At 49.2% G+C, this 71,468-nt stretch overlaps 1 protein-coding gene and 1 long non-coding RNA gene across 2 annotated transcripts; both read right to left on the bottom strand.

Moving 5' to 3' along the window:
* Window positions 1–24,045: 24,045 nt before the first annotated feature.
* Window positions 24,046–25,048, bottom strand: LOC136019974 (uncharacterized). Its single transcript, XR_010615139.1, has 2 exons — window positions 24,990–25,048; window positions 24,046–24,742 (listed from the first exon to the last, which is right to left on the bottom strand). It is a non-coding gene; the product is annotated as an uncharacterized LOC136019974 (long non-coding RNA).
* Window positions 25,049–51,621: 26,573 nt separating this feature from the next.
* On the bottom strand, window positions 51,622–64,943 carry LOC136020082 (S-adenosyl-L-methionine-dependent tRNA 4-demethylwyosine synthase TYW1-like). Its single transcript, XM_065690809.1, is given in 9 exon segments — window positions 51,622–51,627; window positions 51,862–51,917; window positions 53,854–53,968; window positions 54,746–54,868; window positions 55,792–56,073; window positions 57,242–57,348; window positions 57,351–57,420; window positions 58,210–58,311; window positions 64,830–64,943. Coding segments are annotated over 9 exon segments (975 nt in total).
* Window positions 64,944–71,468: the final 6,525 nt, after the last annotated feature.

Genomic DNA, 71,468 nt, shown 5'->3' with positions numbered 1-71,468 from the left:
CAATGCACTTTGAGGTAGGAAAGTGAGGAGAGACAGCAATGTGTGTGTCACCCTTCAAAGCTGGGTGCTGAAGAGGCCCAGCAGAATTATTCACTCCTGGCTCTTTGGCTGAGGGAGCAGAGTTCAAACATTCGTGGTTTTTCAGTCACGGGCTGCTGTATCGGACACCTGGTTTGCTGGTGACAGGCGGGATACAAGAGTCCCAGAGAAGATAAAGGGTTTTGGGGCAGGAGTTAGCAGGGCTTATTGACAGGGCTTTAAACTAGTTATGAAGGGGGGAGGGGATTTAACTGGGCCTGTTGGGGACAAGCCCAAGAGGAGCATGCTAGGGATTGAAGGATGGCGGGCTAAGGAGGACTATCAATCTCTTGTTCCATTTGTGGGAAAGGATAGCTTTTTAGACCCTGTCCCGCAGGGGAAAAAGGGTACTAGGACTGGCTCCCTGAAACGCCTGTACACCAATGCACGCAGCATGGGGAATAAACAGGAGGAGTTAGAAGTCTGTGTGCGGGCTAAAGGTTATGATCTAGTGGCAATTACAGAGACATGGTGGGACAGTTCACATGACTGGAATGTGGTCATGGATGGCTATGTCCTTTTTAGGAAAGATAGGTCAGCGAAGCGAGGTGGTGGAGTTGCTCTTTACGTGAGAGAGCAACCAGAATGTATTGAGTTCTGTCCGGGGTCGGATGAGGAGCAAGTGGAATGTCTGTGGGTACGAATTAAGGGACAGACTGGCACGGGTGATACAGTTGTGGGGGTCTATTACAGACCTCCTGATCAGGATAAAGGAGTTGATGAGGCTTTCTACAGGCAACTGGAAGTAACCTCGCGACTACATGCCTTAGTCGTCGTGGGGGATTTTAACTACCCCGATATTTGCTGGAAGACTCACACAGCCAGTCATTCACAGTCTAGGAGGTTCTTCGAATGCATTGATGATAATTTCTTAATGCAAATGGTGGACGCACCAACTAGGAGAGCAGCGCTGCTAGATTTAGTACTCGCCAACAAAGAGGGTTTGGTCGAAGCGGTGACGGTCAATGGCAGCCTTGGCTGCAGTGACCATGAGATGGTGGAGTTTAGGATCCTGTGTGGGAGGAATAGAATACCTAGCAAAGCCACAGTTCTGGATTTCCGAAGGGCCAACTTTGGCCTCTTCAGTCAACTGCTAAGGGAAGTCTCATGGGAAAGTGTACTAGGCGGTAAAGGGGCTCAAGATAGTTGGTTAGCATTCAAGGACCGCTTCTTCCAAGCTCAGGATCGGAGCGTCCCAATGAGTAGGAAATCAAGTAAGGGATCTAGGAGACCGGCGTGGTTAAACAAGGAGCTGCTGGGCAAACTCAAGTGGAAAAGGAGAATCTATGGATTATGTAAGGAGGGGCTGGCCGCTTGGGAGGAATATAGGACAGTGGTTAGAGGATGTAGGGAGGCAATTAGGACAGCTAAGGCCTCCTTGGAACTCAATCTTGCTAGTCGGGTTAAAGGCAATAGAAAGGGCTTCTTCAAATACATAGCAACTAAAACTAACACAAGAGGCAATATAGGCCCACTGGTGAACGAAGTGGGTGCCCTGGAGACAGAGGATATAAAGAAGGCAGAGGTGCTGAATGCCTTCTTTGCCTCTGTCTTTACTCCTGCAGACTCTCCCCGAGGGCCCCGGATTTCTATAGCCCCAGAAGGAGTCAGGACAAAGGAGTTTGCTTTGGTAGATGAGGATTGGGTTAGGGATCAGCTATGCAATCTGGACATCTGTAGATCGATGGGTCCGGATGGAATGCACCCACGGGTGCTGAGGGAGCTGGCGGAGGTCATTGCTAGGCCACTCTCCATCATCTTTGGTAAGTCATGGGAAACGGGCGAGGTGCCTGAGGATTGGCGGATGGCAAAGGTCACACCAGTCTATAAGAAAGGCAAGAAGGAGGACCCGGGTAATTATAGACCGGTCAGCCTTACCTCCATCCCTGGAAAGGTGATGGAACAAGTTATTCTTGACTCCATCACTAGGCATATCAAGGATGAGGGGGTCATTAAGAACAGCCAACATGGTTTTATGAGGGGGAAGTCATGTATGACCAACCTTATAGCCTTCTATGAGGAAGTGACTAGGTGGAGGGATGATGGTAGAGCGGTAGATGTATTTCTTCTTGATTTCAGTAAGGCATTTGATACTGTCTCCCACAGCACCCTCATAGATAAGCTAAGGAAGTGTGGGCTCGACGATCAAGTAGTGATGTGGATCGAGAACTGGTTGAAAGGAAGAAGGCAGAGAGTTGTGGTCAATGGCGCAGAATCTAGCTGGAGGTCTGTGACTAGTGGAGTCCCTCAGGGGTCGGTGCTGGGACCGGTGCTGTTTCATATTTTCATCAATGACCTGGATGAGGGAACTGAGTGCACCCTCAGCAAGTTCGCTGATGACACAAAACTGGGAGGAGTGGCTGACACACCAGAAGGCTGTGCTGCCATTCAGCAAGACCTGGACAGGCTGGAGAGTTAGGCGGGGAGAAACTTGATGAAATTTAACAAGGGCAAGTGTAGAGTCTTGCATCTGGGGAAGAACAACCCCATGTACCAGTACAGGTTGGGGGGTGACCTGCTGGAAAGTAGCGAAGGGGAAAGGGACCTGGGGGTCCTGGTGGATAGGAGGATGACCATGAGCCAGCAATGTGCTCTTGCGGCCAAGAAGGCAAATGGCATCTTAGGGTGCATTAGAAAGGGTGTGGTTAGTAGGTCAAGAGAGGTTCTCCTCTCCCTCTACTCAGCCTTGGTGAGGCCGCATCTGGAATACTGCGTCCAGTTCTGGGCCCCTCTGTTCAAGAAGGACAGGGAATTGCTTGAAGGAGTCCAGCGCAGAGCCACAAAGACGATTAAGGGAGTGGAACATCTCCCTTATGAGGAGAGGCTGAGGGAGCTGGGTCTCTTTAGCTTGGAGAAGAGGAGACTGGGGGGTGACCTCATCAATGTTTACAAATATGTAAAGGGTGGGTGTCAGGATGATGGAGCTAGGCTTTTTTTCAGTGATATCCAGTGATAGGATAAGGGGCAATGGGTGTAAACTGGAGCATAGGAAGTTCCACGTTAACATCAGGAAGAACTTCTTTACTGTAAGAGTGACAGAGAACTGGAACAGGTTGCCCAGGGGGTTGTGGAGTCTCCTACACTGGAGATATTCAAGGCCCGCCTGGACAAGTTCCTGTGTGATGTACTGTAGGTTACCCTGCTCTTGCAGGGGGGTTGGACTAGATGATCTTTTGAGGTCCCTTCCAATCCTTGGGATTCTGTGTGTGTGATTCTGTGTGTGTGACCCCTGGCTCTGGCAGCCTCTGCCCCTCTCCCACTGAATGGCCCCAGGAGAGACAGCACCGCAGCTCCTGGGAGCTGGTAAACCCCAAACGGGTGGGGATGGGCCTCAGATGGAAAACAATTTGGATATGGGGAGGATCCCCATCCGCTCTGGACTCCCCAGGTGGCTCCAGAGCACCCAAACACGGGGAGGGGCCAAACAGAAATGTGCCAAAAAGGGATAGTTGGTGACGTATTTGGAGTATCGGGGCTGGGGGAAGTGAGGATGGGAACGCCGGCCCGGCTATTTTTAACTGAGCATTGAGCCGAGCAGTGGCAGGTTTCCTTCCTCTTTCTCTCTCCTGAGCGCTGAGCAAAGGAAAACTAGAGAAACCTCCACAAACCTCCACTCTGAGGCAGGGAGGCCCAGGAGAAAAAAAAAGAAGAAGAACCCAGCACATTTCTGTGCAGTGTTGGGATGGATGGATTGGGTTGGGAATGTCTCTGTGAAGTGGGAGGATACAGCACTGACCCTGCTGAGGCTTTTCTAGCAAGAGAAATGCAACCAAGGACAAAAGGGACTGGTCTGACAGGGGAGTCAAGCTGGAAGGGACAGGGGAACAGAAAAAGCAGCAGGATTTTTCTTTCCAAAAGTCCCAGGCTCTTGTTCCAACACTTCCTAAACAAGAAAAAAGGGAATATCCCCATTTCAAGAAAGACGGATTTAGTTCCATTTAAGAAAGAGAGGAACTCAAAATGACAAAAAGTTTTGTTTGTTGTAGCTTTCTTTCCCAGAATCACTCTATCTTGTTGTCTTGAAAGAAGCAGCCAAGCCACAACTCCCAATTTGATGCCAGCACCAAAAACCCCCTCAAAGATCTAAAACTTTGCCATCAATTACCAACACACACCTACAGTGCCAGGACACCTTATTCTTCTGGGTGTATCAATACCCCAAACCATGTGGACCACATCCCTGCCCGCAGGATGGGCCAGCCAGGACCGAAATCTCATTGTCTTTCCCTGGAAAACACAAAAATGTTTTGCATCAAAAAGCTTTAGAGAATAGGCTCATTCAGTGGTGTCATCACTGTATTTACAGCTTCTGCTAGTGTCTGTGTTTTGCAGGTAGCCTGCAAAGGAGTGGAAACATTACGTGGAGTGAGATATATGTATTTAGCTATGCATAACTCGCAAATACATCAAGCGCTACCTACGCGCCACATCGAAGGAATTGTTTGCCAAATACTTCACCCGCTGCTGTTGGTTTCTCCGAGTCTCTTCCCTGAAAAGAGAATCTATCCTACATTAATCAGAGAGCAAATACAAAGCATGACAGGAACAGCTCTTGGCTCCACCAAGGAGGAACGCGTGCAATTGCTCAGTTCCTTTCGGTTTGGATGCTGAGCCAGAAACCCTGGTGAATGCCCCTGCCATGGGCAGGCACACCTTCCACTAGACCAGGTTTCTCAAGTGGCTTTAGTAGGTGTTACATTGTCACTGGGCTTGGATCCAGAAACCAGGGGCTAAGGAGGCAAAACTAAAACAAACAGCACACACCCCCCACCCCCTCCCCCCACATGCCTTTGCAATTCTCCTCTTCCCGTGGCTCCAGGGGCTGGGGCTTCAGGAGCAAACACATTCCTGATGTGTACACTAACATCTTGAGCAATGGTCTTTTTCCCTCAGTGCCTGGAACCCAGCTGGGATAACCCTGGGAGAGCTCAGGGGGGACTCTCCAGCTTCCCACAATGCGAGCCACATCCCAGTCATGTTTGTGTGGGTCCCTCCTGGGTCCCCAGCCAGGGCTACCACCGCTGGGGACACTTCTGCTGGCAGTGGCCCAGCCCCCCGGCTGACCCCAAACCTCATGCTAAGCCACTGAGGGTTCACCAAGGGGAAACACCACTTCTCATCCTTCCCAAACCATGGGCCATCTGCTTCCTTTTACTTCTTTTCATATCATTTTTATAAAGGTGCAGCTCGACTTTGCTCTCGTTTTCTCTCTTGCCCAAGGACAGAGGCTCATGTAGTCACTCCATTCCAGCAGGCTCCCTCCATTCCTGAGTTTTCCCACACAACAGTTCTTATCTGCACACAATTCCCTGCCATGGCAGGTTGCTCCTGGGAACCTCTGCAGTACTGCAGCCACTGGGCCTGTGCACGGATGACGAGGGGAACCCAGCAGCCAAGGGGACAAGGCACCCACCTGCCCTTGGGTGATCGAGGGGCTGCAAAGCAAATCAACTGCCAAAATGTCCCCCTCGCATGTTGGGCAGGGATGAGCTGGGGCTCTCGGATGGAGGTGGGATGGAGCTGGCACCAGCGTGGCGTCACTGCGGTCAGGATGTCAGGAACAAGCGTGCCACAAGAGTCGAAGCTGGGAATCCGGAAATAAAAATATCAGCCATGATGTCAGGCTTCCTGAAAGCATGATTGACTGTTTAATTCCACACACATGCACACTCCTCTCCTCCCAGCCAGGGTGACTCAGCCCTGGCACGGCTGCAGAGGCTTCTCCTGGCTCCTGCCCTTGCCGCGAGAGCGGAAAACGCACCCTCTCTTAAGCGGCGGCAGCAATAATCATGGCCAGCACTCACAGGGCTGGTTGACTGCTGCCAGCTCAAACAGAGCTGGAAGCACTCTCCCACACTCAGCCGGGGCAGCAGAGGCACCCGCTGCTGAGAAACCACTCTCCATTGCCCTGGCATGCTGCTGAACCCCAAACCACCAGCCCAAGGGATGAGGATGCTGGGCATACGAGGCAAGGGACCTCCTGGGGTGGGAAAGCCAAAGCTGTGATGCTTAAAATGCTACCAAGCCAGAGCACTGCTGCTGTGCGATGGCTTCTGCTTCCATGGCCATGGGGCATGCTTCCCATCAGCCCATGCCTGCACTGGCCTTAGTGCTTGGCAGGACCATGCATGCAGAGGAAAATAAATCCATAGCTTGAGGGAAGAAGATAAGCTCCTTGGGATAACCCATCTCCTAGAGCCATTTCTTTTAGTCAAGTGCAAAGCTGCAAATGCGAAAATTGAGCCAACAATTTGAAAGCATCAATCCCACACGAGGGAATTAGAAAAATACTCTCAGAAGAAAATGGGCTCCTCTGGGGCTGGCTTGAAGCAGAGCTGCCTGCTCATGGGGCCATTTGGGCCGGGTTGCTTTTGGTTTATTTTAACTGGTTTTAGTATTTGCAGGTCTTAATCATTTACTAAGCAAAAGTAGCCCACTACAGCTGGGAACATAACCCTTCAACTGGCCCAGTTTCCCTTCCCAGCAGCAGAAGCACTCAGTGATTCTAAAGTTCACCTTTTGTCATTGGCTTCGAGGCTGCTGAGCACAGCACTGTGCTTAAACCGAGCTGCCCCCAGACTCATCCCTCCCCTGTTTCATTTCCACCTCCCAGCTGTAATTTTGCAAGGCTGTTTACGTGGAGTGATATATATGTATTTAGCTATGCATAACTCGCAAATACATCAAGCGCTACCTACGCGCCACATCGAAGGCAAACCTAAACCTAAACCTACCATACCCCAACCGCTTAAACCTAACCCCAACCCCTAAACCTAACCCTAAACCAAACTCTAACCCTAACCATAGCCATAAACCTAACACTAACCCTAAACCTAATGCTACACTGACCCTAATGAAACCATAACCCTAACCATAATCCTAACCCTATCCCTAACGCTAACCCTTAAACCTAACCCTAACCCTAACCCTAAGCCTTAATTCTAACCCTAACTGGAACAAACAGGAAGGGCCTTTCTTACACTGTAACTATAAAAATGTGAGTGCAGTACTGTACGTGAACTTTGTTACAACAATTTCTACCCTTACGTAAAGGCGTTCAACCCTGACCCTAACCTTCACCTCCTAACACCAAATCCTACCTCCAACCAATAAATCAAACTCCAAACGCAAACCCCCAGATTATAAAACCAACTCCTTTTACCAACACCAGTTCCTTCCCCCAACTACAAAAACTAACACTAACTCTAACCCTAACCATAATCCTAACCCGAAGCCTAAAACCTAAACCTAAACCTAACGTGAACCCTAACCCTAAACCTAAACCCAACCCTAGCACTAACCCTAACCCCTAACGCTGAACCCTAAACCTAAACCCTAACTCTAACACTAACCATAACCCTAAACCTAAGCCTTAACCCTAAGAGTAAACCTAACCCTAACCTGAACACCCAACCCTAACCCTAAAACAAACTCTAACCCAACCCTAAAACTAAACTCGAAACTTAACGCTAAACCCAAACCCTAACCCTAACCCAACATTAAACCTAAGCCTAACCAGAGGCCTGAACCATAACACTAAGCCTTAACGCTAACCCCAACCACTAAACCTAACCCTAAACCTAACCCTAACCCTAACTCCAACACCTTGCTTCAACTCCTAACTCCAACTCCAAACCCTATCCTCCAACTCCTAACTCAAACTCCTTCCTCCAACTCCAACTCAAAACTGTGTTCTGGCCATTCAGCAATGAGGCTCCTGGGCTCTGCCATGTCCACACACTTTGGGACTGAAATGTCCCCTCTGGAGCAGCTCTCCTCTGCCAGGGAGCTTCACCTACAGAAGAAGCTGCCCGCTCATGGCCAGGAGAGGTGTATTCTTCCCTGGGTTGGATACTGCCTTTGTGGCCGAGCCCCAAGAGCAACTGTGAACGGTATCACATCTAGTCACCGACTGGTCACTGCCAGTATCCCCCGGGTACTGGGGCCAGTGTTGCTTAATATGTTCATAAGGATCACAGGATCACAGAACCAGATCATTGACGAGGGGCTCAAGTGCACCCTCAGTAAGTTTGTGGATGACACCAAGTTGGGTGGGAGTGTTGATCTGCTGTAGGGCAGGAAGCTCTGCAGAGGGATCTGGACAGGCTGGATCAATGGGCTGTGGCCAGTGGTATGAGGCTCAAGAAGGCAAAGTGCTCGGTCCTGCACTTGAGAGCATCCTGGCCTGTATCAGCACTAGGGTGTCCAGCAGAACCAGGGCAGCGATTGTCCCCCTGTACTGGGCACTGGTGTGGCCACGCCTCGAATCTTGTCTTCAGACCTGGGCTCCCACTACAGGAGAGTCATTGAGGTGCCGCAGTGGGGCCAGAGAAGGGCAATGGGGCTGGTGAAGGGCCTGGAGCACAAATGTGATGAGGAACGGCTGAAGGACCTGGGGGCATTTAGTCTGGAGAAGAGAAGGTTTAGGGGGAACCTTCTTGCTCTCTGCAGCTACCTGACAAAAGTAAGAGAGAGAGTAGAAGAGCCATGAGGCTCCAGCCTCTGTCCTTAAGAACAAGGGAGAGAACAAGAGGAAACGGCCTCAAGCTGGGCCAGGGGAGCTATAGACCAGATATTTGGAATCATTTCCTAACTTCAGGTGTAGTCAGGCACTGGAAGAGGCTGTCCAGGGCAGCAGTGAAGTCACCGTCCCTGGAAGTGTTTTTACGCCGTGTAGACGAAGCCCTCAGTGACATGGGTTAGTGGTGACATTGGCAGTACTGGGGAGCAGTCGGATTTGATGATCTTAAAGGTCTTTTCCAACCTGGTTGACTCTGTGACTGCCAAGAGCAGCCCTAGTGTGCTCAGTAGCCAAGGGCACAGTGGCGCCAACATCACAAAGCCTTGGTGGTCACTATGGAGATGCCCATCACTGCTTGGGAGCTGGTGGGAACAGTGATGGGAGGGGGCATCTCCACGGCAACTGCCAGGGCTTTGTGATGTAGAGGGGAGTCCTTGTGCCCAGAGGCCATTGTGACAGGGGGTGACACCGCATTGACCGTGGGGTACATAAGGAGCGAGAGCCCTGGAGTACCTCAGTCCAGAGGAGCAGCCTCCCTCAGGAGGCAGCAATTCCCCTGGAAGCCCCCGGCAGTTCAGCGTCCCAGGACGTGGAAGATGCCCGCGGGTAAAGAGGCGAAAGCCCATTGCCAGCCTGCTGAGGGCAGGCCAAGCGAGCAGAGAAGGCGAGAGGTGAGGGCCGGGGCAGGAGGGAGAGGCCGGTGGCGGGAAGGGGCTGCTCGGAGCTGCCCCAGTGACAAGGCCAGGCTTGCCCACACTGCATGGGCCGCTGTGCCAAGGCAGCCGCCTCCATCACACACCTTTTCTTCCTCCTCCTGCATGCAGGTGGCCCACAGGCAGCCCAGAGAAGTGCCTCAGGGCAGCCCGAGACACACGTCGTCCCACCATGGGATCACGCTCCAACGGCTGCGCTACCCAGAGAGGATTCAGGCTGTCGACATCCACCAAGCGCAGGTAGGCAGCCCCAGGGAGACGGGGCCAAATGTCTTCCCGACCCCAGGAAATGCTGACGGGCAGGCGGGAGGTGCAGGAGGGAGCAAGCTGAGCCCCCGTGCCATGCCCCCCGCAGGATGCCCGGACATGCGGGGTTGCTGTGGGAAGTGCCCATGGACTGCGGGTGGCCAGCCCTCTCCCCAGCCGGCTCTGGGAGCAGGAGGCAGCCGCCTGCGGGACTGAGCCCAGCCCTGCGGTTGGCAGGGGAGCCCAACAGCCTGAGCTCGGCCAGCTGGGACGTGGGCACAACGGACACCGTCACACAGCCTCTCTCCTCGGCTTCTTTTGCAGATGGGCAGCCTGGAGCGCCGAGTGGTGCTGCCCAGCACCAGCGGGTCGAAACAGGAGCAGACCCTCCGTCTGCCACCACTGGTGACAATGGCACCCCGGCCACCGCCTCGCTCAGCGAGAGCAGTCAGCAGCTGCTGCAGGCTGCCACCTGTAACACCAGCAGCCTCTGAAGCTTCCGGCAGCGTGAGCGACTCGGCCATCGCCACTTCAAGCAGCAACCCACAGCAGCTTCTAACAGCTTCTGCCCAGCTGCGCCGCGTCCCCAGTTACGGCAGCAGAGATACATGGCTGGAGACCTGTCAGCCTGCTCTACGCAGGTCCACAGGCTCTGCTCCCACAACAAAGAACTCCGGGAGCACAAGCACAGTGCTGCGCAAGCACACCACTGGGAGCCAGGGACCCTGCCAGCAGTCAACAGCCGCAGGGACACAAATGAGAAGAGACATGTTCCTGGCAGCCAACAGCAGCAAGGCCCCAGCCACTCAGCCCACACTGAGGAGCACTGGGCAAGCGGCACAGCCCCTGCCAGCAATGTGGGCAGCGGGCAGCAAGGGCAGCCTCAACAGCAGCGTGCTGTGGCGGCACCAGAAGGTGTTTCCCCAGCATCTGCCCACGCTGCCCCACATCAAGACTTCAGAGCAGCCAAAGAGGAGCTGCCTTCCTGCCACAGAGGAGGAGAGACAGTGTGTTGAGGACATCGAGAACATACTGTCCCAAGTAAAAGTCCTAAAATTACGAAACATCTGGGTCAACCCCCTCGTCCCAGAACTCTACCAAGACCCGCGAGTGGATATCCAGCCTAGATCCAGCAGCCAAAGCAGCGTAGGCATGGGTGAAGAAGGAGAGGCAACTGGAGACCTGCAGAGCGTGTCTCCTGCCCCAGCCATTCCCATGCACAGCGAACCAGCACCTGCTACCCTGGCTGGAGCTGCTGAGGAAGAGCGGCACCGCGCACCTGTCGCTGCCGTGTCAGAAGTGGAGGAGGAAGCACCGGTACCAGCTTCCCCTACGTTTGTCGAGCAGGAGGCAGAAATGGAGGCAGAAGCAGAGGCACAGAGGAATGCCTTTGCCCTGCTCAGCCCCACTGCGGCGGAGCTGGTTCTTCAGGAAACAGCCAGGTCCGTCGTCAGTGATGTCCTGCACAAGGCTTTGGTTGCGTTCCAGGCCACATCCATTGCCCAAAGCCATGTGGATGTGTCCATGGCAGCAATGACTGCTACAGCTGTTCCGGGTGTGGAGTCTCCTTTGGATGCAGAGCATCAGGCAGAACCCAGCACAGCCCCTCTCATCCCAGCCGCAGACAAGGCTGGAGAAGACATGGTGCCTCCCATGTCTATGGAAGAGCAGGAAGAGGCCGTGACAATAGAGGTCGCCCTGGCTGCTGAGGAAGAGCAGCGCCACGCACCTCTTGCTGCCATGGAACAAGAGGAGGAGGAAGCACCGGTACCAGCTTCCCCTACGTTTGTCGAGCAGGAGGCAGAAATGGAGGCAGAAGCAGAGGCACGGAGGAATGCCTTTGCCCTGCTCAGCCCCACTGCAGCGGAGCTGGTTCTTCAGGAAACAGCCAGGTCCGTCGTCAGTGATGTCCTGCACAAGGCTTTGGCTGCGTTCCAGGCCACATCCATTGCCCAAAGCCATGTGGATGTGTCCATGGCAGCGATGACAGCTACAGCTGTTCCGGGTGTGGAGTCTCCTTTGGATGCAGAGCATCAGGCAGAACCCAGCACAGCCCCTCTCATCCCAGCCACAGACAAGGCTGGAGAAGACATGGTGCCTCCCATGTCTATGGAAGAGCAGGAAGAGGCCGTGACAATAGAGGTCGCCCTGGCTGCTGAGGAAGAGCAGCGCCACGCACCTCTTGCTGCCATGGAACAAGAGGAGGAGGAAGCACCGGTACCAGCTTCCCCCGGCTTTGTCAAGCAGGAGGCAGAAATGGAGGCAGAAGCAGAGGCACAGAGGAATGCCTTTGCCCTGCTCAGCCCCACTGCGGCGGAGCTGGTTCTTCAGGAAACAGCCAGGTGCGTCGTCAGTGATGTCTTGCAGAAGGCTTTGGCTGCTTTTCAGGCCACATCCGTTGCCCAAAGCCATGTGGATGTGTCCATAGCGGCAATGACACCTGCAACTGTTCAGGGCATGGAGCCTCCCTTGGATGCAGAACTTCGGGCAGAGCCCAGCACCGCCCCTCTCATCCCAGCAGCAGGCGAGGCTGGAGAAGACATGGTGTCTACCACGTCTATAGAAGTGCAGGAAAAGCCCTTGACAGTAGACATCTCCCTGGCTGCTGAGGAAGTGCAGCGCCGTACACCTCTTGCTGCCATGGAACAAGAGGAAGTGGAAGCACCGCTACCAGCTTCCCCTGGCTTTGTCGAGCAGGAAGCAGAAGCAGAGGCACAGAGGAATGCCTTTGCCCTGCTCAGCCCCACTGCGGCGGAGCTGGTTCTTCAGGAAACAGCCAGGTCCGTCGTCAGTGATGTCCTGCACAAGGCTTTGGCTGCGTTCCAGGCCACATCCAATGCCCAAAACCATGAGGATGTGTCCATGGCAGCAATGGCAGCTACAGCTGTTCCAGGTGTGGAGTCTCCTTTGGATGCAGAGCATCAGGCAGAGCCCTGCGCAGCCCCTGTCAACCCAGCAGCAAGCAAGGCTGGAGAAGACATGGTGTCTCCCATGTCTATGGAAGAGCAGGAAGAGGCCATGACAGTAGACGTCTCTCCGGCTGTTGAGGAAGAGCAGCACCCTGCACCTCTCGCTGCCATGGAGCAAGAGGAGGAGGAAGCACCGGTATCAGCTTCCCCCAGCTTTGTTGAGCAGGAGGCAGAAATGGAGGCAGAAACAGAGGCACAGAGGAATGCCTTTGCCCTGCTCAGCCCCACAGCGGCTGAGCTGGCTCTTCAAGAAACAGCCAGGTGCCTCGTGAGTGATGCCCTGCACAAGGCTTTGGCTGTGCTCCAGGAAAGAGACAGGCAGCCCCAGGAGCAGCAGGACATTGATGAAAGCCGTGTGGGTGTGTGGAACGAAGCAAGGAGGCCTGCAGCAGATGAGGACACTGAGACTCCTGTACGACCTGCTCAGAGGCGACGCACACTTATTGAGAGAGTTGTGCAGGTCTCCTTCAGGCACAAAGTGAGGAGAGCACCTGGAAAGCATCAGGGAGAGGCCAGCACAGCTGTTGCCTCCCCACCATTACACAAGGATGAACCGGCAGCGTCTCCTGCAGCCGTTCAGGACACCAAGGCTGAGCCAGGTATGCCTCTGAGTCAAGCGGCACCGAGACAAGGGCGGCACCAGCGTGTGCACGATTTTGGCCGTGCCCTGGCTTCCCCTCCCTGGGCGAGGGCTGAAAGCCGTTTGTGGAAAGCCCCCGAGGGAGAACCTCGGTGGCGGGTGCCAGCAGGAGCTTGTGCGGCGCCCGCCCAGCCCCGTGCCTACAGCTCTCCTTTCCCCACAGGCATCGCCACCCTCCCAGACGCCGGAGCAGCCCAACAGCGAAGACCATCCCGCTTCAGAAGGGCGCTGAAGGCTCTGCGCAGGGCTTTCCGCTTCTCCTGCATCAGCCCGAAAGTGGAGGAGTAGTGCCCCACTGCCAGCTCCAGACCCGAGGGAGCTGCGCCGAGGACATCGTGCTACAGCCTGCGTTTGCTGCGGACACTTTCTCAGGCCAATAAATCATATCCCTTTGTCCCCAGTGCTTGCCTCTGCCTTCTCCAGCTTTTCCCTTGTTTCAGTAGCACAGAAGCCTGCAGAGCGACCTCTTTCCTTGCAGCACTTCCCAGCTGCTGACCTCGCACGCCTGCTGGCTCTTGGCAGTGCGTGCTGCCCGTGGAGGAAAAGCGCCTCCCGGTGGGATGAAACAGTGTGTGATGCAGTGGCTCCCCCGTCAGCTGGCTTTTGGAGCCGGGTGCATGCTGCAGCCCGGCGCCTGCAATGAGAGGGGTGTAGAAGGGATGGGAGGAATAAAGAGCGAGGCTTGGAGCTGCTAAGGCCAGAGATAAGGGACGAGACACTGTGATTGTCCTGCTCCTCCTGCACACAGAAGCACTGGAGCGATGCGGTGAGAAGCTGGCAGTGTTTCCAGAAGCAGACCTGTAAGTGGGCAGCAGATGGGTGACCCCGCTCAACCCCCTCACTTCCCCATCCTAGAGCTTCCAACCAACTGAGCACAGGGGGTCTCGCAGCTGCCCCGAGCCGTGGCCTTGTGTCCCCGCGACTGCAGCAGAAGAAGGACAAGGAGGTGGCCCTGAGGCTGCAGATGTACTTGTGCAGGAACGCACACACGGCTCCTGGTTTGTGTTTGGGATGGGAAACCACCTCGTACTCCTTGCCACCCTGTGTGCCGCTGGCATGAGAAGCTCCACAGTGCAACTGGAGCAAGCGAAGAACAGCTTTATCTTGCTGGAAACCAGCTCTAAAGACTGTGTCTGGGAAGCTGCAGTGTAGCTTAACCCCTCGCATGGCCTTCGCTTCCCTCCTTGACCTCATGTGCCCAGCTATTTCCCCACTCGGGGCCTGTGCCCATGAAGGCAGAGACAGAATGCCTCAACAGGAGGTCCCAGAAGTCAGGTAGGGAAGTCATGGGGAGGGGCCTGGAGCAGCTTCTCTTGACTGACTGCTGTGTCAGTCGGTCCAGGAACCAGGCGAGAAAAGCTTCCACAAGTGCAGGAACCGGGGCCAATAAACAGGGACATGTGTGAGCCTCTGGGGCGCTCTCTCCACACCAAACACCCGCATTGGCAGACCACTGATCTCTCAATTTCTCTGCCTCCCCAACACCCCCTTTCTCTCTCTCTCTCTTTTCTGGAAGTTGCTAAGTAACACAAGGCCCACCTTGACTTCTCATGAAGCCGCAGAGCTCAGGTGGAGTCTAAGTGTGAGTGATACCGGGAAATAAAGGGTCAACATTGTGCCTGCTTGCTTAAGCATTCGCTGTGCTTGGTGAAGCAGAACCGTAGGAGTCAAAGTTGCTAGAATGGTGAAGCAGAATTGGAGGAGTTACAGCTGCTAGGCAGAATTGTAGTAGATAAGATTCATAGCTTAATATTTAAGACGTTCTTGTTCAAAGAGTATCTTTAGAAAGAAAAGGAATAAAAGATAGCCAGAGTAACAAAATTTGCAACTTGACAAGTTTCTGCTTTAAGATACATAAAACTGGCTTGTAGCGAACCTGAAGTTTGGATAGGAGTCGAAGCCCTATTGAGTCTGGGCTCTGCCATGTCCTCACGCTCTGGGGTGAAGTATCCTCTCTGGAGCTGCTCGCCTCTGCCAAGATGCTTCTCCTACAGAGGCTGCCCTCTGACCCTTCCCAGCCACCTCGACCTGAGCCAGCTCCTCTGGACTGGCCTTTTGAACTGGTTCCACTCCTCTTCCACGTCTGAACCCACCACTTCTTAACCCCTCAAGCACCCCTGGCATCCCATCCATAGCAGCTCCCAGGAGTCCCACTCTCTGCCCTTACTTCAGGGGCTGTCAGCACGTCTGCCTGGGGCTGCTGATAGCACTGAGATACAGTCACTGAGAGGGCAGAGCATCCTGGTGTTCCCAGGTCTCGTTGCACATCTCCCATCTGCCTGTTGCAGATCTCTGCCTTGGGGAAACCTCATCCCTGGCAATCCCCACCAATTCCTCCCTGCCCTGCTCCTTCCTCTCCTCCTGCACATCCCCAACACTGCAGAAACCATCTGGGGAGTCATCACCTTCCTTCCCCTCCTCAGCGTGTGTTTCTCTAGATACACACACACATTCACAAACCCAAAAGAGCTCACTCTGGAGCCTGGAGAACTTCAGTTGCTTTTTTAAGCAACCAGGAGAGCTCAGCACTGTTTTCCAGCCATCTCCAAGCCCGAGCAGCCCTGATCCCACCAGTGAACCGCTGCGAATGGGGAGGAGAATATCCCAGCGCGAGGCTGGAGATGTCTGCTCCTTCCGATGTTTATTTGCCAGCCCCGGGCACTAGGGGAAGGAAAATTCACCTTCAGTTAAAGATGATGCAGGGAGGGGAGAGAGAAAAGGAGAGGATAAAGAGAGCATGTGATTCCCTGGATTCAATCAGCCAGAAGCAGTGAGGTGCTGGTGCCCTCTAATTTTTACGTTCACAGATTTGAGGGCCAGAGGGGACCATGATGCTCGTCTGGCCTAACAATCTGTATTATGTAAAAGCCACCTGAAGCCAGACAGTGCCACCAGCTTCTTAGAAGCAACAGCAAGCACTGGGGAGCTTATAAAGACTGTGATTCTCCCAAGGTAGAGGGATGTGTGAATCCCAGCATATCCCAGGTACAGAGGAGGCCAGATACATCCACCCCAGCGGGTACCAGCTGAACAGGCAATAGCACTAGGGGAAAGAAAACATCATTTCCCTTCTGTGCCAGGCAATTCCTTTGCCCAGGAAAGAGGGATAAGCAAGCACGGAGGAAAAAAAGAAAGCCACCCCTTCCTTGTGTTTTCTTTTTGAACCTTGCCTGGAAAGGGGATCCCAGCCCTGGGGTCTCTTGGCTGCTTTGGTGTAGAACACCACAGTTTGCAGCCGTGCAGCCTTTCAGCAACGGGAGCTGAGCCCAGCCCTGAGCCGAATCCTGACCTCCTCACTCAGCCTGCAGCACCGCGGAGGTGTAGTCATTGACTGCAATGTGAGTTGTTTCTCTGAAGATGGAGCCAGGCAGCATAAAACATCAGTAAAGAGCTCAGGATGCATCCCTTTAATGAGCTGAGATTGTAACACGCTGATGGAGCTTGCCAGAAGCTGCCCATTCTGTCAGGAGGAGGAGATCCTGCTGGAGAAGTGTTAAGTGGGTCCTGCTGACTCATTGGTGCAGATGGCTCTGGCCCCCACGCGAGCCAGGAGGGGGAGAGCATCCAGCATAGGGGCTGAGCTGCTGCCCCGGCATGGGAACACGATGGACGGGGCACATCAAACCAGGTTTCACTTCATTCTCCGTGTCCCATTGAGTACAGTGAGCACCAGACACCGGGCAAAGCTGAGGTGCACCCACAGGCTCCCCGTGCTCCTACGGCAGCTCTTCTTTGACAAAACACATTTATCCCTGCAAGATGCCCTCCCCAAACCCACATCAATGTCCCAGCAGAGGAACCAGAGCAAAGGTGTGACTCGAGCAGCAAGTGTGGCTCCAAACACGAGGCGGAGACCTCAGTCCTGAGCTCCTGGGGAACCAAAGCAGGGAGGGAAAGCTGGATGGGGCACTGGGGGCCTCACATTAACGTGTTTCTCGGAACTACAGGCTGGTTTGGGTTGATGGGATCTTAAAGCTCATCCAGTTCCAACCCCCCGCCACAGGCAGGGACACCTTCCACTAGAGCAGGTTGCTGCGGGTCCCATCCAACCTGGCCTTGAACAGGCAGACAGCTCTGGCACTGGATCCATCACAGCCGTCCAGCTGCCTGGAGTCCTTCCTTTGGGAGGCGAGGGCACAGAGCTGAAAGCTTCTCGTTCCCATTAGGAGCAGGCTGCCTTTGGTGAGCCAAAGCCTGAGGTCTGTGTGGGGTGCCATGGGTAGGGATGTGTATTTCCCCACCCAAACCCCACTGCAGCACCCACCATGGAACCAAGTAACAAAGGGTTTGCACCCTCTGGAGCCTGAGCACTCCCAGAAAGCCTGTGCAGCACCTGTCCCTCTTGCCAGGCCTGATCCTAAGTCCACAGGACACAAGCTTCTCATCCAGCCTTCGTCTGTACAGCACCTCCAATCCCCAGCTCGATGGGGATGGGATGCTCCCACCACTCTCTTCTGTCCCCAGACGCTCAGAACCATCTCCCTCCCTGGCTTCCATACTGCATGCTCCCTGAGATACTTCTCCACCAGCCTGATCTTTCCTGGGAGCAGTCACCAACTGCTGTTCCAGGTCTTCCTTGGGCTTCCCAGAGGTCCCAGCCTGAGCTCCACCACATGTGTTCTCCTCCTCAGCTCCCCACAGACCAGCCGGTCCGTGCCCCCAGCAACAAATGTACCTGACCCGAGCATCCTCCCTTGCCTGGGTACCACCTTCCCGCCCCCACCGAGCCCTCTCATGTGCACTGAGCATCACGCATTCCCTGGGAATGGAGGTGGCAGATGGGGAGGGGTCAGCTCCCCCCATGGGCACTTTGGGTTCCCATTTCAACGTCACTTTCACTGGAGTGTGTGTGCAGGGATGAAAGGCTCCGTATTAAGTTGCCAATGTGATCACGTGCTGCCGGGACGTGGCTGTAGCTAAGCAGCACCACCCCCACTGCCACTTTTTGGCTGGTGACTCCTCTGCTGGCTGCTCCTTGGAGTGCCCCAAAAGGAAGGAGCAACCAGCCACAGCACCCCAGGAAGGGGCAGAGCCAGCTCTGCGCAGCCCCGGGCACCACCCCACTAAAGGCTTTGGTACTCGATGCCCAGCTTGCGGGGGTGACAGCACGAAGCTGTCCAGTCTGCAGATGCCCCCAGCACTTGAGAGTGCTCAAGGCCAGGTTGGACAGAGGGGCTTGGAACGACCTGCTCTAGTGGAAGGTGTCCCTGCCCGTGACAGGGGTTGGAGCTGGAGGAGATTTAAGGTCCCTTCTACCCGAACCACTCCGGCGTTCTAAGACCGTGCTCCACACCCCAAGGGGTGGCAGCGCCGAGCTCGGGCCAGCACCACCGCTCCCGCTCCCGAAGATAACGGGCCCCGAGGCTGCTGGAGCAGAAGGGGAACCGCCGCGGGTTCCGGCCGGGGCAGGGAGCGCCGCGCCTCAGCCCCGCGGCACGAACGGGTCCGGTGCCTCCGGAGGAACCCAGCGGTTACGGCCCAACGGCCGCTCCGGGCATCCCCGCGCGCAGACCGCAGCCGAGGCGGAGGAACAGCAAAGAGGCGGGGCGGGGCGGGGCGGGGCGGGGCTTGCGGCTCCGCCCGAGCTGGGCGCCCGCAGCGCGGAGCCGTGGCCCGGCCCGGCCCGTGCCCGGCGCAGTGCACGTGCGCCGCCCGCAGGTGAGCACGGAGCCGCGCGCCTCGAGATGGAAACACCCCCTGGGCAGTGGCGACGCGTGCCAGAGCGGCCCCGAGCGGAGACACCGCGGTCGGCTCTCTGTGGTACACGTGCGACGCTCTGGCCGCAGGCGTTCCTCTCTATGGTAGAAGGGGCGCTCTAGCTGCCTTTCCATGGTACATGTGCGGTGCTCTGGCCACAGGCCTGCGTCTTTATGGTACCAGAGGTGCTATAGCCGGGCTCGCAGCCGCCGCGGGGGCCGGAGCTCGGGGCCCGGCGTCGTAGTAGCTCGTCCCGCGCTTTGCGCCGCTCGAGACCGGCGGGACCCGCTCCGCAGGCTCCGGCGTCCCGCGGACGCTGCGCAGACGCTCCTGAGCCCCGTGTCCGCTCCAGTGGCGCCGGGACCGAGTCCGGGAGGAGCCGCGGAGCGCCCCTGGGACCGCTGCAGCCGCCCGGGCCCCGCCGCGGCCTCACTCCACCTCTCCCCGCCGCAGCGCAGGTAACGGCCATGCCCCGGGCGCACGCGGGGGTCGAGGCTTCAGCCCCTGCCGGGGAGGGACCGGAGCTTTCGGCCGCGGCAGTTCCGGCAGAGCCCGGGCGCTCCCGCCCGCAGCAAAGACAACCCCTGCGGGGCAGGGCCGGGCCGGGCCGGGCCGGGCGGGGGCAGTGGCCGCGAGCAGGAGCGAGCTGCGGGAGGTGTCCGGGGGAGGTGCCCCGAGAGCCGGCTCCTAGCGGGACACGGAACGACGCGGAGGTTGCTCGCCTTCGGTTGTGCGCACGAAGACTTCGCTGGAGGCAGCGGAGAAGCTCCGAGCAGGAGGCGTATAGGCGGGGAATGTTATAACTAGCTGCAGGAACTTATTAGTCTCCACCTCTTGGCGTCTATGCACTGCTCTCCAGTGACTGTGGGCAGGGGTCTTGAGGATGGACTAAGCAGTCTTCCTCGCGGTGTACTTTTCACCTTTGGCACGGTTGGATGCCCCAGTAATCACAAAACTAGCTGAAAGCAGCCATATCTGTAATTCTTCTGATAGCTGGAAAAGATTTGGGAGAGTGTGACCTTCCTGCAAAATTTATTGCAGGATGGGCAGATAAGGAGTATCCCAAGCTAGCAGATGTTTGGGAGGCACTGTCTCTAAACTAACTGATAAGTAGAAGGATGGTGTGAAATCATTCATTCATGTTCAGTGGGGCCACTAAATTCCACAGACTTACAACACAAACATTGTTCTTTATTTTCGACCTAAGTTAGGCTAAAAGTACGTTAACCCTATGTTTTTCAGGCACTGGCTTTTCTTATACCAAGCTCCCCCCCCCCCTTTTCTTTTACCTTTATAAATTGTTTTTCTATGTGACTCCCTTTTGCTCAAGAGTTCTGGCCATTTTCAGCTTCTTGTCTAATCTTGTGTCTTTAGCGACCTTTGGGAACTCACAGCGGTTATAGCCACATAGCAACGGCTATGATTTGTGAAAGCCAATACGTTGATGTGCTTATTACACTCTTCCCCTCGCAGCCTGTCTCTTGGCCTCCCTCTCAAGGGAATTCCTCAGCTCACAACACATTGGAGTGTTTCCTCCTGCTCGTGGGGGATCTGAGCCTGCTCCTGGCTTTCATCCACTGCCTGGTGGGCTCTGGGGCAGGATAAAGGTGATAAAAGCATAAAGGTAAGGGGAAGAGCTGGCTGTTCCCAGACCTGATTCCTGGTGGGAGAGCTGTTGCCTTCATGGTCAACCAGAGCCAGAATGTAAAGCCTCTGGGGTTGCTGCAGCTCCTCTCAGGTTTAGGATCTCTTGGGAAGCTTTCATTCGAGGCTTCTCTGTGTGCTGTCGGTGGTGTCTGTTTCCAGCAACGACAGCAGAGGAGCAGGAGGTCTCAGTGATGAGGTTCAGTATCTGGGTCACTCACCATTGCCTCTGTGTGTTCTCTGGTGAGTTTTGATACTGGCAGAAGATGAGATGAAAGGAACATGTGCAGAAAGATGGAAGCAGGGCTGAGCTGCCCCGGGCAGAGGCCACTTGCGAAAGGGATTTGGAGGTGAGCTCTGGGTCCTGTGTTGAGGACACCAGGCGTGGGCAAACAAGGTGGCTGCTCTTTTCCTTTCCCTGTTGGGGTTTCTTGATAGCAAAACCTGGGCAGAGCCTCCTCTCCTGTGCATCCTAAAGAACAGGCTGATGCTTTGTGAGTCGTAGTGCTTGGTTCAAGGACTTAAGTCCTTTCTTTATGATGCGTATTGGCTTTGGAACTTAGCCAAGTCCTGCTTTTCCCTAGCTGTGGCTTTTCTTCATTTGCTTGAGCTTGCACATCAGAAGTGGAGAGTTCCTTTTCCTGTACTGAATTTTCAGTGTGTGTGCGCTGGAAAGTGTTCTTCCAGGACTGAGCGTTGGCTGTTCTACAAAACCTCATCTTCTGCCTGGCTGGAGACCACCAAAGGGACGAACAAGTGCTGTGGTGTATCTTCAGGTGCCTGGTAACTCTGGCTTGGGCTGTGTCAGCTCTCTGGTGCCCCAGTTCCTCAGTCTGTAGCGAGAATCCGGGAGTCTTTCAGGGTGTTGCAGCTCAGTCAGCATCTCTAAGGAGTTTCGTGGGCTTCACAGCAGTGTTTGGTCTCTTCTCACAAAGGAACAAGTGACAGGACATGAGGAAACAGCTTCAGTTTGCACCAGGGCAGGTTTAGACTGGAGATGAGGAGCAGTTTGTTCACTGAAGGGGTTGTCAAGCGTGGAACAGGCTGCCCAGGGCAGTGGTGGAGTCACCATCCCTGCAGGGGTTGAACAGATGTGTAGACGTGGCGCTTGGGGACGGGGTTTAGCGGTGGCCTCGGCAGCGCCGGGTTAATGTTGGACTCGATGATCTCAAAGGTCCATGTCTGTGACGTGGTGGCTGATTCCTGCAGCTGCCAGGAGCCGGGGTTGCATTTTGGTGGCTGCAGATCTGGCACTTCCAAGTTGGAATCTTTGTGCAGTGCTGAAGCTGCTGGTGACTTGAGGCCAGGAACCTCGTGAGCCTTTGCTGAAGGGGCACGTCCCCACCTCAGACCGTGTTCTGTTAGGAAACTGTTTCCAGGCTTTTCCCCCAGAGCTGCCTCTGGTTTAGTTTGTTCCTGCCCGGCGAGTTGTTGTCTGAGAGCATGGAATAGCTGATTTTATTGTTAGTGTTAGAAAAAGGGGCGAATTTTTTACGATAACTATATAAATAGTAGAAATGATTATATTTGAACAATTTATAAATCAATAGTGTGGCTTTGGAAATACTGTAATTTTGCAGTATTGTTTGTAGTTTTGTACCATAGTTATTCAGTAGCCAATGTTAACAATGGTAGGCTTGGTGGCAAGAGCCAACATAACCATATATGGTGAAGGGTATATGGGTGGATTTAAGAAAGTATTGTGAAAGTCTGTCGAAGCAGAAATTATGGACACACCAAGGGTAGTCAAGTGAGAATAAGAGAATGCTGGCGTCCACACAATGGTTGGTGTATATGCAAAGAGCAGAAAGGTGCTGCACATGTATTAGTTAATGATGTAATCCGTGTTGCATGTGTATTAGTGACCAAATTTTTAGTGTATAAATTGCGAACACGATGTGACGAGGTCGAAGCCAGATTTGGGCGAGTGCCCCTGGTTTCCCAGCGCTGCAATAAAGCACCTCATATAACCATTCCGGTGGTTATGTATTTATTCTTATGCTAACATTAGTGCCAACTTCGAGAGCTCTGCAATCTTCAGCCCTGGAGTGGAGAAGCAGGTTGGGCAGCCATAGCTGCAGTGTTGAAAGAGCATGGCGGAAAATCACAAGTCTTCGATAAGCAAAGCTCGCCGAGTCTGTGTCTCCCCAGTGGTGCCACATTTCTGTGCATTTGAGACCAAAGTGCTGTTAAATCCTGCTGGGTTGAGAGCTGCCCTCCAGGAATGGATAACCAGGACAGGGTGCTCTGTGTGGCTTCACATCTTAATGCTTGGAAGGTTTTGCCCTTGCATTGAGGAGCTGTTACAGATCTCCCTCTGAGAAATGGTCCCATGATCTCCAGGCTAAGATTTAACCCTGGCTGGATTCTCTTCCGTGCTGGTGGTGTCCTTCAGAAGCAGCAGAGATCCCCCTCATCCTCCTCCTCAGTGTTTTGATGCTCTTCTAGAACTGACCTAATGCCTGGATTCCTCCACTCCCTGTGCCTCTACCCAGGGTCACTTTTCTCTCTGTCCCATAGCTCTGTAGTTCTGCCCAGGAATGGGGTATTCAAAGTGGGGAGGCCAGAGAGAGGCCGAAACCTGCAGCAGATGAGGCTTTGGCAGCACGTTGTGGTCCTTTCTGGAATTGCTTTGTTGTGGTCCCTTCTGGAATTGCTTTGCCTGATAAATCCTGGGTGCTCATTGGTTTCCCAGGACTGTTTTCTGCTGGGAGTCACAAAGCAGGAGACGCCCTGTGTCTGCTGCTGCTGCAGCTGCTGCATTGGATGGGCTGAGGTTGGTTAGAAATCTCCCTGAGCCCCTGACGGTTCCTTGCTGTCCGTGAGTGATGGGCAGGAGCTGGGGGCAGGCAGGGCTCACGTGCAGCTCCAGCCTCCCTCCCGGTCCTCTCCTGCCCTTATCCCAGAAACGGGGGGAGGCCAACAAGAGAGAAGAGGCTGAAAATGGGCCTCCCAGCCCTCTTCGGCCTTTCCTTTGATCCCACCCACTTCTCCCCTCCTCAGTGCATGAGCTCTCTCTCACCTCTTGTGTCCATCAGTGATGACTGTGGGGATGCGTCCAGCTTTCCCAGAGTGCTGCCAGTGCCTGGCATGGGGATGTGGGGCTGGGCAGCAGCAGCAACTCCTGCGTGTGTGTCCCTGTGTGTGTGTCACCAGTGTCACCAGTTCTGTCCCGTCTCTCCCAGCAGCTCAGGCTGTGGTGCTCTGGCTGTGTGGCAGCTCCAGCCCGGCCTTGCTGTGGCTGCCCGGTGACACCAGGCCCGTCCTCGCTGCTGCCACTCGCTGCCACCACACGGTGCCGGAGTCCCTCAAGTGTGCCTGGCAGTTACACCGCGGCCAGCTCGGTATGTGCTGGCTCCTGTGTCCCTGCTCCCAGCCAGTCCTGACCCTGGTCCCTGGAAGTGATTTCAGTTACCTGTGTTCTTCTGAAATGGTTTCCCCAGGACCTCTTTGGTCTGGTCTGGCGTCTGTCTGCTGAGGCCAGTTAGATGTTGGTACTTGGGTTGATACGCGGATTGACTCCACAACTCGTTAAAGTTGTAAAGTAGGTATGCTTTATTCAGCGCTGAGGTGCATGGGGATCGTTCCTCCAAAGCATGCACACCCAGGGTCGTTTTTCCTTTACATTTATTCCCTTAAGGCATACATATGCATTAGATTACTGATACGCCTATACGTATTTAGTATGTGTCCCCGCTTCGTATTATAATGAGCTAGAAGGTCCTTTGCGCCTGCGCAGTGCCCCCTCTGGTCATGGGCAGGGGTCTCAAGATGAAGTAAATGAGTCTTCCTCCTGTGGGCAGGGATCCTCAAGATGAAGTAAACGAGTCTTCCTCTTCTTAAACTTTTCACCTTTTAATCTTCGCGCATGGCTTTAGGGTTTAGTCGGTACCTCATCCATAAATCATCAGCTTCTCCCCCTTATCAATAGACCCAGACATTCGCATTTCCTTGTCAATAGTTGCTTATCAGTAGAATCAGGCCTCTGTCTCCTCCCCTTATCAGTAGTTTGTGCCTTGTTCTGTTTAGTAAGCATGATAGGTGTTTACAACAGACAATACTTTTGTTTAAGCAAGGAATTCTTCTAACTCTCTTATACAATCCCCTGTATTGTTCCCATGTACATTTATTAACCCTGTATCACTGCAGGACGCAGTGGGCGTCTTGTACAAAAGGTTTTGCATTTTATCGGTGTATACGCACAAGAAGCAGAGGGCATCTCGTGGTTGGGGTCCTGCAAGAAAGATTTTGGTTTTACCCATATACAATCTGTCGTGGTTTAAACCGATCCACACAGCTCATCCACTCGCCCCTCCCCCCCCGACCCTCCCCACTCCCGGTGGGATAGGGAGGAGAATCAGGAGAATGTAACTCCCACGGGTTGAGATAAGAACAGCCCAGCAACCAAGGTACAACACAAATCACTACTGCTACCACCAATGATAATATTGATAAGAGAAAATAACAAGAGAATACGATACCACCGCCGAACGAGTTCGACCCCCCCGAAGAGAGAGAGTGCCCTTCCGGGTAACTCCCAGTTACCTCCCTGGGCATGACGTGCTGTGGTACGGAATACCTCTTTGGCTAGTTTGGGTCAGGTGTCCTGTCTCTGCTTCCTCCCGGCCTCCCCTCGTCCCCAGCACAGCATGAGACTCACAAAGTCCTTGGCCAGAATAAACATTACTTAACAACAGTTAAAACCAATCGGTGTTATCAGCTGTCTGCCCAGGCTGGAAGTCAAAACACAGAGCTTGAACCAGTTACTAAGAAGGAGCAAAACGGCTCCTGGTAAACCCAGGACACAATCGCAAGAAGCAGAGGGCATCTTGTGGTTGAGGTCCTGCAAGACGAGGTGGGCGTCTTGTAGAAAAGGTTTTGGATTTTACTGGTATTTGACTTACGTTGTGGCTTGTTATAGTTATGATTTTGGTCTTGTGATTTTGGTATTGGTGACAGACTGTTATAAATGTATTATTAATTGTTATCTCTGTTTCAAGTGTTGTAACTGTGGAGTGTCTATTTTGTGGCTCATTATAGTGATGATTTTGGTCTTGTGATTTTGGTATCGGTGGCAGGTTGTTATAACTGTTGTTAGTTTGATACAATTTTAGTCTCTGTCTCAAGTGTTGTAACTGTGTGGAGTGTGTCTGTGGGATCCCGTGTGTGTGTGTGTGTGTGTGAGAACGTGAGATTGATAATGGGAAATCAGCAGAGGGGAGAGATCTTGAAAAAGAGTCCTTTAGGGTGCATTTTGGCACGTTTGAAAGAACTGGGAGGGTTTCCTGGGGGCTCGGTAAATGAGAAAACGTTGATAAAAATATTGTAACGGATGGTGGCCTTTGTATAGTTTGGAAGATCAGGAAAAATATCCTAAAAATGGAACTTGGAATTATGATACATTGTTGCAATTAATGTTGTTTTGAGGTGGCAAGGAAAATGGGATAAGTAATGTATGCAGATATGTTTTTCACTTTAAGAAACGACCCCAAGTGACAGACGGAATGTGAAATTAATATACCTCTGCCAGATCCCTTAATTTTGGCTTTGGAAAAGGGCAGGGAAAAACTGAAAGCTAAGCTGGAGAGATGTTGTTCAGATTGTGATACTGGGGAAAGATGCTAAGGAAAACCAAGAGGGCAAGGAGGGGAGCTCGGGCAGTTCCTGTGTTTGAGCGTGGGATGAGTGCTGGGGAGGCAGAGGTGGAGGGATGTCGGGCGGAGGTGGGGGAGTGGGTTCGTCTCCTATGAGACCAGATCTGTGTGTGCTGTGGGGAGTTTGGACGTTGGAAGAGAGATTGCCCTGGGGGGAGTGCCATGGGGTGGCTCCGGTGGCTGAATTGGAACTAGACTGATGGGGACCTGGGGAATCTACCCTAGCAGATCCACCTGTTAAATTAAAACTAGGGACTAGAGGAAATAAAGTGGAATTTTAGTGGATACAGGAGCAACTTATGCGGCATTAAATCAGAGGGAAAAGAATTTGTTACAGATTTGGGAGCTACTGGTCACCAAGAAAAAGAGGAAAAAAAAAAAAAGGAGGCGTTCTTTCTGAAACCCTTAAACTACAAATTGGGAAAACAAATGGGAATGCATAAATTTTATGCATGCTAAATTCTCCGAAATGTTTAGGATGAGACGCAACATTTAAAGAAGGCAAAATGGAATTAAGAGTTAAAAATGATCAATTAAATGCAGTTTTGAGTTTCTCTTTAATTCAACAGAAAAGCAAACAGGAGGACCTCCCTGAAATAGAAGAAATCCTTAATCAGGTATATCTGGGAGTATGGGCGTGTGAAGTTCCAGGTAAGGCGAAAAATGCTTTGCCTGTTGAAGTAGGAATAAAAAGGGTGGTGGGGGCTGCCCAATTAGAATAAAACAATATCCCCCTAAAATTGCAGGGAAAGGGAATTAAAAATCATTGATAAATTTTAAAATATAAATTATTAATTGAATGTGAATTGGAATATAATACTCCTGTCTTGCCGGTAAAGAAATAAAGTTGCAGATTGGTTCAAGATCTCAGAGCAATCGACAAATTTGTAGAGGATATTAATTCAGTAATAGCTAATCCGTATACCTTATTGACTAAATTGAATAATAATCAGAAATGGTTTGCCGTCTTGGATTTAAAGGACTCTTTGTTTACCATTGGCCAAAGAAAACCAGAATTTATTTGCTTTTGAATGGGAAAATCCTGACACAGTAAGGAAAACCCGATTAACTTGGACAGTATTACCTCAAAGGTTTAAAAACAGTCCAGCGAGTTTTCAAAATCAGCACTGGCACTAGAATCATGGAAACCACCCACTCAGACGGGGACTCTGTTACAAGATGTGGATGACCTATTAATTGCCATAGAAACAAAGGAAGAACGTGTCCAGTGAATGGTGGGATTATTGAGTTTTCTGGGACTGAGTGGTTATTGGGTATCCAGACAAAAGGCCCAACTAATCCAAACCTGAGTTTCCTACCTAGGATATGAAATAACAGGAGAACAGAGAGAACTTGGAACTGCTCGAAAAGAAGCCATTTGTCAAACTCCACGACCATCGACCACCAAGTTGCTCCGGACGTTCCTGGTAATGACTGGACGATGCAGGCTTTGGATGCATGATTCTAGTGTTCTGGTAAGACCCCTATGTGAACTGTTAAAAGAAACCCCTCTCTCTTTGGAATGGACTGTTTCAGCAGAGGAGGGCTTTAGAAATTTAAAAGACAAAGCTAATGAGAACTGCAGCTCTGTGTCTGGATGTGACTGAATCCTTTTGGCTATATTCCTATGAAGAGCAGTGAATAGCTTTGGTGGTCCTTACTCAGAAACCTAGTGACTGCATGAGTAAGGTCCCTCTCTCCCAGCTCACCATGGACCTGACCCCAGGCACAGCCAGGCTGCCCTGAGCCAAACCATTGCTCTGTCTTACCTGCACTACATTAAAAACCCCAGCCATACAGAGCTGCAGTCAGGGGTGTGCTGAGGTTAACTGAGGCTCATCCCCAAGGGCACCCCCTGGTTTATGACTCCAATTAATTTATTTTTTTACTCCAATTACTGTTACCTTTTTTTCCCCTCCAGGAAAAGCTTATGTGCAAGAGCCCTTTAGGGAAAATAGGCTCCACGCTGGGTACAAGTTACTCCTGGGGACGTTCCAATTGGACACAGGAGGGAAATTTTTCACAATGAGAACAGTCAGCCTTTGGAATAATCTCCCCAGGGAAATGGTGGATTCCCCAGCACTGGATATTGTTAAGATTCGCCTGGACAGGGTGCTGGGACCGCTCCATCCTGCTCCCTGCTCCCCTCTAAAAGCAAACCCCGCTTCTGAGATGGCAGCAAGCAAACGCCTCTGTGGCTGCCACAGCGCCGGCGGCCCCAGGGGAAGCAGCCGGTCCCTGGGACACCGCGACCCGGCCAAGTGCTGCCCGGAGCAGCCTGCTGGTAGCTGGAGCAGTTATCTCCAGATATGGAGAACACTCCCCAGCCCCAACAGTGATGGTGAAGAGAGGGACACTCACTGCCGGACGTGGTCCACACCGTGCCTACAAAATGAAGCATCTCATCTAGCAGTCACCCACGTGCAAATGCAGGTCTCAAAGTGGCTTGGAGTAAGCCTGTTTGATGCTACAGGTGCTAAGAGATGCTAACAAAGTGCTTTGGAAATAAGCCTGAGAGAAGGTATCGCTGAGAAGTATTTGCAAGCACTTTAATTTGATATTCCTTTGGTTTTAATAAAATTGACTTTTTCCCTGCAAGACAAGCTTAAATATTTGTTATTTGCACTGCAAATGTTAACAACAACAAAAATGCAGTAATATTTATGGGAAGTCAGGCAGTGAAGTGGGGATTGGAAGCAAGAAACCAGCTTTAAAAAAAGAGAATAAAACCAATTAAAATTGTCAGGAAAGCATTTGTAAGGAGAAACTCCACAGCAAACTCTGTAACACTTAGGTGGAAAGATCTCTGTCTCCAAGACAGTCCTGTTTTCCTTTCTCCAATTCTCCCCTCTTCCCTAAATCTAAACAAGCATTCTCGGCCCTTGAATGTAAAAAGAATGGCTCTCTAAATGCTAAGGACCACTCCAAACCTGAGATTTCCGTCTGTTTATCAGCAATGCTTGTTGATGTTTCCACTTGGAGGAAATAAGGGTTTTTTTTCGGGGGGGGGGGGGGTTTAGGGGTTTCTTCTTCCTTAGACTGCATACTCATTTATGAGCCCCACCACACTGTTGCAGCTGCGCATCAACTTTTTATGATTTTTTATGATTATTATTTATGAGGTAAAAATCAGGCACGATTACTGCAGAATAGACCCGATTCAATTAGACCTAACCATCACGGAAAGAATGAGCTTTAATCTTACTTCCTTTACCTCTTACTTAATTCCTTCCCTATTCATAGTGGGTTTCTCTCTTATTCACTTGAATCAGAATTGCCTTCTTTGAAATTCAGAGGTGGGCCAGATTGCTGTTTCCCATACAAAGCTCAGCACAGTTCCTGTTTTTCCAGGCCATTTTACCAATGCACATTCATAGTTATTATCCAGCCTGATCTCCTGAAGTATTGAAAAGTGTCCCCTTTTACATATACTAATTTGTTTTCCAACACTCTAGTAGCTTTGCCTAAAGTCCAGGTCATTCTTTTCATAGGCTCCCATCGCTGTGGCTGTTGTTTGTCCCCTGGAAACGGGGTAGGCTGCTTGTGCTGCTGGTTTCCCCAGCTGATATCCAACACAAGTCACTTCTGGTTGCAAGAAACCACATTCATCATTAAAAAAGCAAAGTACTGAATCAGAGCCTTCCTCTGCTCCAATGTGCCCATAGTTTATAGCGGGGCACCTTCATGTATTTGCAGATAGTCACTGCAGGTTTAAGATGCTGAAGAGGGCAGGTCTTGACCTAATGGGACATAGAAGCCTCATTTGGACCTCTTGGAAGAAAAACACTTTTAATTAACTTGTGCTGAAAAAACAGTGTTTCACAAACATGATGGTTGTGACCTCCCTTACATCCCAGTGCCTGGGACCACACTAAATTTAACAGCAGATTCACCTGAATGCCTTAGATTTACCACTGTGCTGAAGCCTCAAATGAAGCTGCCACAGGGAATGCTCCCCACTCTCCCACAGCTTCACAACCATACTGTTTGTATTTACTCAAATTACCCAATTAACCATTCCCTGAGCAGGCGGAACCACTGGAAACAACTTCCAGCCGTACGTAAATACAGAAAGACATCAACTCGCTCACACTTCCCTGAACAACCCTTTCCTCAAGCCAAACCCAAGGTAAATAAGCTTCTACACTGAGATACTAGAGTTGGCAGGCACAAGCACCTTCACTGATAAACACTACTAGTTAGAATCAGTAGGTACCAAGACAAATCTCAGCTTTACAAGGAGACACTTGGGGCCTGAGATGCGTGTTTCAGATGCAAAAGTAAAAGCAGGCACTGAAACCAGTGTATATCCATGGGAAACCTTCACTTTTCGGATAAGGCCACTGGAATGCATGCAGCAGGGCTAGAATTTAAGAGGTGACTCCAGAAGTCCGTGTCATATGTAGCTTGGTTCGTGCTTTACTCTGCTGTGCTCAGCCTAGAGCAGGCACCGGAGAAGTTGGATTCAAATGCACTTTGAGGTAGGAAAGTGAGGAGAGACAGCAATGTGCATGTCACCTTTCAAAGCTCACTGTGTGCTGAAGATGCCCAGCAACAACTTTCAAACCTGGCTCTTTTCCTGAGGGAGCAGAGTTCAAACATTAGTGCTTTACTCTGCTGTGCTCAGCTGAGAGCAGGCGGCGGCGATGTTGGAATCAAATGCACTTTGAGGTAGGAAAGTGAGGAGAGACAGCAAAGTGTGTGTCACCCTTGCAAAGCTTACTGTGTGCTGAAGATGACGAGAGAGATCTTTCACTCCAGGCTCTTTGGCTGTGGGATTAGAGTTCAAACGTTCGTGCTTTACTCTGCTGTGCTCAGCCAAGAGGAGGCACCAAAGATGTTGGATTCAATGCACTTTGAGGTAGGAAAGTGAGGAGAGACAGCAATGTGTGTGTCACCCTTCAAAGCTGGGTGCTGAAGAGGCCCAGCAGAATTATTCACTCCTGGCTCTTTGGCTGAGGGAGCAGAGTTCAAACATTCGTGGTTTTTCAGTCACGGGCTGCTGTATCGGACACCTGGTTTGCTGGTGACAGGCGGGATACAAGAGTCCCAGAGAAGATAAAGGGTTTTGGGGCAGGAGTTAGCAGGGCTTATTGACAGGGCTTTAAACTAGTTATGAAGGGGGGAGGGGATTTAACTGGGCCTGTTGGGGACAAGCCCAAGAGGAGCATGCTAGGGATTGAAGGATGGCGGGCTAAGGAGGACTATCAATCTCTTGTTCCATTTGTGGGAAAGGATAGCTTTTTAGACCCTGTCCCGCAGGGGAAAAAGGGTACTAGGACTGGCTCCCTGAAACGCCTGTACACCAATGCACGCAGCATGGGGAATAAACAGGAGGAGTTAGAAGTCTGTGTGCGGGCTAAAGGTTATGATCTAGTGGCAATTACAGAGACATGGTGGGACAGTTCACATGACTGGAATGTGGTCATGGATGGCTATGTCCTTTTTAGGAAAGATAGGTCAGCGAAGCGAGGTGGTGGAGTTGCTCTTTACGTGAGAGAGCAACCAGAATGTATTGAGTTCTGTCCGGGGTCGGATGAGGAGCAAGTGGAATGTCTGTGGGTACGAATTAAGGGACAGACTGGCACGGGTGATACAGTTGTGGGGGTCTATTACAGACCTCCTGATCAGGATAAAGGAGTTGATGAGGCTTTCTACAGGCAACTGGAAGTAACCTCGCGACTACATGCCTTAGTCGTCGTGGGGGATTTTAACTACCCCGATATTTGCTGGAAGACTCACACAGCCAGTCATTCACAGTCTAGGAGGTTCTTCGAATGCATTGATGATAATTTCTTAATGCAAATGGTGGACGCACCAACTAGGAGAGCAGCGCTGCTAGATTTAGTACTCGCCAACAAAGAGGGTTTGGTCGAAGCGGTGACGGTCAATGGCAGCCTTGGCTGCAGTGACCATGAGATGGTGGAGTTTAGGATCCTGTGTGGGAGGAATAGAATACCTAGCAAAGCCACAGTTCTGGATTTCCGAAGGGCCAACTTTGGCCTCTTCAGTCAACTGCTAAGGGAAGTCTCATGGGAAAGTGTACTAGGCGGTAAAGGGGCTCAAGATAGTTGGTTAGCATTCAAGGACCGCTTCTTCCAAGCTCAGGATCGGAGCGTCCCAATGAGTAGGAAATCAAGTAAGGGATCTAGGAGACCGGCGTGGTTAAACAAGGAGCTGCTGGGCAAACTCAAGTGGAAAAGGAGAATCTATGGATTATGTAAGGAGGGGCTGGCCGCTTGGGAGGAATATAGGACAGTGGTTAGAGGATGTAGGGAGGCAATTAGGACAGCTAAGGCCTCCTTGGAACTCAATCTTGCTAGTCGGGTTAAAGGCAATAGAAAGGGCTTCTTCAAATACATAGCAACTAAAACTAACACAAGAGGCAATATAGGCCCACTGGTGAACGAAGTGGGTGCCCTGGAGACAGAGGATATAAAGAAGGCAGAGGTGCTGAATGCCTTCTTTGCCTCTGTCTTTACTCCTGCAGACTCTCCCCGAGGGCCCCGGATTTCTATAGCCCCAGAAGGAGTCAGGACAAAGGAGTTTGCTTTGGTAGATGAGGATTGGGTTAGGGATCAGCTATGCAATCTGGACATCTGTAGATCGATGGGTCCGGATGGAATGCACCCACGGGTGCTGAGGGAGCTGGCGGAGGTCATTGCTAGGCCACTCTCCATCATCTTTGGTAAGTCATGGGAAACGGGCGAGGTGCCTGAGGATTGGCGGATGGCAAAGGTCACACCAGTCTATAAGAAAGGCAAGAAGGAGGACCCGGGTAATTATAGACCGGTCAGCCTTACCTCCATCCCTGGAAAGGTGATGGAACAAGTTATTCTTGACTCCATCACTAGGCATATCAAGGATGAGGGGGTCATTAAGAACAGCCAACATGGTTTTATGAGGGGGAAGTCATGTATGACCAACCTTATAGCCTTCTATGAGGAAGTGACTAGGTGGAGGGATGATGGTAGAGCGGTAGATGTATTTCTTCTTGATTTCAGTAAGGCATTTGATACTGTCTCCCACAGCACCCTCATAGATAAGCTAAGGAAGTGTGGGCTCGACGATCAAGTAGTGATGTGGATCGAGAACTGGTTGAAAGGAAGAAGGCAGAGAGTTGTGGTCAATGGCGCAGAATCTAGCTGGAGGTCTGTGACTAGTGGAGTCCCTCAGGGGTCGGTGCTGGGACCGGTGCTGTTTCATATTTTCATCAATGACCTGGATGAGGGAACTGAGTGCACCCTCAGCAAGTTCGCTGATGACACAAAACTGGGAGGAGTGGCTGACACACCAGAAGGCTGTGCTGCCATTCAGCAAGACCTGGACAGGCTGGAGAGTTAGGCGGGGAGAAACTTGATGAAATTTAACAAGGGCAAGTGTAGAGTCTTGCATCTGGGGAAGAACAACCCCATGTACCAGTACAGGTTGGGGGGTGACCTGCTGGAAAGTAGCGAAGGGGAAAGGGACCTGGGGGTCCTGGTAGATAGGAGGATGACCGTGAGCCAGCAATGTGCTCTTGCGGCCAAGAAGGCAAATGGCATCTTAGGGTGCATTAGAAAGGGTGTGGTTAGTAGGTCAAGAGAGGTTCTCCTCTCCCTCTACTCAGCCTTGGTGAGGCCGCATCTGGAATACTGCGTCCAGTTCTGGGCCCCTCTGTTCAAGAAGGACAGGGAATTGCTTGAAGGAGTCCAGCGCAGAGCCACAAAGACGATTAAGGGAGTGGAACATCTCCCTTATGAGGAGAGGCTGAGGGAGCTGGGTCTCTTTAGCTTGGAGAAGAGGAGACTGGGGGGTGACCTCATCAATGTTTACAAATATGTAAAGGGTGGGTGTCAGGATGATGGAGCTAGGCTTTTTTTCAGTGATATCCAGTGATAGGATAAGGGGCAATGGGTGTAAACTGGAGCATAGGAAGTTCCACGTTAACATCAGGAAGAACTTCTTTACTGTAAGAGTGACAGAGAACTGGAACAGGTTGCCCAGGGGGTTGTGGAGTCTCCTACACTGGAGATATTCAAGGCCCGCCTGGACAAGTTCCTGTGTGATGTACTGTAGGTTACCCTGCTCTTGCAGGGGGGTTGGACTAGATGATCTTTTGAGGTCCCTTCCAATCCTTGGGATTCTGTGTGTGTGATTCTGTGTGTGTGACCCCTGGCTCTGGCAGCCTCTGCCCCTCTCCCACTGAATGGCCCCAGGAGAGACAGCACCGCAGCTCCTGGGAGCTGGTAAACCCCAAACGGGTGGGGATGGGCCTCAGATGGAAAACAATTTGGATATGGGGAGGATCCCCATCCGCTCTGGACTCCCCAGGTGGCTCCAGAGCACCCAAACACGGGGAGGGGCCAAACAGAAATGTGCCAAAAAGGGATAGTTGGTGACGTATTTGGAGTATCGGGGCTGGGGGAAGTGAGGATGGGAACGCCGGCCCGGCTATTTTTAACTGAGCATTGAGCCGAGCAGTGGCAGGTTTCCTTCCTCTTTCTCTCTCCTGAGCGCTGAGCAAAGGAAAACTAGAGAAACCTCCACAAACCTCCACTCTGAGGCAGGGAGGCCCAGGAGAAAAAAAAAGAAGAAGAACCCAGCACATTTCTGTGCAGTGTTGGGATGGATGGATTGGGTTGGGAATGTCTCTGTGAAGTGGGAGGATACAGCAGTGACCCTGCTGAGGCTTTTCTAGCAAGAGAAATGCAACCAAGGACAAAAGGGACTGGTCTGACAGGGGAGTCAAGCTGGAAGGGACAGGGGAACAGAAAAAGCAGCAGGATTTTTCTTTCCAAAAGTCCCAGGCTCTTGTTCCAACACTTCCTAAACAAGAAAAAAGGGAATATCCCCATTTCAAGAAAGACGGATTTAGTTCCATTTAAGAAAGAGAGGAACTCAAAATGACAAAAAGTTTTGTTTGTTGTAGCTTTCTTTCCCAGAATCACTCTATCTTGTTGTCTTGAAAGAAGCAGCCAAGCCACAACTCCCAATTTGATGCCAGCACCAAAAACCCCCTCAAAGATCTAAAACTTTGCCATCAATTACCAACACACACCTACAGTGCCAGGACACCTTATTCTTCTGGGTGTATCAATACCCCAAACCATGTGGACCACATCCCTGCCCGCAGGATGGGCCAGCCAGGACCGAAATCTCATTGTCTTTCCCTGGAAAACACAAAAATGTTTTGCATCAAAAAGCTTTAGAGAATAGGCTCATTCAGTGGTGTCATCACTGTATTTACAGCTTCTGCTAGTGTCTGTGTTTTGCAGGTAGCCTGCAAAGGAGTGGAAACATTACGTGGAGTGAGATATATGTATTTAGCTATGCATAACTCGCAAATACATCAAGCGCTACCTACGCGCCACATCGAAGGAATTGTTTGCCAAATACTTCACCCGCTGCTGTTGGTTTCTCCGAGTCTCTTCCCTGAAAAGAGAATCTATCCTACATTAATCAGAGAGCAAATACAAAGCATGACAGGAACAGCTCTTGGCTCCACCAAGGAGGAACGCGTGCAATTGCTCAGTTCCTTTCGGTTTGGATGCTGAGCCAGAAACCCTGGTGAATGCCCCTGCCATGGGCAGGCACACCTTCCACTAGACCAGGTTTCTCAAGTGGCTTTAGTAGGTGTTACATTGTCACTGGGCTTGGATCCAGAAACCAGGGGCTAAGGAGGCAAAACTAAAACAAACAGCACACACCCCCCACCCCTTCCCCCCACATGCCTTTGCAATTCTCCTCTTCCCGTGGCTCCAGGGGCTGGGGCTTCAGGAGCAAACACATTCCTGATGTGTACACTAACATCTTGAGCAATGGTCTTTTTCCCTCAGTGCCTGGAACCCAGCTGGGATAACCCTGGGAGAGCTCAGGGGGGACTCTCCAGCTTCCCACAATGCGAGCCACATCCCAGTCATGTTTGTGTGGGTCCTTCCTGGGTCCCCAGCCAGGGCCACCACCGCTGGGGACACTTCTGCTGGCAGTGGCCCAGCCCCCCCGCTGACCCCAAACCTCATGCTAAGCCACTGAGGGTTCACCAAGGGGAAACACCACTTCTCATCCTTCCCAAACCATGGGCCATCTGCTTCCTTTTACTTCTTTTCATATCATTTTTATAAAGGTGCAGCTCGACTTTGCTCTCGTTTTCTCTCTTGCCCAAGGACAGAGGCTCATGTAGTCACTCCATTCCAGCAGGCTCCCTCCATTCCTGAGTTTTCCCACACAACAGTTCTTATCTGCACACAATTCCCTGCCATGGCAGGTTGCTCCTGGGAACCTCTGCAGTACTGCAGCCACTGGGCCTGTGCACGGATGACGAGGGGAACCCAGCAGCCAAGGGGACAAGGCACCCACCTGCCCCTGGGTGATCGAGGGGCTGCAAAGCAAATCAACTGCCAAAATGTCCCCCTCGCATGTTGGGCAGGGATGAGCTGGGGCTCTTGGATGGAGGTGGGATGGAGCTGGCACCAGCGTGGCGTCACTGCGGTCAGGATGTCAGGAACAAGCGTGCCACAAGAGTCGAAGCTGGGAATCCGGAAATAAAAATATCAGCCATGATGTCAGGCTTCCTGAAAGCATGATTGACTGTTTAATTCCACACACATGCACACTCCTCTCCTCCCAGCCAGGGTGACTCAGCCCTGGCACGGCTGCAGAGGCTTCTCCTGGCTCCTGCCCTTGCCGCGAGAGCGCAAAACGCACCCTCTCTTAGGCGAGGAGAGACAGCGAAGTGTGTGTCAGCCTTGGAAAGCTCTCTGTGTGCTGAAAATGCCCAGCAGAATGATTCACTCCTAGCTCTTTTCCTGTGGGAGCAGAGTTCAAATGTTCGTGCTTTACTGTACTGTACTCAGCTGGCACCAGGCACCGGAGATGTTGGATTCAAAAGCGCTTTGAGTTTGGAAAGTGAGAAGTGACAGCAATGCGCATGTCACCCTTGGAAAGCTCACTGTGTGGTGAACATGCCCAGCAACATCTTTTACTTCTGGCTCTTTGGATGTGGGAGTAGAGTTCAAATGTGATGCAACAGAGTAAATAACAATTTTATCTATACTGTGTTGACCTAGGCTTTCCTATAAAATCTCGGAATGCCCTAACAAGTTGAATAAAGTGAAAAACGTAACTGCATAGATGAAGCATAATAAATCATGTTATATGCAACATGCTGACATGACTAATAGGTATCTGCTTGGGTTTGACTATTAAATAGAATTTACTGGTGTCTCTGCACATTTTGAGTGAGATTTCAGTATTTTTTTGATGTCATCTTCAAATCTTGTCCATCAAGCTTACTTTCAAGGTATTTCCTCATAAAATAATGTTAGCCCGCGTCTAAAGATATTTTTTCATTCATACAGCAAAATCTCAATTGACTGCATTAATGGTTTATATTTTACATGTTTTTTATTAGACATTTTTCTTAAGAGTTTTAAGGACTTTTCTTTCATAATGTTGCACTTTGCTGACAACTTACACTGAAGTTTGGCCTTTTGTTTAGGAAAAAACTGTGTATGTCAAAATAAATACTTATACTAGAGAGGTTAAATAAACTAATATTTATCCTCCCCTCTCTTGTGTATACTTGATTTTCAGTTCTAGATGAAGTGAAAGTACAAGTTTCCTCATTATTCTTTTATATAACTTGTATATGCACGGTTTCCAGACTCCATACAAAGTTTGTATTTCAGCTGCATAGCATAGTAAATTGTTCAGTTTCCTGTGTTTTAAAAGTAAAGCTTTTACTAGTCATGCTTAACTTTTTTATTAGTATTATTTATTGCAATAAGAGGTTATTTCTGTGTTGGCTAGCAAGATAGAATAAAATGGACATATTTTTCTCATGTAAGATGACCTGTAAGTTTACCTCTTTGAATTTATGACCCATGACTCATTGAAATGACATAGCTGTGACCTCTTCCAGAGGACACTGTGTTTTCTTATGATCACTTTCATTGTTCATTACTGCTAATAGCCTGTTTAATGAACAAGGTCTCTTCTTCCTAACTGTTATTTATTGTAGCCCTTTACAATGCCTCCATAGCTAATTTGTCAAATTTAAGGTTATGTTATCAGAGACTGGGAATAAGCAATTGACACACATATGATATTACAAAGATTCAATTTATCTACTTCAAAATAGCCTGGTCACAGGAATCTAAAAAGCAATTGTCAAATACAGATCCTGAATTCAGAAATCTGTAACTCAGGTTAATATTCTTACAATACTACATTTATCAGTCATCTGTCTAGCCTAAACCAAAATATTTATGCCTGTCACCATATTTTTTTTCTCTGAGTATTTCAATTTTACACATCCTTCACTTCTACTTTTCTTACTAGGAGTTCAAGCCAATGAGTTGGTCCTGAAATTAGTAATGTCTTCAAAATAATTAGTAGAATAGCCTTGACGTTAGATAGAAGTTCAGAAATGCGTGCAATGCAAGAGGAAGTTATTTCTGAAAATTAGGTAAATTCATATCTGGAATTTTAACAAACAGGATGAATCTTTAAATACTCATTGAACCCCTGTTAATGATTGTATTTTCCATGTATACAAAAAAATATTCATATCATTTAATATTTGTCATAGTAATGAGAACACACCAATGAAACTTGTAGAGGCTCCAAGACCCGTGATACACCACATCATCAGAATGTAATCCAAAATATTGCCCAGCAAGCAGTGGCAACAACATCCAGTTGCGGCATACTGTAAAATCACCAAGGGAATTTGCTACCATTATTTGGAATATTATTTACTTAGATTTGTTGCACAATATTTTTGTGCTGGAAAAACTCTGAGGAGGCATCTAATGATGAAGCGTGCACATGGAAGTCTGAAAGCAAAATTAGTTAAAACCCATGTTTTTTGACATGATAACTCTTACCTGCATGGTTATTGCCAGCAGTACTGCACATAATACCTGGTAAACCTATAGTTAGGGATCTCGTGATAGGCTACTTGACATGTTGCTGACTAGACACGTGGCTCAGGCAACCTGAGTCACACAACTAAATGTTGGTTATTGTCAGGACAAACTTTTACTCATTCCTCATCTGAAAACCTGACTGCTAGAAAATACCATATCCTCCTCCATTCATTATTATCTTTTATGTAGATGTTTCTCTGTGTCAATGTGTGTATGTGCAATTTCCAAAGCTATAATTTCTAAAAGTTGTAATTTTGCTACAAAAATAAAAGCAATAAGCAAATCCAAGACTGTCAACAAATGCTCGTACTAATGCCAGTGGAAGTGGCATTGAATAGCTAACATCCATCCAGTACTCATATTTCTGTAAAAATCTGGTACATACTGCTAACAATCCTAAACAAAGAGATGAGCATTATTAATGCATGGGGAAGTGAGAATCTGCACTGTTACTAGGAATAAAGAATGTTATATAATATTATGGTCCATGAATTTGGTAAATAACAAAACCATTTAACATGTTCTGCTACAAATAAAGGGCATTCATCAAGACTATCTAGCTATCAGACTCTGAATTATAGTTGGTTAATCATTTGCAAGTAAGTAGCCTTAAAATATGTGCAAGCACACTACTTTATGAATGACATGCCCCATCTGGCTAAGCAAATGAAGAAGCCTTCCCCAGCATGACTGCTAGCTGCGTTTGTGAGGAATGTGGGTGTGATTCGTGTCAGTAACTTAGAAAACTATTGAGTTTATTTTTGCATTTAACTGTATTAACCAAGATAAACTTTAAACACATGCTTATGCAAGGTTGTAACCTCAGGCACGGACTTATAGATATGCTGATGCTAAGCCTGATGCTAACTGCAGATATCCGGTAATGTAAACAAGGCTTGACACCTATTGTGTAGAAGTCACAAAACAGGAAGATTTGAGACCTTCGATTCAGCAATCTTCAAGGAAGGAAGATAAAGACCTCTAGCAGCAGACTGGCGCAGACTCGGATCATACCATAAAAGGACACTTTACAATATGTGAAAGGACACGTATACCAGATACAAAAGAGTATAAAAAGACAGAATCTTTGGGAATAGGTGTGCGTCGTAGGTGGAGCGGAGACACCCCGGCGCACCCAGCGCTGCTTGCTTATTGCCTCTCAATACTAATCAATGGTAAATAAAATTAATCAGACAAATTCACGTCTGTGGCAAGTTTTTATAACACGTTCGAACTGCAGATCAAGCTGCAGCAGGGCTGGTTTAGTGTTCTGTAAAAGTTCCTGTCTCTGTGTTAGATAAAATCCCCTTTTTCTCAGCACTATTCGAATCCATATCTACACATCCTCTAACACCATACACCAGAAGGAATGAGATGAAGAGCCAGCTGCCTAAACCAACCTGCCCCTGTTTAACCTCTTGCTTTCTGAATACTTCAGTGTCTCAAGATTGGTTCCCTAGCTAACCTTTTATTTCCCTGAGCTGGCCCTTCCATATGAAAATCAACACTTACACTGGGAAAGTACAGTGAAAAAAAGAAAAAGAAAAGGAACATTCACTTCACCTTGGGTTTTTCTTTTTAAGGTACAATGTAATTGCATGCCCAGGTTTCAGTATACAAACACTTTCAAACATATGGTATCTAAATCTCTTTATAAGCCTATTGAACACTAGCCCTGCTTAACTTCACCTAGAAATACAAGGTAAAAATGTTGTGCTGCACATGCCAATTAAGATCAATTTACATTTGCCTAAAACACAGCACTATTACTTTCTTCTCACTGAGATATAGTGAGCCAGATGACTTAAACAGAGAAGAGAAAAAAAAAAAAGCCAAACCAAAACACAACAGCTCTGGCAGGCAGGTGTGAACATGAGCAGCCAAGAAAAACCATCGAACACCACAAGGAGTTATCTTTTCTTGTAGCTGCCCTTGCAAGCACCTGCTTGCTCAGGTGCTACTGAGATCAAATCACTTCCCCACCTCTGGGGCTGAACCCTGCCAGTCAGAACAGAACCTTGCTTCTGTTCACTTGCTGATTTAGACAAGAGGATTTTCCTATGCCTTTTGCTGTTGTAAAAGATGCAAATGAATTTTTTAAGGAAAGAAAAAAGCCCAGAACTACTACATGAGACTTTTCTGATAAAGATTTAAATTCCCATATCCCGACATTGATAAGTAAATTATAAACTCAGTTTCCTGGGAGCGTGGATGAGTGTGTGCATATTTGTGAATAAAGAATCAAAAGTTTCTCTTTAGCAGAAAAACTGTTTTTTTTTAATGTCTCTACACATCTGTTATTCCTCTGGGGAAGAAGAACCTAGACAAATGAGTCTGTTTCTGTTGCTGCTGAGCATGAAAATCAATAGGTTTCCTTAGTTGTGAGAAGAAACAGGCCCTCATTAAACATTACTGTGTGACTTTCTCGAGCAAAAAAGAATATAAAATGCATTTTTATGCATTAATTATTAAGAAAAACCCCCTATTTTTCTCCTTTTGCAATTACCCAATAAACACAACAGCCATTCACTCCATTTCATATCACACTTTGTGCAGAAATTAGCCATCTGAGTGAAGTTTTGAAGGCTCTGGAACTTGTTACACTGCAATAATACTAGAAAAGCTGTAAAAGCTGGAGTACATTACACTGAAATCTTCAGTGAAACATGTCTTTTTCTTCCTCATCCTCTCCAAACACTCATGTTTTCCCACTCATCTTTCTTTTTTTTTCTAACTCTGATTTAATACTGAGCTGTCTGAAAGTGTCTTTTGGGGTATACTAACAAAAACAAGTATGCAATTTGTGATCCCATTTAAAAAATGCCATCTTAAAAATGAATTTATGGACTCTGTAGCTTACCAAAGTTAATCAAATAAAATAACGGTCAAGTCAAGCCCTGACCAAAAAAATGTGGTTTTCTATGCCTGCATAAGAGGTATGATAATAGACTAATGGCGAGCAAGACAGCAGTAAAATCAGATGACTGCTGTAATTCTCTTAGCTTCATCTGTTCAGTAAACCACAATAAAAACCTGTGTTGGAAAGAAATCTTCAGCCTAATGTAATTCTATTTTCTTCTTCATAGTCAGATTTTTCACTGGGATGTTTTTTATGTTGGTAGTAGATGCTTGCTGTTTTTAGTCTTTCTGGTCTTCCATCCTTCATCACTTAATGAGGACTTCTGAGTAGATTACGTGAGCAAAAATAAGCCTAGAGAGGAATTAGTAAGCTCCAAACCAAAAAAGTCATACCAATTTTTTAACTTTTCTGCTCTTTCACAGGTGCTAAAGGAGAAGATTGCTTTGGTTCCTGAGACGAAATGAAGGAATTTATACAAACTGAATTCCAGTTTTGGACCAATCTGGTTTTCCTTTGGGTTGCAGTTCAAAACTAAAACATCATATTTTAAGGGTCTTTTTGTATATAATACATGTTAACTGGTTTCCTAAGCTCCCAATGTAGTCAGTGATCATTAGCCATTACAGGTCATTCGCAAATGAGTTTACCAGGCACTAAGAGTGGGAATTGGCTGCTTCAGAATTGTCTAGTAACATCTGAAGCATGCAAGCACATCAGGGATAAGTGTCTGGGAGCAGAAGGTGTGATCTGTCACAGACCTGAACCCTAAGGAAAAGCAGTTTCCTTAGAGGCTGCTGGTTTCCCCTCCATCTAACATTTAAAATGACGCTAAATATCTACATTTTGGCACAATAACTCCATCCTCAGTGCCTCATTTAAGGTGGATTGGGGTATTCTGCAAGCTTCATTGGCATCAACCTTTCTCCTCCCAATTTCCCCCCATGTAAACAACTCAAACCATAACTTTTTTTCCCACCTGCTCCTAGTTTTGCTTCACCCATTCCCAAATATGTGATTTCTGATCCTGTTACCTAAGCAATTTTGCCATTATATGGTATTACTGATGGTTACCTGGTGGTGTTTGCCTTACAATATTCTACTCCCCCAGAGGTTCACAATACTCCCCTCCAATTATCTGTGGAGTATGATGTTTTCTCAAACACCTCCTGCTTAACCACCTGTGAGATTCAGCCAACCCTCACAACTGTAACTTTTGCTGGCTTCCCACGCAGCTACTTGTTACGTTCAGAAGTTTCTGGTGTCTTGTTCAGCAGATTTCCACCTTCTGCTCAACCACTTACCCTGAGCTAGGGCCTCCTCAGCAGCCATAACAATATGCCCACAGCAACTGATGTGAGCTGTTCTGGTCTAGTCCATTTCCCATTTCTAGTCTCTGCAGGCATACATAGACCGCAATGTCTTCCACATCCTATCTGGCTGCACAGCAAACAAAACAATATGCACTTGTGAAATACACTTGGTTTAGTTCTATCCCTAATTTACAGCAGTACCTGAAAAGGCAAAACATATGTATTTATGACTGATATCATAGCAGTTACCAGAAGAGGTTATATTTTTCTGAATTAATAAATCCCCAAACACTGCCCACTCATTGCTTCTGCTTGCATAGTCCTCCTGTGAATTATAGTTAAACAACACTTCTTAGGCTGATATCCATGGTGAATGCCTTTCAGTAACACATACGTTCTTGAAACAAACTTTTCCTTAACAATCTAGAAAACAGAGATAGCCAAGTGAACAGTACATTCTGATTAACAGTGAGAAAAAGCCAACTCAGAGAAATCAAACTTATGAGGTGACAAATGCTATGCTTAATTGTGAGAGATTCTCTCAGATCTTTGGTATGGCCTCCTACTGCTGTGCAGCAGGTAAATGGCATGGACATCCACTCTGATTTCCCTTTACTAATTTAGCTCTGTTTCTGATATATTGTCATCATTTTCTTTCTTCCTCAGTAGTTTTACTTTTTAAGGAAGGACAGCTAAACAAGCATTGCAGCTTCCCTTATTCTCAGGTTTTTCTATTTCTAGCTTTGCTCACTGCACTCCTTTGTGCCTTAGGTAAATATTCCAGCCTCTCTTGTGTCCTAGTCAGACATAATAAAAGCACCAAGATATCTTCAAATCTGGCACTAAGATGACTCATTCAAAAAGCGTTGTATCACTAAGACAAATCATACAATCTGGTGTTGTGTTAAAGGGGCTCATGATAATCGTGTGAGGAAAAATCCACCATCTATGCTAAAATTGTCTAACCCAAAGACACATTTTTACACACACACAAAAAAAGTGTCAGCTACCTGTCGCGTCTGCCTCTCAGTGGACTCCACAAATAGAATAGAATAGAATAGTTAGGGTTGGAAAGGACCTTGAGACCATCTAGTTCCAACCCCCCTGCCATGGGCAGGGACACATCACACTAAACCATCCCACACAAGGCTTCATCCAACCTGTACTTGAACACTGCCAGGGATGGAGCACTCACAACCTTCCAATCAGGCAACAGATTCCAGTGTCTCACCACCCTCACAGGAAAGAATTTCCTCCTTATATCCAGTCTAAACTTCCCCTGTTTAAGTTTGAACCCATTACCCCTTGTCCTGTCACTACAGTCCCTGATGAAGAGACCCTCCCCAGCATCCCTGTAGGCCCCCTTCAGATACTGGAAGGCTGCTATGAGGTCTCCGCACAGCCTTCTCTTCTCCAGGCTGAACAGCCCCAACTTCCTCAACCTGTCTTCATACGGGAGGTGCTCCAGTCCCCGATCGTCCTCGTGGCCCTCCTCTGGACTTGTTCCAGCAGTTCCATGTCCTTTTTATGTTGAGGACACCAACAGAAGAAGAAACAGTCTTATTTGCTTTGCAGCAAATGGTATTTAGAAGTCTGACAGGTGCATGGCAGAAGATTAAAATCAGACATCTAATTTCCATTTACCTTAATATAGTGGACTGAATGCTGTGGTAAGACAGAGGTTGATTACTTGTGGTATCACGCATCCCTGCATTGACAGACAGAGGAAGAGACAAACAATTCAGCATTTTAACAGCTTCATCTATTTGATTTTTCTGCTGAGGCAAATCTACCACAGCCCTTAGTTTAACAATTAAGGTGAGATGTAGCAGTAAATACAGCCAAACTTTGGAATAATTTGCCAAATATATTAGCAGAAAATATATCTTAAAACCTCTTTAAGAACCAGGTTAGGTGAATATTAGTCAGGAATCTTTGATCCCATATATAACACACACAAGGGAAGACAAGGTTTGTCTTTCCAGTAAACTCACAGTCCCCCTTTCTCCTTCTACTTCCTGTGACCTTCTGAACAAATTATTTCATCTTGAAAAATTATCATATAACATCTGAGCTACCAAAGAGGTCTACAACAAGCAATGCACAGAAGAAACAAACCAGTATGTCCCGAATGCTTAATTAAGGGATAAGACCCTTTCCCTAACTCTGGTATTGTTTCTTTAGACCAGCTTCAAGACATGAGGAACTCTGTTTTACCTTTTGAATGTAAGGGGTACCTTGAGGGTACTCCTTGATGAAAAAAGTCCAATATTAAGAGCTGAACATGAATATTCAAATCCAGGTTTTCCATTCTTATACATTGTTCCTGACCAAAACAAAATAAAGGAAGGAGTTGTTTGAAAAATCATGGCAGTCAAGTGAAGTTCCAGACAACTGGAAAAAGGGTAATATAACCCCCATTTTCAAGAATGGGAAAATGAATGACTCAGGGCATTACAGACCAGTCAGTCTCCCCTGTGTGGCTGGCAAAATCTTGGAGCAGATTCTCCTGGAAAGCACACTAAGGCACATGAAAAACAACAGGGTGCTTGATGACAAGCCAGCATAGCTTCACTAAGCAAGAGTACTTACTCCACAGTAAGAGTACTCCCTCAGCCACAGCGAGAACAGCTTTGAGCATTTGCAAGTGAGCACAAAGATGAATACTGGAACCTTCGACTGAGTAATCTGTGAACAAGCAAACACCCCGACAGCAAGAAAACCTCGTTAGAAGTAACTGCTAGAGTCAACAGAACACACGCTCCATACCCACTCCAGTTAAGCACAAAAGCCTGAAGCAAAAAGCAGACAACGGTTGAAGCACGACAGCTGAGAGATGGGGATCTTGGCAATCCATTACCCCCCGGGACTGCCAGAGGAAGTGTCCTGATCAAGAGCAAATCTCATGGCGTGTATTTTCAGGAAGCGGCCCTGAAATGGGGAAGGCCCCAGAGAAGCTCTCTCGGAAGTGATACTTTTATTCCTGGTACAGAAACCTTTGTGACTATGCCATAATCAGATGGAAGGAAGTCTCCATGCACACGTATCTCCCCGCGTGGCAGAGTAACAGAAGGTCCCTCGCGTTATGCTGAGGCAGCAGGTACTAGCTGCCAGCCAAAGGAAGGATGCTCTTCAAGCAGACCTGCAGCTCAGCCTCCACAGGGCGAATCTTGCACTTTCTATCCTTTGAAAATTCAATGCGGAGGGATTTGGACATATATAACAGCATCTGAAAACCCAAATGCATGCAGACACGTAATAAGGGAAGACTTCTGCTGCTATCCAGCCACCTCAGTCTGCGAGGGTACTGCACATCTGTGAAATACAAGTGGCTAAATGATCCTACCAACATCCCATTTTCGTGTAGTTCAACATCAGCCAGAATCCTCATAGATAAAATAATTCCCAGATCACAACTCTAAAAATACATCCGCAGGGCTCCAGAGGGCTTGAAGGTTGCTTCCCTGAGCTATAACATCCCTGCTGTGCTGGAGGGAAAACTTTACAGCAGCTCATTAAACCACAACTCCATCTGCTGCACAGTTCTGCCAACGATTGTTTGATTTGGGAAACTTTCTTAAATTAATAAAGATTGAGTCCCAAAGGAAACAAAAGAAAACTAACAATGTGCCTGTCTCCAGCCAAAAGTCACCCCTTTAGAGTAGAAAATTGGGCCGTACAGTCACACTTTTACTCCCTTCTTCTGTGCTACAGTAACCAGAACTAAAATTCAGGTAAATGTGATTTAAGCAGCGAACCAAAGCCCCACTTGCCAAAATCACAGGTCAGAAAGTCTGGAGTAATTCAGGGGACACAGCCCAGTTCCATGCACACAACCACACCAGCTGCTTTACCAGCAAAGCCTTGTGCTTCACACCTAGGCTTCTCCTGCATGTTTGTTCACAGCAGATGATACATAACACTCCTCTTCCTTTAAAACCTACCAACCCATCCTTGTTTGGGCACTGCTGATGGGTCACTGGGACCAGCCCAACTGAGATGGGTCGGACTGACCCCTACACAGGGAGCACAGATCCAGCCGCAAGCTGCCACCAGACACTGGCAAAGGCTCTGACAGTGGCAAAGAGGAACATCATTTCATTGTGCAAAAGCTTCACTGCATTATTACAAGAAAATGTTTTTCACAATTACATTGAAAAAAACCCAAATGGTTTGGAACACGTTAGTACTCCATGCAACACAGAAACAGTTCAATGCCGTGTTATAGCATCCACCTCCTGTAGAGCTGAGAGAATGCTACTTCTGTTCTCTTAGTGCCACTCTCTTCTGTTGAGAAAGCTTCTTGGAAAGATTGCATCTCATCTGCATATCCACGGCACCTACCAAAATGCAATCCCCATCTCATGCCAAGCCTCTGCAACCCAACAGCAAGAGAGGGATGTCAGAAGAGCGCCTCTGACACATGAACAAGGACAGGGGAATACTGCTCTTTAGGGGAATTAGGCTCTTTAGAAAGGACAGGCTGGCAGGCGGGGAGGGGGAGTTGCCCTTTATGTTAAGGATAGGCTGGAGAGTATGGAACTCTGTCTGAGGGCAGGTGAGCAGTTTACAGAGAGTTTGTGGGTCAGGGTTAAAGAGAAAACAGCTGTGGGAGACATTACTGTGGGAATCTGTTACAGGCCGCCTGATCAAGGAGAATCTGTGGATGAAGCACTCTACAGACAGATAGGAAAAGCCTCACGCTCGCAGGCCCTTTTTCTCATGGGGGATTTCAAACACCCTGACATCTGTTGGAACGATGGCACTGCACGGCACAAGCAATCCAGGAGGTTCCTCGATTGTGTGGAAGACAACTTCCTTTTGCAAGTAATAGAGGAGCCGACAAGGAGAGGTGCCATGCTTGACCTTGTGCTCACCAACAGGGAAGAGCTTGTTGAGAATGTGGTACTCCAGGGCAGCCTTGGATGCAGCGATCCCCAGGAGAGTGAGAAGAGCATGTAGCAAGCTCACTGCCCTGGACTTCAAAGGAGCAGACTTTGGCCTCTTCAGGAGCCTGCTTAGTAAGGTTCCATGGGATATAGCCCTGGAGGGCAGGGGGGCCCAAGACTGTTGGTTAATATTCAAGGATCACCTGCTACAAGATCAGGAGTGCTGCATCCCAACTAGAAGGAAGTGCAGCAGGAGGGCCAGGAGACCTCCTTGGATGGATAAGGAGCTGCTGAGGAAAATTCAAAGGTAAAAAGAGGCTTACAAAAAATGGAAGCAAGGACAGGTGGCCTGGGTAGAGTACAGGGATGTTGTCCGGGAAGCTAGGGACCAGGTTAGGAAGGCTAAGGCCCAGTTAGAATTAAACCTAGCCAGGATCTGGTTCGACACCATCTTCAAAATCTGAACGCGCACAAGTCCATGGGACCTGATGAAATCCATCCACGGGTCCTGAAGGAGCTGGCGAATGAAGTTGCTAAGCCACTGGCCATCATATTTGAAAAATCATGGCAGTCAGGTGAAGTTCCCGACGACTGGAAAAGGGAAATATAACCCTCATTTTCAAGAAGGGGAAAATGGAAGACCCGGGGAATTACAGACCAGTCAGTCTCACCTCTGTGTCTGGTAAAATCTTGGAGCACATTCTCTTGGAAGGCATGCTAAGGCACATGAAAAACAACAAGGTGCTTGGTGACAGCCAGCATGGCTTCACTAAGGGCAAATCCTGCCTGACCAATTTGGTGGCCTTCTATGATGGGGCTACAGAATTGATGGATAAGGGTAAAGCAGTTGACGTCATCTACCTGGACTTGTGCAAAGCGTTTGACACTGTCCCACACGACATCCTTCTCTCTAAATTGGAGAGATATCAATTTGATGGATGGACCACTCGGTGGATAAAGAACTGGCTGGAGGGCCACACACAGAGTTGTGGTCAATGGCTCAATGTCCGGCTAGAGACCGGTAACGAGTGGTGTCCCTCAGGGATCAGTGTTGGGGCCGGTCTTGTTTAACATCTTCGTTGCTGACATGGACAGTGGGATTGAGTGTGCCCTCAGCAAGTTTGCCGATGACACCAAGCTGTGTGGTCCGGTTGATACGCTGGAGGGAAGGGATGCCATCCAGAGGGACCTTGACACGCTTGTGAGGTGGGCTGATGCCAACCTTATGAAGTTCAACCACGACAAGTGCAAGGTCTTATTCCTGGGTCGGAGCAATCCCAGGCACAGCTACAGACTGGGCAAAGAAGAGATTCAGAGCGGCCCTGCAGAGAAGGACTTGGGGGTGCTGGTCAATGAGAAAATGAACATGAGCCGGCAGTGTGCGCTCGCAGCCCAGAAAGCCAACCGTATCCTGGGCTGCATCAAAAGGAGCGTGACCAGCAGGTCGAAGGAGGTGATCTTGCCCCTCTACTCTGCTCTTGTGAGACCTCACCTGGAGTATTGTGTGCAGTTCTGGTGTCCTCAACATAAAAAGGACATGGAACTGCTGGAACAAGTCCAGAGGAGGGCCACGAGGACGATCAGGGGACTGGAGCACCTCCCGTATGAAGACAGGCTGAGGAAGTTGGGGCTGTTCAGCCTGGAGAAGAGAAGGCTGTGCGGAGACCTAATAGCAGCCTTCCAGTACCTGAAGGGGGCCTACAGGGATGCTGGGGAGGGACTCTTTGTCAGGGACTGTAGTGACAGGACAAGGGGTAATGGGTTAAAACATAAACAGGGGAAGTTTAAATTGGATATAAGGAAGAAATTCTAATTATAAGGAAGAAATTCTAATTATTTTATGATTCTATGGTTCTAAACTGTGCCTGCTTTCGCAACGCAAGTATCAGCAAAGGAAGCAAAACTGTGGCTCACCTTGTAACTGGAAAGAAAAAGCAGCTCCCACTATCCAAAGCTGCTCTTCACACAGAGCAGGGGGACACTGGACAAGGTGAGGATGTGTTGGCACTTGAGAGCCACCTACAAACTGCACTAACCACTGCAAGCAAGAACATGGAGAGCTGCTGCAGCTGCAGGCCCAGCCTGTGGGTCTTGTCCGACAGAACACGAGTGCAGCCAAACACAAGGTCCAGCCTGAGCTTACCTTTAAAGTAACTTTTCCTTTTTCCACCCTTATATATCAGGGATTCCCAAGTCCTACCCAGATAAGGCAAGTCTCAAGAGCTCTTGTAATATTATTTATGAATTATAATCCTTTTCAATAGACAAGATTTAGAGAAGAAAGATTTGAAGGAAAGGGTGAAGTGTCCCTGTGACAAATCCAGATTTTAATGCTAGAACTAATTGCCAAGCAGTTAAAGGATATTTATCAAAGCTTGTTTTAAAATGTAGGCTCACACTGAATTCTGAGCCACAGCAGCAGAGGTCAAGCCCAGTGAAGCCCAGTCCAGCCAAATGAGCTGTTGCAGATGAAAGCAGTGTTTCTATAGGAATCCTTCACACATTAAAAGTTCCAGGAAGTTTTTGGAGAGCTCTAAACCTCTACATCAGTTAAGTTGATTTTAAATCTGACGGTTAAGTACCCCAGCCTCATGCAGGTAGCTTAAAATACAGCTAACAATTCTTGGAGACTCCAAGAAGTTTCTGCCTGCAACTCAAAGTAGTAGACAACCCTTTTTCTGTAAGCCTTATACCTTAAGCACCTTATATATTAACACTCACTGCCTCATGTCAAATAGAACTTCACCAGAAGTTTCGTCATCCAGTGTCAGCAAGGTTTGATCTTCCACAGCCCTCACATGCTCACAAAGGGGGTGATGGACACTCCCAGTGCTGGTGAAGAGTTTCCCATTCAAAGGCTTTTCAGGCAAGAGAGCCAAAGGGGATCAGGAAACATCCCCCGTGGCAAATGCACAAAGGAAACAAACGTCTTGACCATATATTGTTTCCTGTAAACCCCATCTCATTCTTGCTCTCTCTCACTCACAGACACACCCCCCCCTTTTTTATTTACATTGCAAATGTGACTCTCAGCATCACTAAACTTTTTGTTTGGGAAACCAAGAACATTAATCTCAAAACTGTGTAAAGAGAATATGCCCATTTGATTACTTCCCAGCCCATCAACAGAAAATTTGGGTATTATCATCACTATTACTCATGCCTGCAGTTTAGAAATACAAAGGTTAATAAAGCCATTTCATTCCCTGGGAACAAGTCTAGATTGATCTGTCGTTCCAGTCCATCAGTCTCCCAGCTGTGGGAGATAATCCACCTGAAGAAATGGTATCCCTGTGATTAACAGCAGTCCTGCAGGCCAAAGACACACCAATTAGATTTCATATTTGATCTGATAAATACATTTCAGGGGAGTAACTTTGGAGGACAGGGAAAACGTGCCACAACTGTAGAAGTCCACTTAGTTACTAAATTCACTAAGAACCACCACTGCCTTCTCCTGGTGCATAAAAGCCATTTGGAGAACAGGTTCTAGGCCTAGAAATAAGCAGCTGGAAGGGGGGTAAATGCAGAGAAAGCCCAGACCTTCACCCACCTACTCCTGCATCATCCATCTCTCCCTGGCACCACAGCCTTGGGTCACCAGGCATCCAACAGAAGCAGCCCCAGACCTCTCCAGACCTATTTCAGGCCACAGTCCTATTACCCACTGGTGAACTTCCACCCCCAGCTATTCCCCCTAATGAAACCACAGGCATTATCTGCACTCACATCAAAGTCTGGGTCCAGCTCAGGACCCTGACCAGCATCATCTGCAACTATATCCCCTGCAGCAGGTTCCAAAAGTTGAATTAGTCGGCAAACAAAGGGCTGGCTTTTAGCAGCTCTGAAGCAGTCCCCACCACACAGTACATGTGTGATTTGGTAAACCGAGGGTGGGATTTACTTTTGTATCAGCCACCATTTTATATATTTGAACGATTTCCTGTTCCACCCAACCTCCTGCCAATTTTTGTGCTCGCTCAGTGTGCAAAAGGCACCAGCACCTTCAACTGTGCACCTACACCTTCAGAAGCTCTTTGAAACTCCACCTCTTTCCCGAGACAGAGTAGCTCCCTGAGAGTAGTTCCTAAGTAGAACAGCGATGACTGACAGGAAAAGAGATTCTGGCATTCACCTTGAACTACTGAAGTCATCTGCCTGACCCAAATGACTGCAAGAACCCAGCATCTGTCTCAAGCCCTTTGATGATAGCTGTGAAGTGCAGTGAAGCATAAGGAAAAAAGCAGTAGAACAGAATTCAGCCTTGACTTCCATCAGGTCAGGCAACAGGAGATGGATGCAAAATTAAATTAAGATCACCTGCAGAGATGTGAGGAAACATTTATTAGATAAAACTCCAGAGCTTCACTCTGACAGCCCATAAAAAGCAGAACAACAAAGAATTCTGACCATCTGTGACTGTACATCTCCCTTATCCACTAGTGATTATCACTAGAGGCACTACTTGCCTGCAGAAGAGATCAAAGCTGGACCCTAAGCTGCTGCAAATTAACCATATTGCACAGGCAGAACACCTACCACAAAATCTGTGCTCAAAACTGTTTAGGAACATTTCAAACCCAAGTAACTTTGTGTATGAAGAAGCACCTGATAGAACCCTGAAGTGCACCAGTTCTCTTTAAACTTGTTAGCTTGTGTGTGGGTAGTTCAGCTACAAAAACCCAAAGCATTGCCTGTGCTGGGCGGAATTACTGCAAGACAACAGGTGATGTCAGTGTAAAACAAGCGTCAGACTCATTTTAAATAGTTCAGCATTCTGCAAGAGGAAAAACAGCTCAAGGGACTAGGCAGCTCACACGGAAAAGAAAACTTCTTGTTGCACAAACTCAGAGCCACTAAAGTGAGGATGTGACTTAAACTGAGATTTAAACAACTAAACCTCCTTGCCTGGGAGCAGGAGAGGCTGATCATGATAAATTACTTTCGTAAATGCAGATCATCCTGCTCTTTCATACCAAGTCTTCAGCATTTATTTTAATTAGGGTAAATAACTGCCCCTATGGGACTGTTCTACAGTTCGAGTGTTTGCATAAACCTGCTGCGGGTCAACGGGCACATTCCCTGGGAGACTCAACACCCAGACACAGTCATTACTCCTCCAGCTAATGAAGGACAGCCAGCAGCTCGGGCTCCTCAGGATATATGTACAGACCTATCTCTTGCCATTACCCCACTCAAGAGAGCTGAGGACTTACATGAAGTCACCGCTGGAAGCCCTTTCACCTCTACCTGCTCTGCTTACAGAAGCATGAAACCAGCAATGTAGATTACAGCTAGACTCATCAGCCATGCAGAACAGGAATAGAAAGGCCAGGAACGAGAACTATTTCATTTAAAGCTTCTCAGGATTTCACATTTGCAGAGGCAAGAGGGCAGCGTCACGGCAGAACAACCGCTTGTCATCAGATCAGAAACCACAGCTCATCGCTGCAGATGAGTGTCTTTGTGTGGCAGCACTTCTCACTGACCGCTGGTGGCGAGTACACACAGGCAGGAGAAGAGAAAGGACCACAGCACAGCCACACAGGGAGAAATTGAGCCCTTCTCCCTCCAATCGGTTCATCCTCTCGTTCAAGCTGTAGTGCACCAGATCCATACAAGCTCAGGGGCAGGAGCTCTCACACAGCAGCCTGCCTTGCCCCACGTCACTGGAGCTACTCTCCTCACAGAGCTTATTACAAGCAGTGGGCAGGATTTTACCTCCTTTCCCCTCCCTAAGGTCAGGAACAGAGATCTCGTACTCTCTTCCAGAGCACGCAGCCTCCTGTGATCCAAGGCCTGGAGTTTCAGGAAAAAGTTGTGAGAAGTCCACAGTCTAGAGCCATGCAAGAGAGGGAAGGTGCAGTTACAGACAGAGGTAGGTTTGTTGAGGAAGGGGTGGAGAGCAGCTCAAGGATGCACAGAGAAAGACCCCACCACAGAAAGATTGCTAAGGGGGAAATAGTCAGCAGCTGGCAACATAGTCATCCCAGGTCCCTCCTGGGCACACCCTTCCCCTCCCAAGTGCCCGCTGCTCAGCCACCAAAAAGTGTGGGGAACACAGGAAGGTTTAGCCTCGTACCTATGTGTATTCTCACTCCTTTCTCTGTGCTAAACAGATAAAGTTGTCTGATGTATTCTGTTGGCAGACTGCACACAGAAAATGAAACATGAACAGACCCACACAGGAAGGGAGACAGCAACACCCTGGCATAACAAAGGATTATGGTTGTCTTTGCCAGGCTCAGCACAGGTCACATCAAGCTCCCACGGGCAGATCCAGTAACAAGATTGCTGTTTAGACACTGGACTGTGAATCACAGCAACAGAGATGGATATTCAGGTCTGAACAGTGGAAGTCATTTTCTCTCCGACTCACAACAAAAGGTTACCACTGCAGTATTTGCTCAGTGAACAAGTCCCAGTTAGCAAGGAAGTATATCCAACACACATACAAGTATAGTCTTGCCTGGGGACAGGTTCTCCAATAGCTCCTATTTTACTCTCCCTTTAACTAGATCCAACCAATTCAAATCCAGCAAGTGTATTTTAATCTATTCAGCTGATCACTGACAAAGACCTGATAGTTCCACACTCACTGTAACAGTGGTACCTTTGCTTCCTTCATGTGCCTCGTGATATTGCCAAGATCTTCAACATCAAGGACACAATTTGCCCCTCCAGCTTCCTCAGCATCAGCCTCCTCCTCACTACTGCTTTCAAACAACTCCTCTGCCTGTGTAAGAGATCGGAGAAAAACCCAAGTGAGAAACGTATCTGAATGTTAAACATTAGATCTTCATCTATGCTAACCAGTGAAATCAGTTCTCACACTCAGCAAAGATACTGAAAAACAAGGAGCAGCCTACCAATAACCTGTATAATGTGTACCAGATGCATTTAAACCTGGAGCTTTCTTCGGTGTGCATTTAAAAGTCCAGTAGCACAGACTGCCCGAATCTCAGCCCAGCTTTCTTGCCTCTAGATGACTTCCTCTCCCTCATGCGCCCACGACACGACATGTTGATTTCACGACAGGCAACCAGAGAAGTCAGACTCCCGCTGTGTACTGTGATCATCTGGAAGCCTAAAGCCCTTCAATTCTTCCAAGTGCCCCTTGGTGTCTGATGAGCAGGGAGTAAGAGATCTGCTTTCCAAGTCAAACCCTTCACAGAGCAGAAACATCATCTCCCTTTCTGTACACAGGCAAGGTACAGCAGAAGAGCACTTGCGGAACAGCGTGTTTATTCCTCTTGTTCCTGCAGCACCCTCAAAACCACTCAAACAGAAGAGACCTGAGAATTAAACATGAAGTGAACTTGGCCATGAGACAAAGCAAAGGCTCTGAAGAGAACACAGACTGGCTCTCTGGAGCATGTATCACAACGCATACCTCCCCCTCCTCAAGAGGAAGGCTCCCTCATCATACACATGCCATCTAGCCTAGGTCCATCAGCCATCGCTAATTCTTTGGTCCTTTTTGGGTGGCTCATTCTACTTGCTATCTGCCATGGGATCGCTTTCCTCTTCCCCCTCTGCTCCAGAAAAAAGAAGTATCAAGCTCCCAACGGCACCCCTCTGGGCTGCAGAAGAGAGAAGTCAAACAGTGCTACAAGGGGCACTAAACAAAAAATAAGGTCCCACAGATTTGGGCTTTACCTTAATATTCTCATATTCCGATGCCCCATGTTCATGATCTGAACTCTCCTTTCTCTGCTTCCCTGGAGATTCGCACTTCCCTTTCTTGCACTTCCCAATGCAGGGCTTCTTTTCTCCTCCGCAGAGGGCCTGAAACTGACTGAGGAACTTGGCTTTCCAGGCTTCAAAGTCGGCCTCAATGGTGCCATGCTTGCTCTGGGCCACCTTACAGTCCCTGTCACCACGAGTCATGATCCGGCTGGTGCTCAGCATCCACAGCCACCTGTCAATATTTCTTCCAACCTGGGATAAGATTGAAGTTAAAGGGAAATTAAATGAAGCCCAAGTTAAACAAAGATGGCAACTAAGAATGCAAGGACCAAGCCTGGAAAGAGGGCTGCAGAGGACTGCAGGACAGGCACTTCTGCGCTCTCCCTCGCCTGCTGGCTCAGAGCACACACAGTCTGAACACCACCACACCTGAATTAGACATTATAAAAAAATGCTTCCCTGTGAGGGTGCTGAGGCGCTGGCACAGGGTGCCCAGAAAAGCTGTGGCTGCCCCATCCCTGGCAGTGCTCAAGGCCAGGCTGGACACAGGGGCTTGGAGCAAACTGCTCTAGAAGAAGTTGTGCCTGCCCGAGGCAGGGTGTTGGAACTGGAAGAGCTTTAAGGTCCCTTCCAACCCAAAGCATTCTATGATTTGAAAACACCTCTGCTATCAAACCCATAATAGCTGAGCTCTGGAAACAAGCTCATTTATGCTATGCTTGGTCAAAATGGCCACATGCCTAACACATTTCCTGTGGCACCACTTAAACATAACAACCAGGTGACAAGTCATTCCAACCCTAACTATTCTATGATTCTATGATTTTTCTGACCAAAACTCATTACAAAGCTCAGATATTGCCGTATGCCCACTTCTATGGGCAACCTGTGCCAGTGTCTCACCACACTCACAGGGAAGAATTTTTTCCTTAACGGCCATTCTCAGTCTCCTGTTTGTCAGGTTAAAGCCATTCCCCCTTGTCCTATCGCTACAGCCCTTATCCAAAGCCCCTCTCCACGTTTCTCATCAGACCCATAAGGTACTGGGAGCTGGTCTAACGTCTCTGCCGAGCCTTCTCTTCTCCAGGCTGAAGCAGACCAGCTCTCCCAGCCTGGCTCCAGAGCAGAGCTGCTCCAGCCCAGGCAGCATCTCTGTGGCTCGATCCAACAGCTCCACATCCCACGTGTTGTTGCCCCAAAACTTGATGCAACAGAGTGGGTGGTCTCACCAAAACAGAGTAGAGGAAGAGACCCGCCTCCCTCAACCTGCTGGCCACGCTCTTTTGGATGCAGCCCAGGATGCCATTGGCTTTCTGGGCCAATTCTCACGCAAACTACCAGTAACAGGCAGGTATGTAGCATTTAAGATAGCTCAGCCTTCCAGAGGAGCAGAAATCAAAGAAAGGTGCACAGGAGATACTGTGTTGTGTATGTTGATCATTCCAGAGTTTCCCAAGCCAAACACAGCATATCTCAGGCCCTTCAGATAGGCTTTCCCAAAGCGAAACTCATTCGCAGCCTCTTCTCTGTTGCACTCTCGGTTGGCTGCCCATCTGTGTATGTAGCCACCAAGAACACACAGATGTTCCTGCTGGTTGTCTAAGAAATGAAACAGAACACAAGAGAAAAGATAACTCCATTTTAATGAACACTTCAGGAAGAGAGTTGGAACATGCAGGCACCTGAAAGAAGTCAAAAGATGAGATTTTTGCTGACTGGCTGAATAGTTTTTGGTGTGGGATGCTGCAGGTGATAATCCCAACAGTGATGGATGGCCATCCTCCCTGTAAAGCCATTTTAAATTAATCAAAAGAGAACAAGCTCTCTTTCCCTTGTTTAATGGAGTGGTAAAACAGAATGGGACACCTGCCTTCCCCACCCCAAATCAACACCTTCCAGAACAGACTCTTGGCAGCAATAACGTCTCCCATAGATTAAAAAAGCAACTATCAATATTGACAGAAGAAAAACCCATCAAGGATTCCCCAGCAGAAATACTGCTCACAAGAAATTTTTAAGTCTAAAAGTTGCAGAAGGATCACCACCTACTTACTCCAGTTTTGAACCCTTCCCAGGTGGACACTGTCATAGACAGTACAGGGGCCCTTGTGCAGATACTGTCCATTACTCACAGCTGAGTTACAGAACTGGCTTCTACAAAGCCACACTCAGCATCATATGTCTTACACGAGCCTTTCCTCAGCACGTTCAGCATTTAGCTATTTGTTGCCAAGGACTGATGGACTGCACTTGCTTCCATGGAAGGAAAGCAAATTTCAACACAAAGCTTTGGGGATTTCCAGGAGAACTGTAGAGAAATACAAGACAACAGCCTTCACAACACCCGGAAAAGCTTGGATTTATTATTCCCATTTACAACATACCTACCTCCCCTAATAAACAATCGTCTGGATCATAGTCTCTCATGCTAATGACTTCCAATGGCACATTAAGGGAAATAACCGCCTCAGCAAGAGCTCTGGCAAATCTCTGAAAAAAGAAACATAGGAAGTGACCAAGTGCTACAACCCAGGTACCTGAAAGGTCAAACAAGCCCTGCTGTGCCCAGAGACAAGACTTTGTCAGGGACTGTAGTGACAGGACAAGGGGTAACGGGCTCAAACTTAAACAGGGGAAGTTTAGATTGGATATAAGGAGGAAATTCTTTCCTGTGAGGGTGGTGAGACACTGGAATGGGTTGCCCAGGGAGGTTGTGAGTGCTCCATCCCTGGCGGTGTTCAAGGCCAGGTCGGATGAAGCCTTGTGTGGGATGGTTTAGTGTGAGGTGTCCCTGCCAATGGCAGTGGGGTTGGAACTCGATGATCTTGAGGTCCTTTCCAACCCTAACTATTCTATGATTCTATGATTCTATGATTATTAGATGTGACTTCACGTATTTAGCACAAGTTGTATCCCACCAGTTGATAAATTCTAATTATAAAATGTACCACAAATTATCACCTATACCCATCGGGATGGACCTTACATTAAGGCAACTGATAAAACATCAAAACCTAATTAACATTTTAAAAGGAGTCCAGGAAAATGAAAATAAAACTTTGATTACCGTTCATCATGACACGGAAGAAGTAAGCATAATCTTGCTAAGGATAAGACAAGATGCAAGTCACTACTGGTGGGACGTTCTTTTTGGATGGTCACCCACTGCAACTGGCATTCTAAATACATTATATCACCCCATTGTTGTTCTTCTAGTATTAGTATTAGCTTTGTGTTGTCTATTGGATTATTTGTTTGGAATTGGAGGATGTTACAGCGCATAATGATTTTGACCTCTATCAAACGTATGGTAAAGCACTGAAGATACCTTTCGCAGGAGTTGGTCAAAAGAAGAACTTGTATGATAAGTAAAAGAATTTACTAATTTTAAAGAAAAGGGGAGACTGATGCGAAGAATTAACCAATGTACAGGGGGGGTTAGGGTTAAGCCGCTTGCTTAACAATATTATTGCTTGCTCATACTCAACAAGCCTTTTTCATGCTCATTATGTTATGCTAGAACAGGATGGGAGACAAGGCTACAGATAAGAGTAAGGAACAGTAAGCTGGCTCCTGCTTTCTGGGCCCTGAAACCGGCTAAAACCAGCTTTGTGGTTTGGACAATGACCAAGTCACCAGGGAACATGCACAACTATTAGAGGTAAAAAGTTTAAGCCGAGGAAGACTTATTTACTTCATCTTGAGACCCTTGCCCACGACCACCAGGAGTTACTGCGCAGGCGTAAAGGACATTTTAGCTCATTATAATACGAAGCAGGGATAGGACATGAATATGTATAGGCGTGTTGTGTAACATAATGAATATGTGTAATTTTAGAGAATAAATAAGGGGAGAAATGAGGTTGCGGCGGGCATGCCTTTGGAGGAATGATCCCCCATGTGCCTCAGCACTGAATAAAGCATACTTACTTTGCAACTTTAATGAGTTGTAGAGTCTATCCACGTATCAACAGCGCTGGTAACACCAGTGTTCTTAGTTACTGCTCAAATGCTTAGTCTGACCAAGGACTTTGTGAGTCTCATGCTCTGCCAGGTAGGAGTGGAAGCTGAGAGGAAACAGGGACAGGACACCTGACCCAAACTAGCCAAAGAGGTATTCCATAACCCAGCACGTCATGCCCAGGATGTAAACTGCAGTTAACCAGAAGGGATAGTTCACTGCTCGGTAAGGCGGGGTATCAGCAGGTGGTATTGTTTTCTCTTCCGTTGTTATTTCCCTTAGCATTATTATTATTGGTGGTAGCAGTAGTGGTTTGTGTTATACCTTAGTTACTGGACTGTTCTTATCTCAGCCTGTGTGTCCTGGGTTCACCAGTAACCATTTTTCTCCTTAGTAGCTGGTGCAAGCTCTGTGTTTTGATCCAGCCTGGGAACAGAGCTGATAACACTGGCTGGTTTTAATTGTTGCTAAGTAATGTTTATTCTGGCTAAGGTCTTTGTGAGTCTCATGCTCTGCCAGGGACGAGGGAAGGCTGAGAGGAAGCAGAGATAGGACACCTGACCCAAGCTAGTCAAAGAGGTATTTCGTACCACAGCACGACATGCCCAGGGAGGTAACTGGGAGTTACCCGGAAGGGCACGGGCTCTCTTCGGGGGGGTCGAACTCGTTCGGCGGTGGTATTGTATTCTCTTCTCTTATTATTTTCTCTTATCAATATTATCATTAGTGGCAGCAGTAGTAATTTATGTTATACCTTAGTTACTGGGCTGTTCTTACCTCAACCCGTGGGAGTTACATTCTCTCAATTCTCCTCCCCATCCCTCCAGGGGGGCTGGTGGGGGGTGGGGGCTGGGTTTAGAAAGAAAGAGGGAGAAAAAAAATGGGGGAGTGAGTGAGCTGTGTGGATCAGTTTAAACCACAACACCGTGGGAGTTACATTCTTTTGATTCTCCTCCCCATCCTTCCGGGAGCGTGGGAGGGAAGAAAGGGAGGGGGGGAGTGAGCGAGTGGGACTCTATGGCTGATGGAGTTTAAACCACAAGGTACTCTCAGGCTCAGACTCTGTGACTGAGACTGTGGGGCTGAGGTTGTGGGACTGAGGTTCTGTGGCTCTGACAGTGGCGGAGACCCTGGGCCTCAGACTTTGGAGCTGATACTCTCAGGGACAGACTCTGTAACTGAGACTGTGGGGCTGAGACTGGGGCTAATACTGTGGGGCTAAGACTCTGGGGCTGAGACTGGTGCTCAGAGTTTGGAGGTGATACTCTGGGTGAGACACTCAGACACAGACTGTGGCGGAGATTGTGGACCTGAGACTCTGTGGCTGAGACTCTGGGACTGAGACTGGGGCTGAGACTCTGGTGCTCAGGTTTTGGATCTTATTCTCTGGATGAGACTCTCAGACGCAGACCGTGAGGCTGAGACTTTGGGGCTGAGAATGGGGCTGAGACTATGGTGCTCAGGTTTTGGACCTGATTCTCTGGATGAGACTCAGACATAGACTGTGGGGCTGGGACTCTGGGGCTGAGACTCTGGGGCTGAGACTCTGGGACTGAGACTCTGGGGCTCAGACTGATGCTCAAATTTTGGAGTTGCTACTCTGGCTGAGGGTCTCAGACACAGACTCTATAGCTGAGACTCTATGGCTGAGATTCTGGGGCTGCGACTCTGTGGCTGAGACTCTGTGGCTGAGACTGGGCCTCAGACACTGGAGCTGATAGTCTGAGACTGTGACTGAGACTGTTGGGCTGAGACTGTGGGGCTAAGAGTGTGGGGCTGTGACTACGGTTGAGACTGGGGCTGAGACTGTATGTCTGAGATCCTGGGGCTGAGACTTTGAGACTCAGACTCTGTGGCTTAGACTCTGTGGCTTAGACTCTGTGACTGAGACTGTAATTTATACTCTGGGGCTGAGATTCTGTGTCTGACACAAGGGCTGAGACTCTGAGACTCAGTCTGTGTGGCTAATACTATGGCTGAGGCTGTGGCTGAAACTCTGTGGCTGAGACTGTGGCTGAAAGTCTGTGGCTCGGACTTTGGAGCTGAGAGTGTGACCAAGACTATGGGATTCTGACATTGGGGCTGACACTGTAGCTGAGACTCTGTGGCTCAGGCTCTGTGGCTTATACTCCAGGGTTCATACTCTGAGCAGAGACAGGGGCTGAGACTCTGGGGCTGAGACTGTGGGGCTGGGACTCTGGGGCTGATACTCTGTGACTGGGAATTTAAGGTGGAAAAGCAAGGAGCAAGGGCAATGCTGGTGGCATCGTTGCGGACGTCACCCGCCCATACGTGTTAACACGTACCAGTTGCCCTTATTGGCAGAGATGTACTTAGTCAAATGAGTGCCAAAATTATTACACAACCTTTTTAGGAGCGGCCATTGATTCAGGGCAGCCAGTGTTAAAAATTTTGTGGAAAAGTGATAAACTAATTTGGATCAATCAGTGGCCGCTAAAACAAGATCGGCTGCAGCCAATTCAAGAATTAGTTCAGGAACAATTGGATGCAGGCCATATAGTACCCTCTACCAGTCCATGGAATATGCCCATTTTCACCATTCCTAAGAAAAGTGGAAAAGGGCGACTATTGCATGATTTGCGAGCTATCAATGAAGCTATGAATGATATGAGAACCCTTCAACCTGGGTTAACCTCCCCTGTAATGTTGCCAGAGCAATGGGACCTATTAATAATTGATTTGAAGGATTGCTTTTTCACGATTCCCTTGCATCCAACAGATGCAGAAAGTTTTGCCTTCACAGTTCCCTCTGTAAACAAAGCAGAGCCGGCAAAAAGATACCACTGGGTGGTCTTACCACAAGGCATGAAATATTCACTGACAATGTGTCAGATATTTGTCGCCTGGGCACTAGAACCATTGAGAAAACCTTATGAGAACTTGTTAATTTATCACTCTATGTGCGATATCCTAATAGCTGGACATCAGATGGATAAGAAAAAAATTCTGACAGAACTAAGCAACATACTGGAATCTAGAGGACTACAAATTGCCCCAGAAAAAATTCAAACAGACTCCCCATGGCGCTACCTGGGTTGGATTATTACAGGTAGCACTGTCAAACCACAAAAATTGACTTTAACAATGAAAATTCACAACCTTAATGACGTACAGAAACTAGTTGGGGATATTGAATGGGTGAGAACCATCTGTGGAATCACTAATGATGATTTAACCCCTTTGATCCAGCTCTTAGGAACATCCACCCAGGCAGATAACACGCGTCACTTAGGAAAAGAACAAGAAATCGGCCTCTGTAAAATAATTCAAAAGATCACAGATAATCATGCTAGTCGAGTAATTTCACACCACCCACTCATGCTTATGATTACCAATTCAGGACAACAGCAAAGGCATCCTTTTGCATTAATCATACAATGGATAACAGATCATCAAAATCCATTAAAAATTTTGGAATGGGTATTTTTGTCCATTCGACCCAGGAAAACTATTACAACCAGAGTGGAATTATTCTCTCAATTAATTATTAAAGGCCGTAACAGAATTGTAGAGCTTTCTGGAAATGAACCAAGCACAATTTTTATACCAGTTGTACAAGAACACTTGGAATGGTTGATGCAGGTCTCATTAGAACTGCAAACAGCTCTAGCAGGATTTCCTGGCATAATTTCCAACAAATATCTGGCACACAAGTTAGTCACTATCTTTCACAATCAGCAGATTGAATCTAGACCTTATAACTCTGAAACTCCTGTTAAAGGACCTACAGTCTTTACGGATGCAGGGAAAAAATCAAAAAAGGCTGCCATAACTTGGCAACAGTCTAATGTTTGGCATGAAAAAATTCTAGAAGGATCGAGGGATGATTCGTTACAAACCCTTGAGCTGACTGTGGTGCTATGGGCCCTGCAAAACTGGTGTCAAACTCCACTTAATATAGTTTCAGACCCTCTATATGCCGTAGGTGTTGTTAAACGTATTGAACGATCAATGATAAAGGAAGTGTCTAACACTAAATTGTATACTTTATTAATCCACCTTTTACAAAGCCTAAATTCGCGGCAACAACCATATTTTATTACTCATATCCGCAGTCATCAAGGCATAGCGGGCTTGTCTATCGGTAACAACCATGCAGATCAACTTGTAACTCCTGCTTGGACAGGACCTCTGGTAAATAATTTTGAACAAGCTCGTCTTTCGCATGACTTTTTTTACCAGAGTGCTAAAGTCTTGGCACGCCAATTTTCTCTCACTCGAACTGATGCCGAAGGAATTGTAAACTCTTGTCCTGCATGTCAACAAACAGGCTTTGGCCTTTGTATTGGAGTAAATCCTCGAGGCATTTTACCACTACAACTTTGGCAAACGGATGTCACTCATGTTCCAGAATTTGGATTCCAAAAATACCTTCATGTCTCGGACAACACCTTTTCCATGGCAATTCGGGCTACCGCTCAAACTGGAGAAACTTCTCACCATGTCGTGAAACACCTTCATGCCTTTTTTGCCGTCTTAGGTGTACCCCTATCACTTAAAACAGACAATGCTCCAGCCTATACTTCTTCTAGGTTTCACCGCTTTTGCTCACTTTGGGGAGTGAAACATCTCACCGGACTCCCCAATTCACCTGCTGGACAAGCAATTGTTGAGCGGGCTCACCAACCCCTTAAAAACCTGTTACTTAAACAAAAAATGGGGGAGAGCAGTGTAGGACCTAGCGAACGCTTGGCAAAAGCATTATATGTGTTAAATTATTTATGCCTGGCCGGAGAAAGGGAAGAACCTCCCGTGGGAATTCGTGGTAGTGCCTTAAAATCAGGGTTAACAAAAAAGGAAAAGATTTTTGTTCAATGCAAAGATCTCAAAATGGGAGAATGGAAGGGGCCAGTTGAGGTTTGTATGACTGGTCGTGGCTATATGTGTTTGATTACAGGAGAAGGCCCTCGTTGGATTCCAGCGCTATGAGTAAAACCTTGGAAATCACCGATTGAGGGAACCTCAGAATAGCCTCAATTATAAGTTGGTGGATGATGGCTATGACTATAGGTCAAGCATTACATACCATAGAACCACAAGAGAACATGTGGATCAACTGGGCAAACCAAACGAACCAGTCATCCGTCTGTCTCTCCATGGCCACTCCTGGGGACCCTTTTCCTACTTGTTTAGTCGGCATCCCTTACCTGCGCCTGGCAGACTGGACCAATTGGATAAATAACAGGATGGTTTTAAATAGCTCTTTCATTAATCAGACATGTCATAGAATTTATGATTGTACTGTTCCAGAAAACAAACCAGCTTGCTGTTTTGGGGAAGTGAATCAAACAGGGATGGCTGGAACAATGATCATTAACACCTTAAACGCCACAATGCCTTGGGACGCTCAGGAGTTAGATCTCTGGGGATCCTTAGCAGGCAATGGGTCATGTTTTTATTTTGGAGGATTGGCATCTACAGAGCTAAATTTTTATAAGAAATATATTTGGACACAATGGACCAATATGTTGAGTAATTATGACTATAAAAATTATAGAAAAAATGCATTTTGCAATGGAGCAATAGGTGCTGAGACCCTAGGTAGTAAACTTTCTATTTGGAATGATAATTCATCAAAACAATTTCCTAAAGGATTTTTTTTTTTTAATCTGTGGACATAGAGCTTGGCAAGGGGTACTAAAAAATGTTCATGGAGGGCCGTGTTATATAGGGAAGCTGATGATGTTTGTTCCCAGCAAGAGGGATATGCTATCATTTTATAAAAGTAAAACCGAGCAACGAAAAAGAAGATCAGTAGAACAACTAGGACCAAACTGTGATGATAATGTTAATATGTTAGGTGAAGTCAGAAGAGTTTTTATGTCCATTTTTATTTAGCTTGCTGGACTGCAAAGCAGATTAATATCACATCTAATGTCTTATCAGAATTATTAGAAGATTTAGGCAGTGTTAGGCATGCAGTTTTACAAAATCATGCAGCCATTGATTTTTTGCTTTTAGCAAAGGGCCATGGTTGTGAAGATTTTGAAGGAATGTGTTGTATGAATCTATCTGATCATTCTAGTTCAATTCATCAACATCCCAATTAAAAGATAACATGAAAAAATTAACAATCAATCATGGCTTGGGTGGTTGCCTCCGAAGTTTAGGTATTACTGGATGGTTTGCTAATGTGTTTAAATCAGGCATTATGATATTATTAAGCATTATAGTCTTTGTTATTATTAGTAGTATAGTATGGCATTGCTTAATGTCTGTAGTATCGCAAATGACTAAAGGGGTCTGGATCACTCAAAATAAAGAAGGGGGATTTGTTGAGAGCTTTTTAACAAACAATGGGCATGTTAGCGATCCAGGACTCTTGCCATTGGTTAGAGTTCGTAGTAAGGATTAACGGCCTAGTTCACAGGTTACTTCAGGGCAAAATTATGGCCACGTACGTGGAAGTTCTGCAGGAGGGAAACAATTCCTGGATGCTGAAGAAGGAACCAATCAGCTGTTTTTGCATTATGTGTAGAAACCAATCATTGTAAAGCTTAAGCGCGTGACCAAGAATGGAAGCTATAAAAGGCAGTGCTCTAAAGTGAATAAACATCAGATTCTGATTACATTATTCAGCGTGCTATCCGTTTATCTTCCGCAGACCCCGAGTGAGGAAATAGCTGGGCACATGAGGTCAAGGAGGGAAGCGAAGGCCATGCGAGGTTGTCGGGGAGGCAGAGAAATTGAGAGATCAGTGGTCTGCCAATGCGGGTGTTTGGTGTGGAGAGAGGGCCCCAGAGGCTCACACATGTCCCTGTTTATTGGCCCCGGTTCCTGCACTTGTGGAAGCTTTTCTCGCCTGGTTCCTGGACCGACTGACACAGCAGTCAGTCAAGAGAAGCTGCTCCAGGCCCCTCCCCATGACTTCCCTACCTGACTTCTGGGACCTCCTGTTGAGGCATTCTGTCTCTGCCTTCATGGGCACGGGCCCCGAGTGGGGAAATAGCTGGGCACATGAGGTCAAGGAGGGAAGCGAAGGCCATGCGAGGGGTTAGGCTACACTGCAGCTTCCCAGACACAGTCTTTAGAGCTGGTTTCCAGCAAGATAAAGCTGTTCTTCGCTTGCTCCAGTTGCACTGTGGAGCTTCGCATGCCAGCTGCGCACAGGGCGGCCAGGAGTACGAGGCGGTTTCCCAACCTCAAACACAAACCAAGAGCTGTGCGCGCATTCCTGCACAAGTACATCTGCAGCCTCAGGGCCACCTCCCTGTCCTTCTTCTGCTGCAATCGCGGGGACACAAGGCCACGGCTCGGGGCAGCTGCGAGACCCCCTGTGCTCGGTTGGTTGGAAGCTCTAGGATGGGGAAGTGAGGGATTGAGCGGGGTCACCCATCTGCTGCCCATTTACAGGTCTGCTTCCGGAAACACTGGCAGCTTCTCACTGCATCGCTCCAGTGCTTGCACAAGAGCCAGCAGGCATGCAAGGTCAGCAGCTGAGAAGTTCTGCAAGGAAAGAGGTCGCTCTGCAGGCTTCTGTGCTACTGAAACAAGAGAAAAGCTGGAGAAGGCAGAGGCAAGCACTGGGGACAAAGGGATATGATTTATTGGCCTGAGAAAGTGTCCGCAGCAAACACAGGCTATAGCACGATGTCCTCGGCGCAGCTCCCTCGGGTCTGGAGCTGGCAGTGGGGCACTACTCCTCCACTTTTGAGCTGACACAGGAGAAGCGGAAAGCCCTGCGCAGAGCTTTCAGCGCCCTTCTGAAGCGGGTTGGTCGTCGCTGTTGGGATGCTCCAGCATCTGGGAGGGTGGCGATGCCTGTGGGGAAAGGAGAGCTGTAGGCACGGGGTTGGGCGGGCGCCGCACAAGCTCCTGCTTCTCCCTCGGGGGCTTTCCACGAACGGCTTTCAGCCCTCGCCCAGGGAGGGGAAGACAGGGCACAGCCGAAATCGTGCACACGCTGGTGCCGCCCTTGTCTCGGTGCCGCTTGACTCAGAGGCATACCTGGCTCAGCCTTGGTGTCCTGAACGGCTGCAGGAGACGCTGCCGGTTCATCCTTGTGTAATGGTGGGGAGGCAACAGCTGTGCTGGCCTCTCCCTGATGCTTTCCAGGTGCTCTCCTCACTTTGTGCCTGAAGGAGACCTGCACAACTCTCTCAATAAGTGTGAGTCGCCTCTGAGCAGGTCGTACAGGAGTCTCAGTGTCCTCATCTACTGCAGGCCTCCTTGCTCCGTTCCACACACCCACACGGCTTTCATCAATGTCCTGCTGCTCCTGGGGCTGCCTGTCTCTTTCCTGGATCACAGCCAAAGCCTTGTGCAGGGCATCACTCACGAGGCACCTGGCTGTTTCCTGAAAAACCAGCTCCGCCGCAGTGGGGCTGAGCAGGGCAAAGGCATTCCTCTGTGCCTCTGCTTCTGCTTCCTGCTCGACAAAGCCAGGGGAAGCTGGTAGCGGTGCTTCCACTTCCTCTTGTTCCGTGGCAGCAAGAGGTGTACGGCGCTGCTCTTCCTCAGCAGCCAGGGAGATGTCTACTGTCAAGGGCTTTTCCTGCACTTCTATAGACGTGGTAGACACCATGTCTTCTCCAGCCTCGCCTGCTGCTGGGATGAGAGGGGCGGTGCTGGGCTCTGCCCGAAGTTCTGCATCCAAGGGAGGCTCCATGCCCTGAACAGTTGCAGGTGTCATTGCCGCCATGGACACATCCACATGGCTTTGGGCAACGGATGTGGCCTGAAAAGCAGCCAAAGCCTTCTGCAAGACATCACTGACGACGCACCTGGCTGTTTCCTGAAGAACCAGCTCCGCCGCAGTGGGGCTGAGCAGGGCAAAGGCATTCCTCTGTGCCTCTGCTTCTGCCTCCATTTCTGCCTCCTGCTTGACAAAGCCGGGGGAAGCTGGTACCGGTGCTTCCTCCTCCTCTTGTTCCATGGCAGCAAGAGGTGGGTGGCGCTGCTCTTCCTCAGCAGCCAGGGCGACCTCTATTGTCATGGCCTCTTCCTGCTCTTCCATAGACATGGGAGGCACCATGTCTTCTCCAGCCTTGTCTGCGGCTGGGATGAGAGGGGCTGTGCTGGGTTCTGCCTGATGCTCTGCATCCAAAGGAGACTCCACACCCGGAACAGCTGTAGCTGTCATTGCTGCCATGGACACATCCACATGGCTTTGGGCAATGGATGTGGCCTGGAACGCAGCCAAAGCCTTGTGCAGGACATCACTGACGACGGACCTGGCTGTTTCCTGAAGAACCAGCTCCGCCGCAGTGGGGCTGAGCAGGGCAAAGGCATTCCTCTGTGCCTCTGCTTCTGCCTCCATTTCTGCCTCCTGCTCGACAAACGTAGGGGAAGCTGGTACCGGTGCTTCCTCCTCCACTTCTGACACGGCAGCGACAGGTGCGCGGTGCCGCTCTTCCTCAGCAGCTCCAGCCAGGGTAGCAGGTGCTGGTTCGCTGTGCATGGGAATGGCTGGGGCAGGAGACACGCTCTGCAGGTCTCCGGTTGCCTCTCCTTCTTCACCCATGCCTACGCTGCTTTGGCTGCTGGATCTAGGCTGGATATCCACTCGCGGGTCTTGGTAGAGTTCTGGGACGAGGGGGTTGACCCAGATGTTTCGTAATTTTAGGACTTTTACTCGGGACAGTATGTTCTCGATGTCCTCAACACACTGTCTCTCCTCCTCTGCGGCAGGAAGGCAGCTCCTCTTTGGCTGCTCTGAAGTCTTGATGTGGGGCAGCGTGGGCAGATGCTGGGGAAACACCTTCTGGTGCCGCCACAGCACGCTGCTGTTGAGGCTGCCCTTGCTGCCCGCTGCCCACATTGCTGGCAGGGGCTGTGCCGCTTGCCCAGTGCTCCTCAGTGTGGGCTGAGTGGCTGGGGCCTTGCTGCTGTTGGCTGCCAGGAACATGTCTCTTCTCATTTGTGTCCCTGCGGCTGTTGACTGCTGGCAGGGTCCCTGGCTCCCAGTGGTGTGCTTGCGCAGCACTGTGCTCGTGCTCCCAGAGTTCTTTCTTGTGGGAGCAGAGCCTGTGGACCTGCGTAGAGCAGGCTGACAGGTCTCCAGCCATGTATCTCTGCTGCCGTAACTGGGGACGCGGCGCAGCTGGGCAGAAGCTGTTAGAAGCTGCTGTGGGTTGCTGCTTGAAGTGGCAATGGCCGAGTCGCTCACGCTGCCGGAAGCTTCAGAGGCTGCTGGTGTTACAGGTGGCAGCCTGCAGCAGCTGCTGACTGCTCTCGCTGAGCGAGGCGGTGGCCGGGGTGCCATTGTCACCAGCGGTGGCAGACGGAGGGTCTGCTCCTGTTTCGACCCGCTGGTGCTGGGCAGCACCACTCGGCGCTCCAGGCTGCCCATCTGCAAAAGAAGCCGAGGAGAGAGGCTGTGTGACGGTGTCCGTTGTGCCCACGTCCCAGCTGGCCGAGCTCAGGCTGTTGGGCTCCCCTGCCAACCGCAGGGCTGGGCTCAGTCCCGCAGGCGGCTGCCTCCTGCTCCCAGAGCCGGCTGGGGAGAGGGCTGGCCACCCGCAGTCCATGGGCACTTCCCACAGCAACCCCGCATGCCCGGGCATCCTGCGGGGGGCACGGCACGGGGGTTCAGCTTGCTCCCTCCTGCAATTCCCGCCTGCCCGTCAGCATTTCCTGGGGTCGGGAAGACATTTGGCCCCGTCTCCCTGGGGCTGCCTACCTGCGCTCTGGCGGATGTCGACAGCCTGAATCCTCTCTGGGTAGCGCAGCCGTTGGAGCGTGATCCCATGGTGGGACGACGCCTGGCTCGGGCTGCCCTGAGGCACTTCTCTGGGCTGCCTGTGGGTCACCTGCATGCAGGAGGAGGAGGAAAAGGTGTGTGATGGAGGCGGCTGCCTTGGCACAGCGGCCCAAGCAGTGTGGGCAAGCCTGGCCTTGTCACCGAGGCAGCTCCGAGCAGCCCCTTCCCACCACTGGCCTCTCCCTCCTGCCCCGGCCCTCACCTCTCGCCTTCTCTGCTCGCTTGGCCTGCCCTCAGCAGGCTGGCAATGGGCTTTCCCCTCTTTACCCATGGGCATCTTCCACGGCTGAACTGCCGGGGGCTTCCAGGGGAATTGCTGCCTCCTGAGGGAGGCTGCTCCTCTGGACTGAGGTACTGTCAGGTAGCTGCAGAGGGCAAGAAGGTTCCCCCTAAACCTTCTCTTCTCCAGACTAAATGCCCCCAGGTCCTTCAGCCATTCCTCATCACATATGTGCTCCAGACCCTTCACCAGCCCCATTGCCCTTCTCTGGCCCCACTGCAGCACCTCAATGACTCTCCTGTAGTGGGCGCCTGGCTGTTTCCTGAAGAACCAGCTCCGCTGCTGTGGGGCTGAGCAGGGCAAAGGCCTGCCTCTCTCTGCCTCTGCTTCTGCCTCCATTTCTGCCTCCTGCTCAACAAAGACAGAGGAAGCTGGTACCGGCGCTGCTCTTCCTCAGCAGCCGGAGAGACGTCTACTGTCATGGCCTCTTTCTGCTCTTCTATAGACGTGGGAGACACCATGTCTTCTCCAGCCTCACCTGCTGCTGGGATGAGAGGGGCTGTGCTGGGCTCTGCCCCAGGCTCTGCATCCAAGGGAGCCTCCACGTCCTGAACAGTTGCAGGTGTCATTGAGCGAGCAGGCTGTGTGGGTCTGAGTTACTGACTGCACTTAAACCACGACACAGGCTCATAGTTCACTTGCTTGCAGGCAGGAGGAGCTGGCGTAGATGAGTGCTGCCCACC

Source organism: Lathamus discolor, chromosome 10 (assembly GCF_037157495.1).
Source record: "Lathamus discolor isolate bLatDis1 chromosome 10, bLatDis1.hap1, whole genome shotgun sequence".
Classification (NCBI taxonomy): Eukaryota; Metazoa; Chordata; class Aves; order Psittaciformes; family Psittacidae; genus Lathamus; species Lathamus discolor.
The sequence above is the reverse complement of the archived record's forward strand: the minus strand, read 5'-3'. Positions and strand labels throughout refer to the sequence as shown.